This window comes from Python bivittatus, unplaced genomic scaffold (genome assembly GCF_059951505.1).
Source record: "Python bivittatus isolate LINGU-HERP-01145 unplaced genomic scaffold, Pbiv_v1 ctg000220_np1212, whole genome shotgun sequence".
Lineage (NCBI taxonomy): Eukaryota > Metazoa > Chordata > Lepidosauria > Squamata > Pythonidae > Python > Python bivittatus.
The window spans coordinates 22,228,270-22,300,358 of NW_028277048.1; the positions used below are offsets into that span (position 1 = coordinate 22,228,270).

General features: G+C 42.8%; 2 protein-coding genes and 1 pseudogene across 5 annotated transcripts; 1 reads left to right on the forward strand and 2 right to left on the reverse strand.

Annotated features, from left to right (window-relative positions):
- Positions 1–11,805: 11,805 nt before the first annotated feature.
- Positions 11,806–33,770, reverse strand: LOC148216297 (retinol dehydrogenase 16-like). Its single transcript, XM_088138108.1, has 4 exons — positions 33,202–33,770; positions 22,589–22,847; positions 20,190–20,347; positions 11,806–12,254 (listed from the first exon to the last, which is right to left on the reverse strand). The coding sequence occupies exons 1-4, from the start codon at positions 33,512–33,514 to the stop codon at positions 12,037–12,039; spliced, it is 948 nt and encodes a 315-aa protein (XP_087994234.1). The 5' UTR covers positions 33,515–33,770; the 3' UTR covers positions 11,806–12,036.
- Positions 33,771–46,985: 13,215 nt separating this feature from the next.
- Positions 46,986–59,011, reverse strand: LOC103064005 (17-beta-hydroxysteroid dehydrogenase type 6-like). 4 transcript variants are annotated; one of them, XM_088138106.1, is made up of 5 exons: positions 58,903–59,011; positions 53,950–54,271; positions 52,956–53,214; positions 50,308–50,465; positions 46,986–49,850 (listed from the first exon to the last, which is right to left on the reverse strand). In XM_088138106.1, the coding sequence occupies exons 2-5, from the start codon at positions 54,260–54,262 to the stop codon at positions 49,627–49,629; spliced, it is 954 nt and encodes a 317-aa protein (XP_087994232.1). In that variant the 5' UTR covers positions 54,263–54,271; positions 58,903–59,011; the 3' UTR covers positions 46,986–49,626. The 4 variants fall into 4 exon arrangements, with proteins under 4 accessions (XP_087994232.1, XP_087994231.1, XP_087994233.1 ...); XM_088138105.1 differs by lacking the exon at positions 58,903–59,011 and adding an exon at positions 58,207–58,358; XM_088138107.1 differs by lacking the exon at positions 58,903–59,011 and adding an exon at positions 58,020–58,197.
- A 9,350-nt stretch (positions 59,012–68,361) lies between these two features.
- LOC103064251 (retinol dehydrogenase 16-like) overlaps positions 68,362–72,089 on the forward strand; it is a 7,204-nt pseudogene continuing 3,476 nt past the window's right edge.

A 72,089-nucleotide genomic window follows, 5' to 3' on the forward strand; every position in this document is an offset into this window, starting at 1 on the left:
ATCCTTCAGGCTGCACCATATAAATTTCTTCTGAAAGATCTCCATTAAGAAAAGCTGTTTTAATGCCTAGATGTTCTACAAACATATTTCTTGAACAAGCAACATTAAAAAATGTCCTAAATGTTGTATAATTAACCACTGGTCCAATTGTATCAAAATAGTCAACTCCATATCTCTGGGAAAAACTTTTCACAACCAAACGTGCCTTATATTTATCGATACTTCCATCTGAATTATATTTGATTTTATATACCCATTTATTTCCAATGGCCTGTCTGTTAGGAGGTGATTCAGTAGGAGTCCAAACATGATTTTGTTGTAAAGACTGATATTCCTCCTCCATAGCTTCTATCCATTTTTCTCTTTCTAAAATAGATAACTTGCTAATATCTTCCCAGTTTGCTGGTTCTTGCAAGTTCTCACAAAATCCATATCTTTCTGGAGGCTTACCTTTATTACTTCTATCTGATCGTCTTACATTAGTTGTTTGTTCTATTTCTGTTTCATATGGTTTAATTCTTACTTCCCCTTCTGTTACAACGACATCTCCCAAAGATGGACCTACTAATTGACCAATGATCTCTATGTCAGGTTCGGTCAGCACGGGGCTTCAGGGAAGCATGGGGCTTCAGGGAAGCTCGCAGCCAGACCACGCGGAATCCACCGGCGGTAGCTAGCGGGGAAAAGAGGAACTGAAAGCGCCGCTAATTAACGGGCCACCTGCGCCCAAACAGGAAAACCGCAGCGGAAGCTTTTAACTATAAACTGATAACGGCGCGAGCCAGCAATGAACGGGGCCGCAGGCAGCGAAACAAGATCGCAACGCAGCACAGAACCCGCGGGCTTGCACGTAACGGGGAGGAACCAACCCAGCCGGAGGGGGACTGGCAATCAAGGACAATGGACCCTGACCGATCCTGCCATCATGAACAATCAAGGGGGATTATTGGAGGCCAACAATCCGCAGCTGCAACGTGATCGCGGGGCGGGAAAAAAGCGCGGGAAGGGGGGAATATAACAAGTGATGCAATTGTACCAAGACAGTCCTGGCTTTGCTTGTGACTACTACGTTACGCATGAGTAAACCTTCTTTGTGAACCACACGTGTCACGAGAGTTTCTCTGTCGAATGGGGCAAACTTTACATAAAGCCAGGACTCACCGTTAGCGCTACCCGGTACCACCGAGGAGCGTTTCCTTTTCCAATACAGGCATGACCAGCGACGAGGAATCCGTGGGTCAGCTGGAGCACGAGGAACTCAGGCTCGAGGAGGGACGGTCGGAGCCACCCGGGAGCGATGGGACAGCGGCCAGGACCGGGCGCCCTCCAGCCGAGCGGTGGTCGATGGGCGTGAACCAAGGGCCAGACGGTTCAGGCGTCACGATGACCCGAGGTTCAGGGTCCCGGAACCGCGAGTGGGACGAGAAGTTCGCCCGACTAGAGGAGAGAGTCGAGCGACGCCTAGACGCCATGGAGGCGATGCTCCAGACCCTGCTACAGAGAGTGGGACCACCGGGGGTGAGCGAGGGGGCGAGCAACAGGGGTGGCGGTCTGGCACCTCAGCCGGCACCGCCCACGATGCCCCAGTCGGTGGACCGACGGGCGGCAGACGCCCTGAGACTTCGAGGTATCACTGGGAAGTTCTCAGGGGACCCTGAACAGCTGCCGCACTTTTTGACGCACGTTAGGGGGTTCATGCAGAGGGGTGGTCACCTATTCGCTAGGGACGAGGATAGAGTATCCTACGTGGCCGAGCTGCTAGATGGTCAAGCAGCTAGCTGGGTGATCGGACTATACGATGCCAACGCGGCGGAACTACGGAGTTTCCCGGACTTCATGCAGGCGCTCCGGGACAGATTCGAGGACACATTGAGCGCCAAGCGGGCGGAGGACGACATCCTGCAGTTCAGACAGCGGGGCAAGTCGGTATCAGAGTACGCCCTGGAGTTCCGGAGGTTGGCAGAGAAGCTCACGGACTGGCCGGAGTCCCTGAGGGTGAAGTATTTTAAGAGGGGGCTCAATCCAGAGATCCTGGAGCGGGCACTGGGGTGGGACGACCCGTCCACAGTGAAAGATTGGATCTGGCTGGCCGGAACGGCGGAATCGGCATGGCGGCAGATCCAACAGAGCGCGAGGCGACGAGACCAGACGAGGGACCAGCCAAGGGAGAGAACCCCCGAGGAAAGGCGGAGCAGTCGGCGGCAGTCCACCGGGGTGCGAGAGGTGACCAGAGCCCCGAACCTGTGCTTCCGGTGCGGAGGCAGAGGCCACCGAGCGGCGCAGTGCCCGACGGAGCGGGAAGGAGCCTCACCACGGCCTGAAGTCAAGCCCCCGCGTGTGACCGGGAAAAGGGCCGGCGACCGACCGCGGAAGGGGGCAGTGGCAGCAGTGACCGAGAAAGGACGCGGGGGGTGGTCGACCCCGGAGACGGCGTCCTCCGGAGAGGACTCGGAGCCGGCGGGAAACGAGGCGCGCTCGCACTGAACGGCGTCCCAGTGCAAGCAGGGGAGTCGAGGCGCGCGGACCCAATAGGAGATGAGGACTGCCCTCCGTTCCGGGTGAGAATACACATCCGGGGGGTGAGATCCGGAGGGGAGGCACAGCTGCGAGCGCTACTGGATTCAGGCTGCACCCACTGCTTGATGCACCCAGCTGTGGTCTCGGGGCTCGGACTACAGCTGAGGCGCCTCCGGGAGCCCATTGCATTCAGCCAGCTAGACGGCACGCTGGCAGGGGGGGGGCCAGCTCAGTATTACACCGAGCCGGTCCAGATGACGATCTGGACGAGTCACCGGAAAGAACTGAGATTTGTGGTGGTCCCGGAGGCCGACTACGCGGTGGTACTCGGCTTGGCGTGGCTGCGACGACGGAACCCACAGGTCGACTGGACGGCGGAGGCAGTGCGGTTTGGGGTCGACAGACCGGCGAAGTGCGAGAGCAGAGGGGACCGAGCCGTGGAGACGGGTGCGGCCGCAACCACAGACGGGCAAGTGGAGGGTCTGGGACACCGGGAGACGGGGCGAGAGCAGACGGAGCCTGAGACCCGGCCGGCAACAGCAGCAGCAGCAGCGCCAGGACCCCGGAGACCCGCAACGATCCCGAGGCGTGGGGAGGCAGCGGCGACTGGCGAGACAACCGCAAAGAGAGAGGCCGGGCCCAGGGAACCCACGACGGGCGGCGGAATCCCGAGGCAGTATCGAGACCTGGCGGCAGCGTTCGGGGAGAAGGAGTCCGACCAGCTCCCACCACACCGGCCCAGTGATTGCGCCATCGAGTTAGAGCCAGGGGCGACCCTGCCTAAGCCGAAAATGTACTCCCTGTCAAGGAGAGAAATGGGGGCTCTGCGGGAGTTCATAGACAAGAACCTGGCGCGGGGATTCATCCAACCCGCGAAGTCACCATTAGCGGCCCCGGTACTATTCCAGGAGAAGAAGGATGGCTCGCTTCGAACGTGCGTGGACTACCGGGGGCTGAACGCAATCAGCACGGAGTACAAATACCCCCTCCCCCTGATGAAGGACTTGATGTCGCATCTGTCTAAGGGGAGGGTGTTCACAAAACTGGACTTGCGCGAAGCTTACTTCAGAGTCAGGATCCGCGCAAAAGATGAGTGGAAGACGGCGTTCAACACGCCGCTCGGAAGCTACCAGTTTTCTGTGATGCCGTTCGGATTAAAAGGGGCCCCGGGGGTATTTATGCAGCTAATAAATGAGGTGCTGCACGACCTACTCTACCGGGGCGTCCTGGTCTACCTGGACGACATCCTCATCTACACCGAAACCCTGGTGGAGCACGTGAGCCTGGTGCGCACGGTGCTCCAGAGACTGAAGGCACAGCTGTACGCGAAGCTATCGAAATGCGAGTTCCATCAAGAGCAACTAGACTACCTCGGCTACCGAATATCCAGCCGGGGAATTGAGATGGACCCGGCGAAAGTAAAGGATGTCCTGGGCTGGGAAGCGCCACGAACCCGGAGGCAACTCCAAAGCTTCCTAGGGTTTGCGAACTTCTATAGACAGTTTATCCCGAACTTCGTCCAAATTGCCCTTCCCCTAACCGACCTGCTAAAGACCAAGGGCACTGGGAAACCCCCCAAGCCCAGCATGGCACTTGCGTGGACTGCAGAATGCCAGGGGGCGTTTGAGGAGCTAAAACGGCGGTTCACAGCGGAGCCGATCCTGCGCCATCCCGACCCAGATCGGCGGTTTATAATCCAAGTAGATGCGTCAGACGTGGCAACGGGGGCAGTCCTGCTCCAGCCCAGCCCGGAGGGGGCCATCCACCCATGCGCCTACGCCTCCCGCAAATTCACCGAGACGGAGAGAAGGTGGATGGTGTGGGAGAAAGAGGCGTACGCGGTCAAGTGGGCACTGGCCACGTGGAGGCATCTACTGGAGGGGGCAGCTGAACCGTTCGAGGTGTGGACGGACCATAAGAACCTCGAGGCCCTGAAGACCCCGCGTAAGCTATCCCCCAAACAGGCGCGGTGGTCCCAATACTTCGGGAGGTTCAGGTTCACACTAAAACACATCCCCGGGAAGCGCAACTTCCTAGCAGATGGACTGTCTCGCATGCCCCAGCATGCCAGCCTACGGGAGGAGATCGTGGACTCCATCATCCCTGCCAGCAGACTGGCTGCAAAGGCGGTGACCCGAAGCCAGACCAAGGGGGAGCGACGGGACACAGCGCCTGAAGTAAGGCAAGGGTTCGCGGAGGCGGCGGAGCGGGACGCTTGGCTCAAGCAGAACCGAGAGGCGCTAACCAGCCAAGAGGGGTTGTGGTGGCACGAAGGAAAGCTGTACGTGCCCGAGGGTTGCCGATGGGAGGTCATGGAAAGAGCCCACGACAGCCGAAGCGCGGGGCATTACGGCTTCGTAAAGACGCTCCACTTAATCCGGTGGCAGTTTTGGTGGCCCACGCTCCGTAAGGACGTGGAGGCGTACTCGGGGGGTTGCCCGGTGTGCGCGATGGCGAAAGGGGCCAAAGGCAAACCTAGAGGGCTACTCCAGTCGGTAGCGGAACCCGACGGCCCATGGCAAGAGGTCGCCATGGACTTCATAGTAGAGCTCCCGGAGAGTAAGGGGAAGACCGCCATTTGGGTGGTTACGGACTTATTCTCTAAACAAGCGCACTTTGTAGCGTGCCGGCGAGTCCCCACGGCAAAGGGGTTGGCGAGACTGTTCGTGCAACATGTTTACCGGCTCCACGGCGCACCCCGACGGGTCGTCAGCGATCGGGGCGGCAACTTTATCGCGCGGTTCTGGAGGGAGTTCCTGAAGCAGGTGGGGACGAAACAAGCCCTTTCTTCCGCGGCGCATCCGCAGACGGACGGAGCCACGGAACACCTGAACGGGGAGCTCGAACAGTACCTGCGCTGCTACGTGGGGCACCAACAGGACGATTGGGCGGAGCTACTACCATTCGCGGAAGTGGCATACAACAACGCCGTCCACAAGAGTACCGGGTTCTCTCCGTTCAAAGTAGCCACCGGAAGAGACTTCGTCCCCATGCCGGAGCTGCCTCAGCCGGAATCCCAGATCAACTCCCTGGACGCCTGGTTCGCCCAAATCGACGCGACCCGGCGAGCGGCGCACGCGGCATTGCAAAGAGCCAAAGCCGACTACAAGAAACACGCGGACCGCAAGAGGCTCCCCGAGGAGCAGTGGAAAGTGGGGGACCAGGTGTATCTGTCAACCAAAAACCTAAAGACGCACCAGGCATCGAAAAAACTCAGCCCGAGGTTTGTGGGGCCGTTCCCCATTGCAGAGGTCATCAATCCAGTAACTGTCAGGCTGACGCTCCCGAAAAGCCTCGGGAAGATCCACCCGGTGTTCCATTGCAGCCTGCTAAAGCTGCACCAGCCGGGGAACGCCTGGCACAAGACAGAGGGAGTGCCACCACCCATCATGGTCGGGGGGGAGCAGCATTTCGAGATCAACCAGATACTGGACGCCCGGAGGCACAAGGGGCAGACCCAGCTCCTAGTGCAATGGAAACATTTTCCCAAGTCCCACAGCGAATGGGTGAGTAAAACCCACATAAGGCCACCGGACCTAGTGCGGGACTTTTACAAAAAATACCCCGGGAAGCCGAAATAGAGCTGGGGGGGGTGGAATTGTCTTCAGGGGGGCGGTATGTCAGGTTCGGTCAGCACGGGGCTTCAGGGAAGCTCGCAGCCAGACCACGCGGAATCCACCGGCGGTAGCTAGCGGGGAAAAGAGGAACTGAAAGCGCCGCTAATTAACGGGCCACCTGCGCCCAGCCAAACAGGAAAACCGCAGCGGAAGCTTTTAACTATAAACTGATAACGGCGCGAGCCAGCAATGAACGGGGCCGCAGGCAGCGAAACAAGATCGCAACGCAGCACAGAACCCGCGGGCTTGCACGTAACGGGGAGGAACCAACCCAGCCGGAGGGGGACTGGCAATCAAGGACAATGGACCCTGACTGATCCTGCCATCATGAACAATCAAGGGGGATTATTGGGGGCCAACAATCCGCAGCTGCAACGTGATCACGGGGCGGGAAAAAAGCGCGGGAAGGGGGGAATATAACAAGTGATGCAATTGTACCAAGCCAGTCCTGGCTTTGCTTGTGACTACTACGTTACACATGAGTAAACCTTCTTTGTGAACCACACGTGTCACGAGAGTTTCTCTGTCGAACGGGGCAAACTTTACACTCTATAGGTACCCCAGTGGCCAATTCTTGTGGAACAGTATCTATGCTCTGTAATTCAGTTGTTAATATAGCCTCAACTGTCTTTTGCATTATATTTCTCTCATCCACATATACAACATTGCAGCAACACTTCACTTCAAGAGTTTTAGGATCAAAGACTCTATACCCTTTCCTCCCAGGAGGATATCCAACAATGATTCCAATTTCAGCTCGTGGATCAAGCTTCCCCCTTTTTCCTTTTGGAACATAAGAATATGCTTTAGCGCCAAAGGTTTTCATATGCTTTAAACTTGGTTTTTTCCAAACCATAGTTCAAAAGGTGTTTTACCTGTCACTTTACTAGGAATTCTGTTATGCAAATAAGCTGCTGTAACTACCGCTTCAGCCCATTAAGAGTCAGGTAGTCCAGCTTGCATCAACATAGATCTAGACATCTCCTATAAAGTTAGATTCAACTTCTCAGAACATCCATTCTGTTGTGGAGAGCAAGATATGGTTACTTTATGTTCTATGCCCTCCTGTTCCATAAACCTCTTAAAATCTACATTACAATATTCTCCACCTCCATCAGTACATAGTGTTAAAGGTGCCTTACCAAATCGGTTCTTAATTGCGGCTATGTACCACTTAAACCTTTCAAGGGTCTCATCCTTGTTTTAAGTATATATACATAACTATATTTGCTCTTAAATTCAGTGAAGGTAAGAAAATATCTGTTCTTGCCTGCAGATAATGGCATAGGACCCACTAGGTCTGAATAAACCTCTTCCAAAAAATCCTTATCTTGCACATTGGATTGTCCTGAATAACTAGGAGCCGTTCCCTTTGCTTTTATACAGATTTCGCACCTTTCTTTTGCTTTATCACATTTAACAGCATTAATTCCATTTTCTGGCAATAATTTTTTGATATTTTGCATATTCCTATGAGCTAAGTTCACATGCCATGAATAAAGACAAGTTTTGTGATCACAGATATCTTGCCTAGTTTGACAGATAGGCCTCCCCTCATTTGTTATAATATCATTAACATCAACGATATAATGAAATCCATCTTTTTCATCAACTTTAAGCACTAGACCAGTTCTATCATTAATAATTTTTCCCTATTACAGTGTAACCATTCTTCACGATCCTTTTAGTACCGAGCAAATTATTTGAGGCTTCAGGAACAAAAGCAACATTTCTTAACTAAGGTTTACTACCTCACCTGTAGAAGTAAAAACTCTTAAAGGAACAGTTCCAATTCCAAGAACATTTAGCCTTTGTTGATTTGCTTGCAATATCTCTGATCTATTTTCTGTATCAAGTTCACTAAAATTTTCTCTAAACTGGCAAATGTGGATAAAACTACCACTGTCAAGGAGAAAATGCCTTCTATCATTTACACCTTGATAATCAGATATTTGAAACACTTGATCATCATTGCAAGCATTCATACCATTATTAAACCCTTGATTATATCTCTTATTTGGTCTACCATTTAATGGTTTAAAGTCTCTGTGGCCATTAAAATGTCCTTGTTTACTGAAAGACATTCTTTCTGTAGGAACATTTACTCCTCTGGACTTTTGACCTTCTACCCCTTTAAATCTACAATACTTAGCAATATGCCCAATCTTCAAGCACACATAACATCTCCTTTCCTTGAGATCAGGTCTTGTTCTTAATACTGACATTTCTCCAGGTATGTTTTCCGTTACCCTTTTAAGGCCAGAGTCTCTCAAATAAGCAACTGTATAATCTAAATCCACTTTTGCAATGGACTCAAGCATAGCCTTTTGGTTTGCAAAGGATTGTGGTAGACTAAGTAATATACGGGTGTGAAACTCAGTCAGATATCTCTGCTCCTGCAGACTGAAGCTCTGAAACAAGCTTCAACATTTCATCTAAGTGCTTCTCAATACTAGTTCCTTCTTTCATCCTCATATTATACAATCTTTCTTTCAAAAATATCAATTCTTATTTGATCTAATAAAATATTTTCCCTTAAGAGCATTATATAAACCTTTAGCTGTTCTATATTTAGTTACTAATGGACTTTCATGATCTTCTATACAGGCATATAATATCATTAAGACTTTTGCTTCTTTCATTTTATACTCCTTTTGCTCTAATTGCCTTTATCGTTATCTATGATGTCTAAACAGTCCTGTACTTGAAGGGAAACTCTTAACCTTGCATCCCACATTTGAAAGTTATTCCTATTTAACTTTTGAATTGCAAATATGCTGTTATTACTTACACCCTGTTGGAAACCTGGAGTAGATGTAATAGCTCCATCTGTTAAAGTGCCTAAGGTTACAGACATTTTAAAATTACTCTATGCAAACTCCTCTGCTAAATTCTCCTTTAGTTTAAAATATTTACTATCAATACTTCACTTACATAAATCACCTTATCTCTTTAAAAATTTCTTACCATTAAAAAGGAAAAAAAGGAAAAAGGGCTCTTTGCTTTGCTGTCTGGATCAAAAGGAAAAACACCAAACTTAATAATAACTTTCTTGTCTTCTCTTTAAAAAGTTTATCAGCTTCTCAAGCCCAACCATCCTCTGCTACCAATTTGTTGGGTAATGAGATTAAGAGGAGACAAGGAATATAAATTATCAACCTTCATATCTATTTAAAATATACAAAAGGTAAATTTAAACATAAAATATATCTTCAGCAATACAAAAGTGACAACAAAGAACATAAATAATATAATATAAATATCCCAGATAGCAGCGAATAAGCAGTGAGCCTAAAAAAGTAAAATCAGGAAAGCAGCAGAACAAGTAAGAGGAAGGATACTTCTCTTATACAGAGTTTGCCACCTGATTCTGATAGTTCACAGCCAAAAACAATCTCTATAGTTAAAGGTGTAGATCTTGCAAATGTCCAACATGAGCTTCATTGGGTGTGGGCCACACAACAGGCGTCATCTGCTCCCCTTTCTGGAACTCTCTCCCTGCTGGAGATAAGAAAAAAGAAGTAGAATGAAACGAAAGAAAACAGAATTATGACTTCTGCCCTTCTTTCTATCAAGTAATTACTATCTTCCCCTTCTTTCCCCTTCCTCGTTAACCCTTTTTGATGCCCAAATCCATAAATCACCAGTTCAGTGTTTCTTTTCAACAAAAAGTCCATCTAAGGCTTCCATAAGGCTTTCAAAGAGTCTCTCTGTTTTTTCCCCTGACCAAACTGATCAGCTTTGCCATTTTTGTGAGTGCCTTCAATTTCATAATCCAATCTTCTACTGTGGGTATTTCATTCTTCTTCCATCTTTGTGTGTACAGTAATCATGCTGTAGTTACCGTATAGAATATTAGTTTTCCATCTTACTTTTCTAGTTTAGCGTCCATAAAGCCCAACAGAAACAATTCCGGTTTCATCGTAATACTAATCGGCAATATCTTTTGCATCATTGTATGAATCTGCACCCAAAATTTCCTTGATTTTTCACAAGTCCGCCATGCATGATAAAATGTCCCCTCTTCCTTTTCACACTGCCAACATTGGTTTGATATTATTTTGTAGTTTTGTAAATTTAAACAGTGTCATATACCAACGATTCATGATTTTATCAAAACTCTCTCTTAAATTGTGACACAATATAAATTGAACCCACATCTTCTCTCATATATCCAATTTATATTATAACCAAAATTTGCAGCCCATTTCACCCTCGATACCTTTTTTTTTTGGTTGCTCCATGCCAGCCACAGTCCTTCAGGATGGAGGTGGGTTTGTAAAATGATTTGTAAACTAGACCAGTGGATAGAGCCATGAGTAGTGCTACAAATATCAAAATGGTGTGTTATAGCCCTCAGTTTTTAGGAATTCAAAAAATGAAGGAAAAGCAGAATGGAAAACACTGAGAAAGTTGGCCACATTCTACAAGTCACTTTTACTTAGCTTTTGAGTTATTTGCAGAAAATGCTGATGAAGAGGAGTTTTCTGACCACAGCTGATCCAAACTGCAGGTTTCCAAAAAGCAACAGAAACAAAGAAGCAAAAGTCTTGAGGCTGCAAGAAAGATACAACTGCCTTCCCTTCTGTTCATGTTGAAATCTATTCTACCCTACAACATAGCCCCAACAAATCCTCAAAGGCTAAAAGGTAGCAAATGCCACACGATGACAGGATTATGCAAAACACTTCAAAGGAGCGTTTCACAAAGCAGCTGGGCACAAACTGAGCATCTCTCCTCAAAGTCTTAAAGCAGCCATGTCTTCCAGCAGTGTCAAGCTGCTTTCCAGCCATTTCTCACTTGTGTTGTGTGCATGCAGACATCAGTTTGGCATCAACGGGACATGTGAAGGCAAGAACCGAGAAGCAAGGCAGCCTCTGAAACATTCACGCAAACCTTCCAAAGGGCACAGCTCTTCCGTGCTCCTTCAGAAGGAGGTCATACTCACGGTGCTGCCTTTTGTGAAGGGCCTCGTTCAAATGCTTTGGGTGGCCCCAACACTTCCCATCATTGCCACGGCTCACCATGCATATAACCGGGGTCTCTTTAATGCCAATTCAGTGTTCCATCCACAACACCACAATGCATTGTGCCCTTCTCACATATTCATCGCCAGGAGAGACTGGTTGGCTCTGCTGGGTTCAGTTCTAGGAGAAGGGGTATTTCAAGGGGCTTCAACTGTGGCTTTTAAAGCTGGGCATTTTGTATTGTGGAACTACCTCTTCATTTTAGATCTTGAAAAGCGGAACGTTTAACCGTAACAAAACAATCCAAAGAGTTGACCGTGTCAACCATGGAATGAGAGATAGAGTTAAAGGTATATGGCTGATAGCTATTATAATACGACTGCTCTAAAATACCTTGTTTGTATTGACTAATGTTCCACTGCACAATCGTTATTAAAATAGGAAAAGAAAGGAAAGGATTGTGCACAGAATTGTCTGGATGAGAATGACTGTTGGCTGAATCAATTGTTTCAGTGTTTCCAGTGGAATTAAAGTTGATATTTTCTGCTTCCCGCATTCTCTGCCAATTACTCTTTTCTGGCATTGAATCTGGTTCTTTTATACCATGATATAATATTCAAGCTAACGGCTGTTTTTGTGCAATTTCTTTATTTATAGCTTTTACTTCTTTAAAATCCCATTTTTAGCCTAAGACAAGACAACAAGGTAGCAACAAAAGAAAAACATGTCAAACAAATTGAAGGAAGCTCTTTAATGGACTTCATTTAGGAGAAGACAATTGGTACACCACTTTCACATTTATACATTTGTTGAATGTTTGCAAAAGTGAGAGGGCCCTACTTGTCGAAATGAGCTCTTGCGAATCCAGGCAGGATGCAAAACCACGTCTTCTCTTCTAAATGATGGCTAGCTTCTCAAGTTAGTAGTGAGACAATCTAACTTCTGTGTGCTATTACATGCAAAACAACTAGAACCAGCCAGTCCACCACCCAGCTTGGCCAATAAGAGGCAGGCAGGAAGAGCAGCTTTGCATCCCAGCCAGCAGAGTAGCGAGCACGAGGATGGCGGGATGTTAAGGCATGCTGTATACGGTCCGTCACCAAACGGAGGTTCTTCTCACCATATGTCTTGGAACGTTGCACCATTTTGCAATCTAGGTATGAAAAGCATTAAGCACAGAAACTCATCCATGAGAAATTGTGAAGCTTCTAGTAATAGCCCTGGCTTTTAAAATCAGTGCCAAACTGACTCTCCATGGATAATTAAGCTTATCAACATGTTGAAATTGTCATCATATATTTATTTCTTCAGATGTTTGTGTGGTGCTCAATCCAGAAATTCTAGGTGGTTTGCAATAACACACTTGCCATATAATAAAACAAATTCCAAACACCAAGACATTTTAAAAAAGGAATAAAGTCAGTAAGAAGTGATGTAATAAACGAAAGGAAATCATGTCAGACAGGACTGCCCATAGCACCTCAACACTCAGTGCAGCACAAGGGTCTATTCAGCCTTACAACAACTAGGAGGTTGGAGCCCCCAGCCCTCAGGGGATAATCTATTGGATGGGGGGGGCAGCGCCCAAGAAGGACCACTCAGCGGACATAGAAAGGAAGGGGCAATGGGCTGAAAGAGGTTGAAAAGGGGGGAATGAGAGAGCTGTAAACAGAGGAATTGTGAACAAGGGCTCCTCCTCCAGGCCACTGAGTTAAAACAACATGCACCACATCAGGATAGGCCAGTAGCTAGTGGACAACCCTGGAAACCAACCATTTTGATAGACCCATGCATAGCAAACACAGTGATCACCCTAAGAATCTCAAAGTCACGATGGTGTAAGCAAAAGGCATGGCTGAGAATTTTGGTGACATAAGTAAACTTGGTGCCTGGAGCTGTGTGAGATTGATCCCAGGACTATGCGCAATTCCTCAAATATACCAAAAGTAATAAAAACGGGAGAAAATATGGCCATGAGAAACCCTTAGCAGCAGCAGCAGCAGCCAACAGCAACATAAGCAGCATCACAAAGCTGGCAGAAGCCAGCTCTCATTCTGGTTCAGCTCAATCTTCTGGGCACCACAGGACCAGCACTCTCAGGGAGGAAGATGCCCAAGTTTATACAGAGCCTGGGAAACCTGACCCTCTTTGGAAAGGTCCAACCAAGCGTTCTGAAGAACCTGGTCCAACCAAGCGTTCTGCCTGGTCTCCCCTGCAGACAGGCCAAATGCCCACTGAGAAGAGTGACCAGTTACGAGAGGGAGAGGGCAGCCTACAGTGGCTTCTGCTGGCCACATCCTGAGCTCTTTGGCAACCAAAGGGTCAGCAAAGCATGTCAGTTCACATCCACAACAAAGAAATGGCACTGGAAGCAGTTGGAACACATGACTTTAAAACTGGAATAGCTACAGGTGACATTAAACTGCCTCAGGGAAGAGGCGGAGCTGGCGTCGCGGCGGTACGGTGTGCGATCTGGAGCTCTCAAGATCGCAGCTGATATCTCCGATGCTGGACGGTCCCGAAGGACCCAAGCTGTCCCGTAGAGACGGCGACTATATAGGGCACATCCTGTAGATCTCAGGGACTTTGCGATGTCCCTGGTTGATCCAGGAGAAGTCCCTGAAACCAGCGACGGAGTGGCAGCCATTGAGACTGCAAAAGCCGGGACAGCTCCAAACGGAAGAAGAAAGTGTGTCAACCGGGTGAGATGGACTTTTACTATTTAACTTTGCTTAGAGAACACCCTAAGTAATTTAAAGTGAATTTTTAAAAGTGAAGAAAAGTGGGACTAAGCGGCGAGATCGAGCCTCTAAAAAAAACTTTAGTTTTTCAACTTTCCCTTTTTATGGACTTGAATCTGGCAGAGTGTGGTTTGTTTTATTTTTAAACTCAACTGGACTGGCTTTTCTGTTTGATATTTAATAATTTCTGATTTTAAGCGTTAGAATTAAGATTTTTTTTAGTGCTCTAAGAAACATATTTCTTTTTCTTTTCCTTTCTTTTTTTTTTCTTTTTCTCCTTTCTCTCTGGCTGGGAAAGAGGGAAAGCGAAGAGAAAGTTAATGAAAGAAAGTAGCACTGCCACCTAGAGGCTTGGATATATTGTTTTCTCTACTGTGACTTGTTTTATTCATATTCAAGGACTTTGAGCTTTCTAAAAAGATAGTGGGACGTGCATGATAACTGTTTATACAGGTATCACCCGAATAACTATAAACAAGAAAGCGGAGTTGAAAGTGGATTCTGAAAATGTTTAAGGTGGAAAGCTTGATTTAGTCACAAGAGCCTTGGACATTTAGTGGCAGTAGCTTACTTCTTGCTAGAAGCTTTGGGTTTTTTTGTCTATATTTTTTTTCCTTACCCTCTCTTCAGCTGGTTTTTTTTTTTAAAAAGAAACTTAGCTTTTTTTCTTCCTTTCCTTTTAATTTTTTTATTTGCATATTATTGGATTAAGGTGGACAAGTGCCTGAAGATTTTTTTTCCCTTTTCCTTTTTTCTCCAGTTTTTTTACTTCCCTTTTATTGTTTTTCATTCTCATCTTTTGGAGTAGTAGCTGTGGTTTTTGCCTTGTTCTCTTTCCCCCTTTTCTCTTTTCTGCAGCTTCAAGCATCAAGATGAGCAAGAAAATAACAGCCCCAACCTCATCAACATCAGTAGCTTCCTCCTCATCTCCTGGGAGACAACACTCAATCCAGACAATGATACAATATGAAAAAGAGAAGGAAGTGACATTGCAGGCAATTATGCAAGAAATTCAGAAGATTGGAAAGAGGACGGAGAATATTGAGCACAGAATTGAAAAGACAGATGAAAGTATACAACAGATGATGACAAAATATGAGGAGAGATTCAAGAAAATTGAAGATGAAGACATACAAAGAGATAAGAAAATTGGAGATATCGATACCCGACTGAGTGAAGTCGAAAAAGGCAGCAGTGAACTGCTAGGATGGAAAATTGATAAATCAGAATACTATTTGAGATTTCAAAACATAGAGGAAGAAAAAGGTGAAAATCTTGCGGAAATAATGACAGAAATATTGGCAGAAGCACTGGAGATAACCACAGAGAAGATGACAGATGGGATGGATGAAATCTTTTGTGTTTACATGAGATATGCAATGAGAAATAAACTACCAAGAGAAGTACACATAAGATTCACCAAAAAAACGATCAAGGCACAGATACTCCAGGTGGCAAGAGAGAAAACATTAAAGTACAAAGACAAAGAAATTGTAGTCCTGAAGCAGGTGCCAAGAAGAGTAAGAGACATAAGAAGGCAATATTCATTCCTGACTAAAGAGCTACTCAAAAGAGGAGTAAACTACAGATGGCTGATTCCAGAAGGTCTCCAGTTTACTTGGCAGGAACAAAGACAAAGAGTTGATACAGTCCAAAAAGCAGAGCTATTTTATTCAGAATTCTTCAGAGGAAAAGAAGAAGACACACAAAAGGAAGAATCGTTAATTGAGTTTCAAGAAGAATGTGTGGCAGTAACTGAAAAAGAAAAAGAAGAAAGTGGGGGAGATGGTGTTCCCAGAGAGCAACGAGAAGTAAGATCTACTAGAGCAATTAAACCCTCGTATAAAGCCTAACATGGAGGAAAGAAAATTGATTACGATCAATATAAATGGACTTAATTTGGCTACTAAAAGAAGGAAAGTATTTCATAAATTAGAGAAGTTAAAGTTTGATATAATTTGTCTGCAAGAAGTACACATCAAAAAACAACATGAATATTTGTTGCAGCAAAAAAAATTGGGTAAATTATTCACCTCTTTGACACAATGTAAAAAAAGAGGTGTGGTCCTATATATTAGAGATACAATGCTAGCAGAACAAATTTATGCAGATGATGATGGAAGGATTCTGATGGTTGAAATAATAGATAATAATGTTAAAACTCTTTTAATTACAATTTATGCTCCCAATGACAACCAAGAAGAATTTTATAGGAAATTACATATGAAAATAGTTGAACTGGACTATGTTAATATCTGTATGATGGGAGATTTTAATGGAATAATTAATGATCAATTGGACTATAAAACACAGAAATTGACAAAGAGAACTAGGAAGACACTGCCAAAATCCTTCCTTCGAATGATAGAAGAAATAGACTTGAAAGATGCATGGAGAGAAAGAAATCCGGCAAATAAACAATACACTTTTTATTCAGACAGACATGCATCTTGGTCTAGAATTGATATGGTATGGATGTCAGCGGACTTATTTGCTAACATTCGAGAAATTGAAATACAAACAAGTATTCGGGCCGACCACAATCCAATGGTAGTTATTTGGAAAGGACAACGGAAGAGATCTAGATGGACTTTAAATAATAGGATACTAAAAGAAAAAGATTTCAAACAAAAAATAGAGAAAGAACTTACCTTCTTTTTTAATGAAAATAAAAAAGAGGATACATCATTACAGAATCTTTGGGATACAATGAAGGCTTATACAAGAGGTTTAATAATAGATTATACAAGGAAAAGAGACATAATGCAGAAAAAGATCTTTAAATTATTGGAGGATGACCATAAAAAACTGGAAGAAGAGTTACAGAAATCCACGCAAAAAAAAGACATTAAAGCTAAAATGGATTTAATTAAACATAAAATGGGATTAATGGAAAAGGAGGAACTAGCACAAAAAATTAGAAGTGCTAAACAGAACTACTTTGAAGATGCAAATAAACCAGGTAGATGGTTAGCTTATAAACTGAGAAAGGAGAGAGAATCAAAAAGGATTAATCAATTGATAAATGAAGAAGGACAGATCTGCTTTGGTAATGAGGACAAGAAAAAAATTATACAAGATTACTATGGAAAATTGTATCATCAAGAGAATGTACAAGAAGAAGAAGTAAGACAATATTTACAGAAAGCGAAATTACCTCAGATACCTAAAGACATTGAAATAATGTTAGAGGGGAATATAACTATGATGGAACTAACAGAAGCTCTAAAAAAGCAGAATGTAGGGAAAGCTCCAGGTCCAGATGGGCTGCCAGTGGAATTCTACAAAACCTTCCAGGACATATTGAGCCTCCAACTATTGGAAGTTATGAATGAAGTTATGACAAAGAAGAGGATACCCAAAACATGGACTGAAGCATATATTACACTTATACCAAAGGAGGACACTGACCCACAACAGGTTAAAAATTACAGACCTATATCTCTACTAAATGCAGATTATAAAATTTTTGCTTCAATATTGGCAGAAAGGCTAAAAAGATACTTAAATAACTTTATCCATGCCGATCAAAATGGATTTTTGCCAAAGAGACAAATTAAAGACAATATGAGAGTAATTCTGGACACTCTGGAATATTATGAGGCACACCCTGAAAAGCAAATGGCTTTGATATTTTTAGACGCACAAAAAGCCTTTGACAACGTGAATTGGCGATTTATGTTACTGCAATTGGTACAAATGGGCTTTGGTAAAAAATTTACCCAAGCCATTGAAACAATATATCATAAGCAGACTGCAAAAATCATGATAAACGGAGATTTAACAGAACAGATAGACATAACAAAAGGGACGAGACAAGGCTGTCCACTATCGCCCTTGTTGTTTGTCTTAACATTAGAAGTGTTGAACAGGAATATAAGAGAAGAGAAAGAAATAAAAGGAATGAAGATCAAAAAGGAAGAGTACAAACTGCAAGCCTTCGCAGATGACCTAGTATTTATACTAGAGGACCCATTGGAAACAGCATCTAAATTAATTGAAAAGATAGAAGAATATGGAAAAGTAGCAGGTTTAAAAATAAATAAAGATAAAACAAAGATATTAACAAAGAATATGCTAGCAAGCCAAAAGAAAGAATTGGAAGAAGTTTTAGAAATACAGGTCATAAACAGGGTTAAATACCTAGGGATATATATTACACCAAGATGTAGTACATTGAAGGAGGATAATTATGTTAAACTTAAACGACAGATTGCAACAGATTTGACAAAATGGGAGAATTTACAATTATCAATGATTGGGAGAATATCCACTATTAAGATGAATATATTGCCTAGGATATTATATTTATTCCAGACAATTCCAATTCGTCTAGGGAAAGAGTTCTTTGATGATTTAAATAAAATTGTATTGAAATACATCTGGCAGGGTAAAAAAGCAAGAATAAAGCTTAAATTACTACAAGATGCAAGAGTAAGAGGTGGGTTTGCCTTGCCTAACTGGGAATTATACTATCAGGCGACAAATTTGATGTGGGTAAAGGACTGGATAACTTTAAGAAATAATAGATTATTGACCTTAAAGGGACATGACTTGTTGTTGGGCTGGCATGCTTTCTTATGGTATAAGGGAATGAAAACACAGGGCTATTTTAGAAGGCACTATATTCGAGAAGCATTGTTTTTAAACTGGGAGAAGACAAGAAGACAATATTATGTAAAAGTTCCACGATGGATATCTACTATCGAAGCCTTTTCTTATCCAATAACATATAAAAAGGAACAAACAGTTAGATATACTGAAATATTGAATGAAAAGGGTGAACTTAAAACTATGCAAGCGTTGGAAGAACAAGGTATAAAAATGAATTGGTTTTCATATTTGCAAATACAATCTAGGTTCGATAAAGATTTTAAAGCAGAAGGTATCTATGATGAGCTGACTGTTTTAGATAAAATTTTGATGGGTAATGATGAAAAGGTGATCAAAAAACTTTATGGACATTTACTACAATTTAAAATGGAGGAAGAACAGGACAAAGAAACAATGATTGCATGGGGGAAAAATTTTGGACATGGAATTGATTTAGAGAAGTGGCAAAAACTATGGTCTCAAAACTATAAAATGACAATGTCAACTGCATATAAGGAAAACTTGTGTAAGATGTTTTACAGGTGGCATTTACCCCCAGCGAGGATTGCGAGAATGTATAAGAACAAGTCTGACAAATGTTGGAAGTGTCATCAGAAGCCCGGCTCATATTACCATATGTGGTGGACATGCCCAGAAGCCAAAAGATATTGGATTAAAATCCACACATGGTTGGAAAAAATGACAAAACAACATATAGACTTTAAACCAGAGACATTTCTACTGGGAATTATACCGGAAACATATAGTAAAGAACTGAAATATCTGATTGTAAATGTTTTGACAGTGGCTAGAATTGTATTTGCTAAGAATTGGAAGAATGAAAAGTACCTATGCAGGAGGAAGTTATTAAGAAAATTATGGAATGTGCTGAGATGAGTAAATTGACATTTGAAATTAGAGAGCAAGAAGACAAATAATTTTATATGATATGGGATTTGTTTTATCAATGGTTGGACGAAAAGATATAGTAATGTAATAGATCAGGAAATTATATAATAGAAACTTGACAAATTGATATAAATTACTATATATATATATAATCAATGGATAAAAATGATACAAATCTTATAATGAAAGCTGGTGTTATAGATAGACTAGTAACAAATGAATAATAATTGATAACTGATAAATATATAAATATGTGTTGGATAGATAATATGAGACTCTATATAAATGGTGAGTGAAGACTATGAAAGGATGGCACAAATGATTGGTAACTGGCTGATACACTGTTTAAAATGGAAGATGGTTTTTATGTTTTTTATGCTATTGTTTGTTTGTGTTTGTTGTAAAAAATAAAAAATTTATTAAAAAAAAAACTGCCTCAGGGAAGTTCATGAGAACATGGCAGGAAAATGTGGTTACTGGGTAAGGGAGGAATGGCCTTGTGTGTTGCACACCCCAAACTCACCTTCTTCCTCAGCCCCAGCCCACACGGGGGAATGTGATTGGCTTTTTTCTTTCCAGCAGGAAGTCCACAAATCTCTTCCCTGAACTATTCCCACAAAGCCACTCCCAGGACAGCACTACCTGCCAGCCTCAGTACCAAAAGAGAACAGAAATTGAGTGTTGGGAGAGAGACAGTTATGCTGGCACATTCTTGGGACACTTCACAGACTGGAGGAAAGCATGTTAAACCATGACCCTATGGCTGCCCTGCACGCCTGGCCCTCTAGCACTTTCTCGGTTACCACCAAACAGCCTTCCCCACAAGCTCTTTCCCCGTAACTCACACATTTTCAAGAACTTCCGCCCATAGCTTTCTTGAATGTCCAGAGCCAGCTGCTGCCATATTCTCTGCAAGGACTCCTCCAGAGGATCAAAGATAGGTGTTGAAAAAGTGCTGGGTTCAACCATGCTGACGTGGACCCTTAAAGTCTGCATCTCTTGCCTGGATTGAGACCAAAGCAATAAGGACAAAAGAAAGGGCTTGTTCTTAGGCCAAGGATCCATAACATTCAATGTCCTGCTCCCGCAACCATAAAATACAGGAAATTACCCTCTTCTGCTGGATTTCTCTAAAAGGAGGTTCAGAAGGCTAACAGAAACTGTCCCCCAAATATAAAGGTGCTTCCATGTCTGACTGACATGCCTTGCTAGGAACCTTCGCTAGACATTTCCCATTTTTTTCACAGAACCGATTTCCAAATGGCGCCTTCCTTTGGGACCACCAGAGAGAGGTGGATAACTCAGGTTTTCAACTGGTCAGGACAACTCTCTGGCTAGAAGAAGAATGTGTTTGCCAGTGTGTTTCAGTTGCATTCAGTTGATGGGTCATTTATATCGTTCATTTATTTTTAATTTTTATTATTATTAAATTTATATGCCGCCCGTCTCCCCCAGAGGGAGACTCTGGGCAGCTCACAGTTAAAATCAAACAACAAAAACAGTAAAAAGTACTGCTTTACTTGGCATAGCCAAGATTTCACACTCTTCCTGAAGGCCATGAGAGTGGGGGCACACCACACCTCAGGTGGTAAGTTGCTCCACGGGTGGGGGCCATGGCAGAAAAGGCCCTCTTCCTAGGGCCCGCCAGTCGAAATTCCTTGACTGGTAGGGTCTGCAACATGCCCTTTCTGCTGGACCGAGTGGGGCAGCCTGATATAACAGGGGCAAGACGGCTCCTCCGATAACCTGGTCCTGTGCCATGAAGGGCTTTAAAAGCAATAACCAACACCTTGAATTGGATCCGGAAGCAAACCAGCAAGCAACGCAGTCTGCGTAACGCGTGTTCTATGTGCCCCTGGGGGCATTCAAAACTGCTGGTGCTGCACCATTTTCTGCCAGCTGTAGCTTCTGGATCCTCTTCAAGAGTAGCCCCACACAGAGTAGTAATCCATAATACCAGTGTTGCTGTTTATTTTCAATTAAAACATCTTTATCCCGTCGTCTCTTAATGGGATCTAAAAAGCAGTTGAACTGGATAACAAAAACAGTTAAACACAGGATGTCAAGGCATAGTATCCACATGAAAAAGAAACTTAAAACCTGCAAGTTCCTCACTTTCCGACGGTAATTAGGACGAGGAACAACGTCACTAAGCAATGCGGTTGTAAGGCGCAATGCCACGTGACCCTGCCGACTTATGACGGCACTTCTGGCGGTCACAGTTGGTAACATGACGTAAATCCAAACATGGTTGCAGAGTCCCGCGGTCACGCAATCCCCATTTGTGACCTCTTCCCGGCTTCCCCACTGACTTTCCTATTTGGAAGCTGGCAGTGAAGGTCGCAAATAGTAATCACATGGCCAGGGGATGCTACGACCGTCATAATTGTGACTCAGTTGCCAAGCAGCCAAATCATGTTCAGATGACCGTGGGGACAGTTGCAACTACAAGGATCAGTCATAAGTCCCCCTCATTCAGCACCATCATAACTTCAAACAGTCGCTGAACAGGTGGACATTCAACAAGGACTACCTGTATATCCAATTCAAATCAGACATATTTCAAATAAACATTAATCTCCTCTCTTACCTTCCATTTTCTAAATTGGGGGCTTGATGAGAAATGAGATTTTTTCATTATTTCCATTGTTATTTTTTTGCTTACTTCCATCTGTAATTCACCTTTTCTTTCATGGACCATGAAATGATATCCGATTGTTTTGAGCTGTTATCACCCCTCCGATTACTTATACTGGTATATATATATACAGTATATATATCTTTTAAAGGTATCTTTTACTGAAACCGTAATTAAGTACGGCTTCAGCATACCTCTTGACCACTTCCCAACACTTTTTCATTCTAGCCTGGAGAGGACGCCTCCTTAGAAAGCCAGAGGGCACATACGAAAGGTTCAGATCGTGATGTAGCTGCTGGGTATTGTTATTGTCTCATCCTGGCCAACCTCCTCATTGGGATATTAATTGCCCCAATTCATTTGAGAGTCTGAGGCAAAGAGAAATAGATACTGCCCATCACATCACTCCATGCACCAAGGTTAGCAACCTGGATGACCAAAACAGGACAAACCATTGGGCATACACAGCTATGACTTCTTGCACCTGATACCCTTTGTCTTCCTCCAAACAGATCACATCAGTAACCTCTCTCTCTACCCAGTGGTAGGGCTAGCCCCACTTGTAGTTTGGAAGTCTTGATGAGAAATCTTCAGAAGTTACTTTACCTCAGACTGTCAGAAAAGGCTTCAATGCCGTATTTGGATATAGGATAGCCTCCTCCAACGAACGACACTCTTCCCAGTACGCTGGACACGTTGACCACCCTCCCTTTGGCCTTCCTTACAAAGGGCAGCATGTGAAGCGTTACATCAATTAACCCAAGCAGGTTGACGTCCAGCACTGATACAAAGTCCTTCTTGGTCAGCCACTCGTTGGGAGCTGTTGGGTTACCAGTACCTGCATTGTTTATCAGTCCCCAAAGTCCTGTGGAATCAGAGGAGATAAGACTGTTACAACTCCACTTACTTATCTTTGCAGATTCGCATCCATGGATCCATGCATGCATCCATGCATCCATCTATCTATCTATCTATCTATCTATCTATCTATCTATCTATCTATCTATCTATCCAGGTTTCCATACATTCAATATTGCTAACCCCAAATCTGTCAAGAATGTTGAGCAGAGTACAGCAGTGCTCCCAGAAACCCTTTGTCCAGGGAAAAAATAAACACCAGCATGATAAGTTTGCAAACTGCAATGTCCATATCTTGTTCTCCAAAGAAACTCAGCCAGAAAATATATACTATCTGGTTGTTTACTGATAAAAATGCAAAACTCCATAAAATACAAGTTGTATACAAAATATAGGGAAAAAAAAACACTTCTTCTCATATATTCAGCCTCCAAGACTTATCCACAAACACAAGGTCTCTAGCCAAAAACTCTTAGAGAAGAGGTACACTACTTGGTTGTTAGTTACAACTACATAATCCATAAATCTACATACCTACATAGTGGCTAACACTCTACAACTGCAGAGCTGGGCATACAATGCTCCAGTTATATTGGCACTCCATGCCCCCCCCACTGAGTAACTAGCATATACACGCCAATAGGTGGCAGTAATTAGCAGTAGACGTGCACAACACACAAGTCACAAGTTACACTAACAATAACAAGTTTGTCACATGACTCATGCAGCCATAATATTGTTGTACAGATGACGGGATGAACTTCTTTCCCATGAGAAAATCCTGACACCCCTCTCAGCCCGTTTTCGACACAACAACACACATTACAATGTAGTACAAACAAATGATTACAACAATACAGAAACAATTAAATTTGTTCAAACCCAAGTGTAGTTAACATTGTTTCATGTTGTACAATAGCCAATGCTTTGATAAATACATCTGCAATATTTGATTCAGATACACAATACACAAGATCAATGACATTTTCTAACATAGCTTGTCTTACATTTTTGTACTTTACATCAACATACTTTGTGCGAGCTCTTAGGTTTTCTGTTTTAGCTAACCCTATACAGGCTTGGGAATCTTCATGCACTGTATAAGGTAATGACACCTTTATTTCCAAATCAGTAAATAATTGATGAAACCATCTTAACTCACAAACTGTTTCTGACAAAGCTGTGAATTCAGCTTCTGCTGTGGACAAGGCAATGGATGTTTGTTTCTTTCCTTTCCACGCAATTGTAGATTCACCAAATTTACAAACAAACCCAGTTATGGACTTCCTGTCACCTTCTTCTGCAAATGAACTGTCAACAAAAATTACAGGCTTTTCAGGCCCTTTGGCTGACATTTTGAGACAAAGATCTGTTGTACCTTTTAAATATCTCATTACTCTTTTTAATCCTTGCCAATCATGTTCAGTTGGTTTAGCCACTTTACGGCTCAAAACTCCAACAGCATAGGATTAATCAGGACGTGTCCATTGTGCTAGGTGAAGGATTGAACCTACCACAAAATGGTACACTTCAGGTTTTTCCCACAACTTTTCACATATCTCATGTTTTACAAAATCACAAGTCATTGGGGATTTTACAGGTTTTGCATCTGACATCCCTATTAACTGTTCTATCTTTTTCTTTTGACTTAGATAGATTTCTCCATTTTCAGCTCTGTGCACTTCAATCCCAAGGTAGTATCTTAACATACCTAGATCCTTCAATTTAAAATATTTCTCCATTTGCTTGGCAAATTCTTTTATCAAGTTTAAAGAACCAGTAGCAAGACAAAAATCATCAACATACGTGAGAAGTACTGTATAGTCTTTTCCAGTTCCTCTGGTATACATATATGGATCAGCTAATGATTTCTTGAAACCAATTTCCAACAAAGCTTTATCTAAACATTGATGCCAACATCTCCCAGCTTGTTTTAACCCATACACTGCTTTACGCAATCTGTAGACTTTCTGGGAATCATCACATGTGTAACCTGGAGGTTGCTTCATGTACACAGTTTTAGGAAGCTCAGCATTCAAATACGCTGTATCCACATCAAAGTGATGAACAACCATGTTTCTTTGTGCAGCTAAGGCCAACATTACACACAATGACTCAGGCCTAACTGTAGGTACATATGTAAGAATATAATTCACAAACTGCTCTTGTGAATAACCTTGTGCCACCAGTCTAGCTTTATACTGAACAGTATCATCAGGTAAAAGCTTCTTTCTAAACGCCCATCTGGAACCTATGGCTTTTTCTGATGCAGGTAAATCAACTATTTCAAATACGTTCTGTTTTACTAATGCATCGAACTCAGTATCCATAGCTACATTCCATTTCTCTTGCTCATCAAAAGGTAGGCTTAATAATTCCTTGAAATTCTATGGCTCGCAGGTAATATGACATACTCTGACTTGTTGAACAACAAATCTTTCAGGCGGAACCCCTTTTGTTACACAGGTTGACCTGCGTGGAATTTCAAAAACACTTTTTTCTTGTTCTTCAGTCTTCTCCTTTGCCTGCTGTAATTGCTCAGCTTCAGCTAAAACCAGCAACTCCTCCGCTTCTTGTTTAATCTGCGGAGAGGGGGGTGCAGCAGGTGCTGTTTGCTCTCTAGCTAACTCTGTGTGTGACTGCAAAAAAACCTCTGAATTTGCATGCAGCCTTTGCCACTCAGAAGGCTCTTCAAATCTGACACTTCTAGAGATAACCACTCATCCATCACTCAATGAAAATCTATATGCTTTAGCTTCATATGAATAACCAACAAATCTCAAGCACTGTGTTTTTGGTTGGTTTTTTCTTCTTTGAGACTGAGGAATTTGTACATAAGCAAAAGTACCAAATGTACGCAAATGCTTCAAGCACAGATATTTACCACACAGCAAAAAATAAGGAACTTCATTCACAGCTGAATTCCAGTGTCTATTAGTGAGAAACACTGCTGTTAACATTGCCTCATCCCAAAAATGGGATGGTACCTGAGCATCTTGCAGTAAACTATCCTTCAACATCTTCAGAACGCCCACCTTGCGTTCAGCTATTCCATTTTCTGCAGACATGCCAACATTTGTTAATCTGTGAAAAATGCCTTTTTTACGTAGCCAGTTTTGGAACTCATTGCTCATAAACTCGCCCCCTCTATCCGTCTGTAAACATCCTACTTTATACCCATGCCATCTCTCAACCATGCTTGCAAATTCTTTGAAATGAGAGAAAGCTTCAGCTTTCTGTTTAAGCAAATAACAAAACGTGAAACATGTTTTATCATCCACTAAAACAAACATAAATCTTGCTCCACCTTCACTTGGAGGAAACGGACCAGCCAAATCAGTGTGCACAAGGGCAAACAGCCTCTTGGAAATTCTGCTACTCTTTCTAGCAACAGGAGCAGATTTTATCTTAGATTGCTTACACACAGTACAATCAAGAAACTTTTCTTGAATCTCAAATCTGGATACACTTTTGCCATTTTTGACAAACATTTCCATCCAGGATGACCTAGCACTCTGTGGTAATAATGTATACAACCATCATGTAATGATACATTACCAACACAACTTCCAATTAACACATCTTGTTTAGGAAGCATTTCATACAAATGATTAACCAATTTCCCTCTAGCACACTCAGCCCCTTCTTTGATAACATAGCATTCAGAACCTTGGAACGTAACAGTATACCCAATGCTAATTAATACAGGGACACTGAGAAGGGAAAAATCAAGTGTAGGAACACAGAGTACATCAGAAACCACTTCCCCCAAACAAGGAATGAACACTTTACCTTGCAGGGTCACTTTAGCTACAGAACCATCAGCCAAGTTAACCTGTTGAATTTTAGGCTTGCATCACTCCTGGCCTCCGTCCGGGGCACAGTCCTGGAACAGCATTCCTGAAACCTCATGCCTGGAACCTCTGGGCACTCTGGGTTCTGGTTCTGGGTCCTGGATTATGAACTGGGCCCATAACCTGTTGAGCAGAGTACAGCAGTGCTCCCAGAAACCCTTTGCCCAGGGAAAAAATAAACACCAGCATGATAGGTTTGCAAACTGCAATGTCCATATCTTGTTCTCCAAAGAAACTCAGCCAGAAAATATATACTATCTGGTTGTTTATTGCTAAAAATGCAAAACTCCATAAAATACAAGTTGTATACAAAATATAGGGGAAAAAACACTTCTTCTCAGATATTCAGCCTCCAAGACTTATCCACAAACACAAAGTCTCTAGCCAAAAACTCTTAGAGAAGAGGTACACTACTTGGTTGTTAGTTACAACTACATAATCCATAAATCTACATACCTACATAGTGGCTAACACTCTACAACTGCATAATTCTTGATGATTAGTGAAACATCTTAAATATTGTTCCAATAAAGAGTTAATTTTCTCTGTAGAGGGAAAAAATTTTTAGCCGATGCATTATCAAGGCTACCTCAGCATAACAGCCAAAGAGAACAGGTGGTTGCTCCAGTAATTCCTAAAGCACCACCACAAGCAGAACCTGGCTCAGTAGCCCTGACCAGAACCCAGGGAAAACTACAAAGACAAAAACCTACCAATGAACTGCTCAAAAAACTAAACGCTGCCTTAGATTCTGATGAATGGTTCCAGAATAATAAAAATACCCTAACCCATGAACACCAAGCTTGGTGGATGGCAGACAAACTGTATGTTCCAGTTTCACTGCGTAAGCAAATTCTAGAAAAGGGCCATGATGATAAAACCTCTGGGCATTTTGGATTTATAAAAACCTTACATTTATTACGTAGACAATTTTGGTGGCCAACCATGAGAAAAGACATTTCTGAATATGTTTCTACATGTCGTGTGCAATGTCAAAGAAAAGAGGAGGAAAACTTTTGAGCCTTCTACAATCAGTGGCATCTCAAAAAAAACTTGGGAAGAAGTTTCTATGGACTTTATCGTTGATTTACCTGTGAGCAATCACAACACAGCAATTTGGGTTGTAATTGATCTGTTTTCTAAACAAGCGCATTTTATTCCTTGCACATCAATTCCAAATGCTAAAAAGTTAGCAAAATTGTTTATAACACATATCTACCACCTCCATGGCGCCCCCAAGAGGGTGATTTCAGATCGCGGCCCACAGTTCATCTCCAAATTTTGGAGGGAATTTCTTACATTAATTGGATTAACTCAAGCTTTGAGTTCCAGTTTTCATCTGGAAACGGACAGATCTACAGAGAAAATTAACTCTTTATTGGAACAATATTTAAGATGTTTCACTAATCATCAAGAATTATGCAGTTGTAGAGTGTTAGCCACTATGTAGGTATGTAGATTTATGGATTATGTAGTTGTAACTAACAACCAAGTAGTGTACCTCTTCTCTAAGAGTTTTTGGCTAGAGACTTTGTGTTTGTGGATAAGTCTTGGAGGCTGAATATATGAGAAGAAGTGTTTTTTTCTCTATATTTTGTATACAACTTGTATTTTATGGAGTTTTGCATTTTTAGCAATAAACAACCAGATAGTATATATTTTCTGGCTGAGTTTCTTTGGAGAACAAGATATGGACATTGCAGTTTGCAAACCTATCATGCTGGTGTTTATTTTTTCCCTGGGCAAAGGGTTTCTGGGAGCACTGCTGTACTCTGCTCAACAGGTTATGGGCCCAGTTCATAACCCAGGACCCAGAACCAGAACCCAGAGTGCCCAGAGGTTCCAGGCATGAGGTTCCAGGCATGTAGGGAGGAATTTTAAAGTGAACTTGAAATGGCTGAAAAATTGGGCCCAGCGTACTTGTTTGGGAGATAGCTTTCTCGGAGTTGTAAGGGCCTCTAAATTTTTGTGGTCTGTCCATACCTCAAAAGCATGTTATCCCCCTTCAAGGAGGTTTCTTCATGTCATCAGGGCCCAACGTACCGCAAAAGCCTCCTGTTCCCAAATGAGCCACCTTCTTTCTGTTTCAGTAAATTTGCGGGAAATGTAAGCACAGGGTTTGAGTAACCCCCCTTCATCTTTTTGGAGTAAAACAGCTCCAATTGCTACGTCAGAGGCATCGGCTTGAATTACAAAAGGTTTGTCAGGGTCTGGGTGTTTTAAAATAGGCTCTGCCGTAAACAAGGTTTTTAAAGCCTCCAAGGCTTTTTGGCACTCCTCTGTCCATACTAACGGGGCCCCAGGCTTTTGAGCTTTCGCTGCCTCTTTGCCTCTTGTTTTTAGTAAGTCCGTTAACAGCAAAGCAACTTGTGCAAAGTTTGGAATAAACTGGCGATAGAAATTAGCAAAGCCCAAAAAACTTTGTAATTGCCTCCTGGTTTTGGGTGGTTCCCAACTTAAAACATCTTTCACTTTTGCAGGATCTATTTCAATCCCTGAATTAGAAATACGATACCCCAAATAGTCCACTTGTTCCTTATGAAATTCACATTTTGACAGTTTGGCATACAACTGAGCCTCCAGTAATTTTTTTAAAACAGCTCACACCAATTTTACGTGGTCTTTTAAGTTGTCAGAGTAAATAAGGATGTCATCTAAATAAACCAGTACTCCTCGATATAAATGTTCATGTAGCACTTCATTAATTAGTTGCATAAATACCCTGGGGGCCCCTGAAAGCCCGAATGGGAGGACCTTGTACTCATAGCAGCCAAAAGGGGTCGAAAATGCTGTCAAATGCTCGTCTCCTTCATGAATCCTTACACGGAAATATGCGTCCCTTAAATCCAGTTTAGTAAATATTTTTCCCTTTGACAATTGAGCTAGCAGGTCCTTCATTAAGGGGGGGGGGGTACTTATTTTCTTTGCAGATGGCATTGAGACCCCTATAGTCCGTACAGAGTCTCAAGCTTCCATCTTTCTTTTCCCGAAATAAAACGGGTGCTGCCAATGTGCGATTTAGCTGGCTGTATAAATCCTCTCGCCAGATTGGTGTCTATGAATTCCCTTAGAGCAGCAAGCTCTTTCTGGGTCGTAGAGTAAGTTTTCTTCTTTGGGAATTTAGCTCCTGGCTGAATTTCAATAGCACAGTCAATGTCTCTGTGGGGAGGCAGTGTATCTGCTTTCTTCTTGCTGAACACAGCTTATAAATCCCTGTAGGGCTTAGGAATGTTGTTAAGGGACTCTGGGTCCAAATCTAGAGATTGAGTTATGCTGCTAGCGGTTGCAGCCATTGCAGTTTTTATTTTTTCTGTCTCCTCAGCCCCCAAATAAATTCCATCTGCGAATTGCATTTGTCCCGTCTTCCAAAAAACTCGGGGGTCCCACCTTTTCACCCAGTTTGCTCCAAAGATTAGGGTGTAATTTCCCAAAGGAGCTACTAAGCATTTAAGAGTCTCTCGGTGGGTCCCTACTTGTAGCTCAAAAGGCTCCGTGCGATACAGCACAGCCCCTCCCCTTGCTTTTGACCCATCCAGCTAGGTGAAAACTATGGGAGTCTTTATTTTTTTCACCCTTAGCTCCAGCACGCTAACCAGTATGGGACTGATCAAACAGCGCGAGCAGCCGGTATCCATTAGTGCAGTTAGCGTGGCTTTATACTCTGTTCTGCGTGCCAAAATAGTCACTTTAAGGGTGGTAACACTCACCGCCTCATCCTCATCCGAGTCGTCCTCCTCATCCTCCATTTCAGCCTTGGTTTGGCGAGCGGTTTTGTCGGAATCCACGCTTGCCTCTTGTTCCTTTCTGACCAATCCGTCTTTGTAAATGACGAGGTCTGGGAACAGCGATTCCGTTCCTGCCGCCGCAGTTCCTTTTTTGCCTTTTGTGCCGGGTTTTTGTGGTGCTCCAGCGGGTTTTTTCAGGTCCCCCGCCTGTCCGGTCGGTGGTTTAGGACAGGAGGGCGCAAAATGACCGGGCTCCCCGCAGTGGAAACAAACGCGTTTGACCGCTCTAGAAAATCTCTCGTCTCCTCCTCTTGATGGTGACTTCCGGGACGTTGATGCCAGGGTACCGGGTTTCCTCCCGAAGTCCGGGTCTACTCTTTTCCACTGGGCTTCGACGTTACCTGTGTGTTGGATCCATCCATCTAGGGAATTCGGGTCTCCTCGGGTGAACGCTAACTTCCAGAGGTCGCGGCGCATTCCTTTCTGGAAGCAGTTGATTTTGAACTGCTCTGGCCAATCTGGAAGCAGCCCTGCAATGCCATGGAATTCTAAGGCGTACTCTCCGAGGCTACGGGTTCCCTGCCACATCGTGCCTAGTTGCGCCCGGGCTCTGGTGACTACTCCAGGGTCCTCAAATCTTCTACAAAGAGCGGTTAAAAATCCACCCAGGTGGTTTAGTTCGGGCACTTGTGCTGCTCGGAGTTGGATCAGCCACTCCCCCGCTTTGCCGGTGAACGCTCTGCAGATGTAGAGCACGCGCTCCTGGTCGGATGCGAATAAATGCCTCGTCTGCTCCATGCATATAGTGATTTGAGCCATGAAATTAGGTACTTCACTTGGGTCCCTGCTAAATTTTTCGGTCAATCCCCAGCGCTTTAAGAGGGCGTCTTGCTGGGCTTGAATTGGGACGACCCTCCGTTGGACCATCGGGGCGGGCGCAGGTGGCGCAACTGGGCCGGCCGGAGGCCCCGGTGCTGCCGGAGCTACGGGGGTTGCCGTTGTGGGCGTGGTTGGGGGGGCTAGTAGCGATTCCTCCACCCCTTCTTCTTCGCCCTCCCCCTCTATACCCGGGCTCTGGTACAGACCTGAACGACGAACGATTTCGCTCATCCTCATCAGCTCTCTCTTTATTAAGGTGTTTTTCAATTGCAGGAGATGTACGCAATCTTCTAGGGTCTCCCTCCATGTGGATTTGACTCTCCCTGTCGTCAGGGCCCAGCGCTTCTCAGGGGCCATGTCTAGGAATGACATTCCCCCAGTCAGCTCTTCCATGCTCCACAACTTCATTTTGCGCCTCTCAGGTTTCCGCGGCGGTGGGAGGATAGGGTAGATACCAGTTAGGGTTTCTTCCTCCTCGGATCCCCCTATGGCCCCGGCCACGGGGCACTCTTCCTCCATCTCCGCAGCCGCGGTAGGTTTTTCGAGGGGGTTTTCCACGGTGGTTGGTTCCCCGGTAAATCCCTCGTAAAATGGGGTGAGACTCAACAAAATGTCAGAGTCTGCACACTCAATCCCAAAGTTCAGTAAATCCTCTGGAGTCCAAAAGTTTCATCAAATATTTCTTTATTCAGGAGAAGCGTACAGCACCATAGTTTGTTGAGTCTAATTCTATAAAGCAAACCCTTCTCCTTTTAAGCCCAAATTCCCCCCCCCCCCCCAGGTTTTCTTTCTCGCTTGAAACTCTTCGCGCCTTGCCCCGGTTCTCACATCTCTTGGCCTTGGATGCTTGTTTCAAGATAAGGATAACGGCACCTGGCCTCCTCTCCCCGCTTTTTATGGCAGGTCAAGCAAGCGGTTTAAAATAACATTCCCACGATTCCACTATTCACCCATTGATATATACTTAGCAATAAAAGTAAAAGCAATAAGAAAACAAATGAAGGTTCTGGCTTGCGTAGATCCTGACACTGGGCATACAATACTCCAGTTATATTGGCACTCCATGCCCCCCCACTGGGTAACTAGCATACACACGCCAACAGGTGGCAGTAATTAGCCGTAGATGTGCACAACACACAAGTCACAAGTTACACTAACAATAACAAGTTTGTCACATGACTCATGCAGCCATAATATTATTGTACAGATGACGGGATGAACTTCTTTCCCATGAGAAAACCCTGACAAAGAAAATATCAGCCCTTCAGGGTAGAACAGACTCGGAATCCAAAGAGATGGATGCTAATATTCTAGAAGATGCCATGCCTTATTAATTTAGGCAAGAAAGCCATCATAATATTGGCACATTAATAAAAACAATAATGGTAATTTTGGGGCACACTGAAGACACAGAGTAAGAGTTAACCAACACAGTACGTTTGTTCCCCACACATGTTTTCACCCACTCAGTTGCTGCCACAACACTCTCAGTGCTGGTGACATCCTCCACTGGCTAAAACAGCTTTAGAGAATTATTGAGGATGAAAATATTGCCTGGGTGGGATAAATGGTTTACTCCTGTACTCCAGAACGGCTTAGATTAAAGTAGGATTTCCCAACAACTACTTTTAAAGTAAAATTAAACAAGGGAAGAGTCTATCTTCTCTGTATCTTCACACCTATCGCTTTAGCTCCCTACATTGGTCACTTTAATCATGATTTGATAAGCAAATGCTGGATTCTCATGCCATGGAAAACTTCACTTGCTGCCAAAAACATAAAATACTTCGTCCGAGCCTACTGGTAATTCTAGCTGCTAATATTTGAAATTAAGTATCCAAGTCCCTTGATCCCCATACACAGGTATGGCCAGAGCCTAGTATAAATAGAAGGAGTTGGTTACCTTTGTTCCCCACGCATGTTTTCACCCACTCAGTTGCTGCCGCAACACTCTCAGTGCTGGTGACGTCCAGCAGGGTGGTTTTCAACCGGTCCGATGTGAGTTTCTCCAGCTGTTCCGCCCCTTCCGGAGTGAGACACGCGGCCAACACCCGCAGACCCCGGGCATCCAGCTGCCTGGCCAGCTGGTTCCCAAAGCCAGTGTCACACCCCGTGATGAAGACGTATTTCTCCGTCAGGTTCTCCACCGTCTGTCTCTCTCGGTACCATCGTCGAAGGAAGTAAAGCCCCACCAGGGCAGCCAGGTAGAGCCACATAGCTTATACCTACCAGGAAGAAGGAAGCAGTGTGAATGGGTGGGCAGAGATGCATCTTGCAAGCTTGGGAAGCACAGAGTTTCCACTTGGAAATCTTTGGCTAATTGCCCTTAGTGGGAAGATAAAAGGCCTTTTCCCATTGATGAATTGAACTCCACCAGTCCTTAAGCCAGCATCAAACTGTACCAACACAAAATTTACTTCCCCCTTTGCTGGTCCTGTTTTCCCTCTATTGCCTGTAGCTGATACCTACCAGGAAGAAGCAAGCAGTATGAATGGATGAGGAGCGATGCACATAGCAAGCTTGGGAAGCCCAGATGTTTTACTGTGAAATGATTGGCTAGTGGCCCTTGTTGGTAAGACCGAGAACCAGTGAGTAGACCATTTCCTTGGAACCTCTCTGTACAAGGAGAGGACAGGAGATCACCCACATGCGCTCCAGACAGCTGCTTCTTGCAAGGAGGCCATAGGACACTGGTTTTCTGTGGGTTTGAGCGCCAGGAAATGAAAGAATCAGCCATCTTGCTCACAATGGTAGCAGAATCTTTTAAAGGACACTACATTCGCTAATCTCCCTTTCTAATCACGTTCGGAAATTACCTATTAACCATCTTAAAACTATTAGCAACCTTCGGAACAATAAGTCTGAAAAGTTGCTGGCTGAGATTATCTTCAACTCTGAACAAAAGAAAACATTATTATAAGCTATGAACTTAAAGAATTAATAATAATAAATAAATATTATTTATTATAAAATAAATAGCTTCTCATGGGAAACACTTGTTTTGGCTGTCTTGGATTGTAAGTAATAACAAAGATAAGTGACTTTATGATTTTAGGAACTGGACACAAGAGGGGACCAGAGATTCCAAAGAGAAGGGAAAAAAAAACATATAAGCCTGCTTTTGTACTGAGACTTAAAAAATGACATAAAACATTATAACATTGGAAATATTAAAGGAGATCTTTGAAGAACAGAGCCAGAAATTAGTGGCTACAATATCAACAGTGTCAGTATAGGTAGTTCTTGACTTACAACCACAACAGGGACTGGAAAATTCATCGTTAAGCAGTTCAATAGTGAAGCAAGGCATCACGTGACCGCACCCAATTTTATGACATTTTTTGTGGCAGTCATTAAGCGAACCCTTTATGGACTTTTTGCTGACACCAGGATTGAAAAGTTGATGTTTTATGGATTTGCTTATAGATAAAAGATGGGATATGAGATGAAGAGATATCTGTTTGTAATCTTTAAGGGGGTGAAGGCTATTAATGTTTACACTTGTTGTGATGAAGTTTGGAAGTCACTTCTTTATATATTTCTTTTCTTTTTCTTCATTCTATTCTTTATAATATAATTATAAATTATAAATATAATGGACACATACTGAATCAATGCCAAATCTGAATTGGACGCAAATAAATTACACGCTGATTTATGACCTATCAAGATTTATTTCTGGTAAGGTGTCGGATTTTTTTTTTCCTTGAGAATAAAGGCACGACAGATTTCCTTTCATCCCAAGAGATCATCCTTTCTCTCTTCAGTCTAAAAGTCATGACGCTGAGGCAATTTTGTATCGCTGGCAACATTTCTCAGTGGTATATAAACTGACCTGGTAAATGAACCACCCCGCCCTCCCCAAACACAGACAATGGCCAGAGATTGTCCTTTCACCTTCCAATAACGTTTTGGGTTACTCAATTGGCAAGGTTACAACTGTGATCTCCATATACCAGAACATATTTTCCGAATTTCCCCGTGAAACTGTTGCTTAGAGTTAGAGGAGGAGGCCTGACTGTTGTCCCTATCTCATTTTTCACACACATGCCCCATCGAATCACCTAACCCCTCTATGATTTGGGGCCCTTCCGCCTCTGGAGTTAAAAGAGTATTTCACCCTTCCTTGAACTGGCACAAAACAAGGGCAGCAGAAAAGGGATCTCCCGTTGCCAATCCCTAACCTAGCTCGGCTGCATCTGGCTTCAGTCACTGCTGGAGGACATGGCCCTCGTTTGGAAGGGCACTATTGGTTATAGGCGAGGTGGAGGATTTTCTCCTCTGCTTTGCTCTCCTCCCCCTTCAGTAACTCACAGTCAAGCCCTCCAGCAGGAACAGCTTTTAGGCAACTCTAGGCTACCCTTGACTTCGCCTTCTCCCACACCCCACCTGGGCACCTTCCAAGGTGTAAAGAAACACTGGAATAGAGATAGCCGAGGAACAGGAGGAGGAGGAGGAGGAGGAGGAGGAGGAGGAGGAGGAGGAGGAGGAGGCGGCACGCCCTGCCACAATTGGGCTACTAGCTAGATCCTGTAGCCTGGGAGAACTTAAATGGATCAGCTGTGGGGCAAGCCCTCTTGCTTCTTGGGGAAGGGGAAAGCAACTGAGCCTGACAAATTCAGGGGAAGTGTCAGGTAAGCACACACACACTCTCGTCTTCTCTAATTGGAGGCCATGCATATGACCCTCCCAGCCAACCCAAAAACTCCTCTGATCCCTTTTGTTTTATTTTCTTATTTGCCAATTTATAGCCTCCGGTGAAGGGGTTCTTTTCGGAAATGGTACAGACTAGCAACAAACAGACTATTTCATTTTCCCTGTGTTTCTACAGGGAGGTTTTTATTGCAAAAAATGAACAAACTTACTTATTGTCTATCTTATGTACTTAACGAACTTACTTATTACTAAGCCTATGCTTTCTTCGAATGCAGGTAGACCTTGGGTTATATCCATTTGTTCAGCAACTGTTCAAAGTAATGATGGCGCTGAAGAAATGGACATTATGACCAGTCCCCAAAGCTCCAGCCATCGCCGCACCCCTGCAGTCACGTGATCACAATGCAGGCAGCCGGGTGCCCAGCTTGCGATTATGAGGTCACAGAGAGCCTCGGTCACATGATCAGCATTTGTGACCTTCCCTGCTGGCTTCCCACAAGCAAAGTCAATGACGAAGCCAGCAGGGAAGGTTGAAAGGCACTTCAGTAGGTCTCTCCCGGCGCAGCAACCCCATCCCTGCAAGCAGCCTCCACCGGCTCTCCCAAGCCCTTCCCCAGCCCCCCTCGACTCAGGTGCAGCCCGTTCCAGGCCACCCAGGGCCTCCCACAGCCTCCCCCACTATACCCCCGTAGCAGCCCCCATGCTCCTTACCTGGGACTCCCGCCACTTCTTGCTTAATGGCACATGCGTCTTGGAGTTACTCCGGCAACTGGAACTGCCAGGATTGCTGTCGCTAAGTGAAGCAGTCACATGACTTTGCACTTTACGACTGTATCTCTAAGTGACGGTAATACCCGTCTCAATTGCTGTCGTAACCTGAGGACTACCTGTTTCTCTATACTAACATCTATGTCTACATCTTATTCTTAAACAGTCTGTTCTTCTCGGTTGCTTCAGCTTACACCAAAGTCTCTCGCCCCCATTTAGCCACCCTAAATTTGGCTTCTTTATTGCTGTCAACTGCTGCTCTACTCTGCTGCAGAAGCCTGCGCTTGGCAGTTCCTCAATCTGGCTGGGGTAAAAAAAGGAAGGCACTTTACCAGCTGCTGGTTGGCTGTAGCTTCTCGGCGTGGCTGCTGGAGTGGTGAAGCTGCTGAGCTCTGCTTCTCTTTCAGCTTCTGCGCTGCTGGTTGGGTGCAGTTCAAGACTGCTCCTCCTTTACCATCACTTGCTGTTGACCTGACAGCTGCTCCTCTCTCAGCGGCAAAGTCTTCCTTTATGCTCTCCCAAAAAATGTCTAAGATGCGACACATCCTGGACACACCCACATTCCGTGTTCTCCGTGTTTTCCTGTCATCACTGAAATCCGATGTGGTGCAATCCTCTTCTGGCTGCCTGACATTCCCGGGGAGAAAAGAAAAGGCAGGAAGAGCTCCTGCTGGCCACTGCAAGGATCTTCTTCCACATCTCCCACTCAAGACCCCCTTGCGTCCCCACCACAGCTCAGCTGCCTTTGCCCGCAAGGGAAGAGTGGCAAAACATAACCAATGTTATATCTTTTGAATGCAAGCTCCCCCACAAGCTCTTTCCGCTGTAACTCACACATTTTCAAGAACTTCTGCCCTTTCTTTCTTTGCTCTCTTGAATGTCTGGGGCCAGCTGGCGCCATATTCTCTGCAAGGACCCCTGCTTATGATTGTAGATTGATGTTGAAAAAGCGCCAGGTTCAACCACACTGACGTGGACCCCAAAGTCTGCATCTCTTGCCTGGATTGAAACCAAAGCAATAAGGACAAAAGAAAGGGCTTGTTCTTAGACCAAGGATCCATAACATTCAATGTCCTGCTCCCACAAGCATCAAATACAGAAAATTACCCTCTTCTGCTGGATTTCTCTAAAGGGAGGTTCAGAAGGGTGACAGAAACTGTCCCCCAAATATAATGGTGCCTGCCATATTTGATTAACATGCCTTCCTAGAAACCTTCGCTAGACATTTCCCATTGTTTTCATTGAACCCATTTCCAAATGGCGCCTTCCTTTTGGACCACCGTAGAGAGGCGGATACCTCAGGTTTTAAACTGGCCGTGACAACTCTGTGGCTAGAAGAAGAAATGCCAGTGTGTTTTAATTGTGTTCAGTTGATGCGGTAATTTATATAATACCAGTCTTATTGTTTATGTTTAATTAAAACATCTTTACCCCACAATCTCTAAATGGGATCTATAAAGCATTCAAATTGGCTGACAAAAATAGTTAAACACAGGATGTTAAGGTATAATATCCACATGAAAGACACTTTACAAAATGCAATATATGTAGTTCTCGGTTTCTGACAGTAATTGGGACCAGAAACTCCATTACTAAGCAACACGGTGGTAATGTGTGACATCGCGTTAACTGTGCCAACTTATAATGGCACTTCTGGCTGTCCTAGTTGCTGCTTCCTTCAGGGCACAAATGTGTAGCCACTAGAACTGTGCAATTTACAGACAGGGCTGTACAACAGAGAACACGTTTTATAGAACACATCGGGGTTGCATGCAAAGGTGATGAATTCACATACTGTTTTCACATTTTAATATTTATTTTATTATATATCTCTGCACTCTATTTTATCTTATCTTATACTATTTTATCCTACTTTTTATCCTTACTCTATCTTACCTTACTACATTTATCTATTTTCTCTCCCTGTAGTCTATTTATCCTATTTTACTGTACCTCACTTTATTCCATTTTATTGTATCTTACTCTGCCTGATGCCTATGCTTTGATATGGTCAAATCACTAATCAATAAAGTATACTGCTGCTGCTACTACTACTACTACTACTACTACTACTATCCTTTGAATCTGTCTTCGAACAGTGCAAGGACCGTGAGTGTCAGACCAGACCTTGAAATCAACACCACAGGAAGGCTAAAACTACTTTTATTGAGACTGGCTATGATAACAGGATCTTGCACTGTGATTCTGCTCTACCTCCTTCCCCCTTCTTAAACTCCAGTCTGTCAGGGAGGCTTCTGTCTCAGCCACTTCTGAATGTTATCTGGACATTCTGGACCTAGAAAATGTTTTAGCCCTGGCAACAGAGCTGGTATATCTCCATCAAAGTCATCTTCCTTATTCTCCTCAGTGAGCTCCCAGCAGCCTGAATGAGGGGCTGGTCCAGCTACTTCTCAAGAAGCTGGATCCAGCAGGTGTGAACAACGACTGTCCCAACTCCCCTCTCCTCTTCTTAGGGAAAGTTGTTGAGAAAGTGGTGGGCCTCCAATTAGAGAAATTCTGGAAGAAATGGAGTATCTAGACCCGTGGCAGTTTGACTTCAGTCCTGGGCACGGGATAGCAACTGCTTGTGGTTGTCCCACAGAGGGACCTGGATGAACACAACCATTGTTGCCCCTCTAGATCTCTCAGCAGCTTTCAGGATACCGTCGACCACAGTGTTTGCTCTTTTGTCCTTGACAGGGTTTTGTTGCCCAAAAGAGAGCAGGTTTCTGACTCATGCCAACTCTTTATTCCTTATGCAAAAACAATCAGTAATTTCAACTTTTAAAGTATTTTTAAATTTCTTTAATGGTAATTTTATTAAAAATTAAAATTACGAAGATAAAAACTAATAGAAACTAAAAAAGAAAAGAATAAAAAGAAAAATAGGAAGTGCAGAAACGAAAAAATAGAAAGAAAAATAGAAAAGAAAAAATAAGAAGAAAAAAATATATATTTAAATGACTTCCCGCTCCATCACAACAAGTATAAACCATTTTAGTAACTTATCACGTTCTCTTAAAATATAACAAATGATCTCTTCTTCCCACATCCCATCCCTTATCTATAAACAAATCCTTAAAGCCTCATTGTTTCAGTCTTGATCAGCAAAAGTCCACTAAGTATTTCCAGAGATAATATATCTATTTTAAACTTGATCAAATAAACCTTCCTTTTACTTTTAACCCTCTTGATTTTTAGTTCCTTCAAATAATGTCCTAAAGCTTTATTTCTTTTCATTTTTTCTTTGTCCCTTCTCACAAAATTCTTCAAAGCTTAACAAGTCTCTTTTGTAAATCCAGTACAGGAAGATTATCCAGGTTACTCTCTTGGTTTGTCATTTGTATATCCCTTTTAATTATTAAGACATCAGCCGGTTTCTTTTGTACCACCAGTGCAGCATCTTTCTACATATCATTCCTGCAGCCTGTCATTTTTACACCCACTTTCAGATCAGTCTCAATCTTGTCCGGTAAAACCTGTTCCTCTTCCATAACATCTTTTGCACACAGTCTATCCATATCCAGTCTATCCTGCAGCGCTGTCACCAAACCAACTTGCGTTTCAGTGTAATGAGAAGCAGGAAAAGAAAGGGCTCTGGGCAAAATGAAACATGGGGTTTATTTCAGGCTGAAAGCAAAGGTCTCCTAGGAATTGTCTGGGCTGGCAGCATTCCTTCAAACAGTAGTTTTATCAGAACGATACCTGAGACATTTCAGCTGTTGCTTCGGCCCTAAGGAAACAGTGGGAACTCGCCCAGGACTCTTGCCCTTTTATTGTTTGACCCCAGGGCCACAAGAATACATAGGGTAGCAGTTCATGCTGAATGCAACCTGCCAACCCCCCCCCAAAAAAAAAAGCACTGAAGAGATTATTTTAAAACATTTTTTAAAAATCTCATTATAGAAACTAGATGGAAACAAGCTGGTACCTGTATCCTGCCTTCCTTAAACTCAGTATTCCCCCCCCCCTTTTTTTTTTTCTTTGCTATAAGGAATGGGAAGGCCTACCCTTTCCTGCATCTCATTCAAGTTAAATACAGTACCTCTTCCAAGGCAGGAGGATATCTGGGCAGAAAATGAATTCCAGCCAATTTCTAGCCATTTACTTTGTTTTAAAGAAAACCTCTTAATAGAGTGGGCCTACTATAGGGCAGGGGTGTTGGCAGGGAAGGGAATCATAACCAAAGCCCTACTCGTACTGTACATGCAGTGCAACTTAACCTTGGAACGCAACTGCAACTGCCATCTTGAAGATTTTGACCCCTCCCCTGCCGAGGATGCTGCTGTTATGGGGAGTGCCTCAGGCAACTAGATAACCCCATGAGAAAGCAATCACCACCACGACCACCACCAGCAGCACCGAATCCAAATAACCGCAGCAATCTCCTCTGTAGCTCCCTCCAATTGCAGTCAGACCCAGGAGAGCTCCCACACTATCCCGTGTGCTTCTTTGCCCTCTTTGCAAAACTCCACCTCCTGTTCACCCCACCCAGCTTAAGCCAATAGCAGCAAAGGCACAATTAGTCCCCGCCGCTGTATTGGCTCAGCTGGAAAAACTACAAAGAGAGCGATCCAATTGCAGGAGTTGAGGAAATATCCAATCCCACTCCCTGAAACAGCAGTTCCCTTTGAAAGGAGCGTGCTTTGTAATCAAAGCAGAACAGCTGCTTTTGTTGCTTAGGTGAAACACGAAACCTGAAATGTGTGCATCTTGCTCAAAACATGGAGTACTCAGAATAACTGTTCTCAAAACAGTTAACGTTCAGAATGCATTGCATGCCCCCTAGGAAATCGCCCTGAATGAATAAAATAGGAATACATAGGAAAAAAACAAAAAAGCATAGAGAACCTGCATTGGAAATTTAGATTATTGGATCTAAAGATATAGTACAGTAAGGGCTTGTCTAATAATGTTGCTTTTTATTACTGTATACTTCTATGAAAGATTTGTAGGTGGCATAGGCACTTTTATTTAAATATCAAAGAAAGGATTTATTGCTTTCTTAGTAGATAAGAAAAAGAGAGAAGAATAACATTTTATGACAAAGCTGTCCTATCCAGAAAATTTACAGTGGTTTTTGTTATTCCTACTTGAATTGAACTTATGGCATTATTCACTAGAAGGTGTATTAAGGAGAAATAATTACATTACATTACATTCAATAGACCAGTGTTTCTCAACCTTGACAACTTTAAGAGGTGTGGACTTCAACTTCCAGAATTTCCCAGCCAGCAGAGAAGGAGAATTTCTATTCCTGATGAAGACCTTAATAAACATGAAGAATTTAAAAACTGGAAAATGATACTAGTAGGAAACTGGAACAAGGTGTGCAAAGTGCAAGATTAAATAAGATTAACCAAAAGACAGCTTTGCTAAAAGCCAAGTGTAAAAATTCAGGTAGCAACAAAATATATACATCTTTAATTATGAAGAATCAATACCTTACAGGCTATTGAAATTGGATACAGGAGCAAAATTTTATTGAAGGCAGTAATATTATACATTATAGATTCAGTTAACTGACCATCTAAATTGTTGGCTATGGCTGTAAAAAAAAAAGAATGGCAATTTAATTTGTTTTAATTGAAACATGAGTAAAATATATTTAAGGATTATATTAAAAACAGGGAGCCTGTGATAATTTGCTGACAGTATATTGATTTTATTCTGAAACCTACTCAACACTGATAGTAATGTACAGGTATATTTGTAAAAGTTAACTGGTGAGATCAAATATTTAGGAATTATTCTCACTAAAGGCTTAAATGAATTATGAATTCCCTTTACATCAGCTTTGGATTTTTTTTCATTACATATCCTTTTTCCCAAAGGTTCTGAATTTCTTCACCCCTTCCAGGGTGAGACAGGCGGCCAACACCTGCAGACCCTGAGCATCCAGCTGCCTGGCCAGCTGGTTCCCAAAGCCAGAGTCACAGCTGGTGATGAAGATGCATTTCTCCATCAGGTTCTCCACCGTCTGTCTCTCCCAGAACCATCGCTGAAGGAAGTAAAGCCCCACCAGGGCAGCCAAATAGAGCCACATAACAAAATCTGCCAGGAAGAATGAAACAGAATAGAGGAACTAGATGTCCTTAAATCCAAGAGCAGATCAAATAAAATAACCTATCCTGATCTAGAGTAGAACATCAGATAATATTTCATCAAATCAGGCTTATCTCAAGATCATTTGTTGTTCAGTCTTAGAAGAATATGATATCCTTACTGCCCAATTTTTTAGCCACTAGCGCTTAACTCTACTGACTAACCAAATCAGTGAAGAAGACTAAGACTACATGACTAAGATTCTTTTTGAGTCTTAGAAGCCAGTTTGGTAGGCTTATAAATCTGGAAGAGACCATTTACAGTGGTACCTCGGTTCATGAACTTAATTCGTTCCACGACTCTGGTCACGACCCGAATCAAATTTCCCCATAAGGTTCAATGTAATTACAGTTAATCCATTCTGAACCATATGTTTTTTTTTTTTAAACCATAAAAATATGAAACAAAATACAGTACGAAGAGAGAGAACGCTAACCTTGCTCAATGCGACTTCTAGCGTGGAGGACAGGAAGGCGGGTGGGGAGGCGGTTATTGCTTGGAGGGAGAGTCCCCCTCCCTACAGGAAGCCACGACCACGTGTCACGGGAGGGAAAATGGCCACGGATCCTGTTCGTGACCCGATCTGGCGTTCACGGAGGCAAAATTTTGCGAACGGAGCTGTTCGTGACCCGAATTGGTCGTGAACAGAAGCGTTCGTGACCCGAGGTACCACTGTATGTCATGAAGTCTAGCCCTTTCTTCCTCAAAGGACTCCAAATTAAATCAGTTAAAAAAGGGCAACCACCAAATTTAAGCTAACATTTAAACATATCCTGTTCATATGTTTAAATATTACTGTGGTAAATGTTAAAGATTTATAAATCTGTACATCATTTACAGATTTCCCTTACATCAATGTTTTCATCTGAAGGTCTTTGTCAATACAGTAAGTAGGTACTAGATTATCTCATCTGCCTGTTAAAAAGTTTTCTCAGGGTCTCTTCCTCACAGCAAACTAACCATGGCACAGAGACACTTCCTCACCATTGTTAAGAAACATCATCCTTCTGATTGTAAATGTTTTGACAGCGGCTAGAATTGTATTTGCTAAGAATTGGAAGAATGAAAAAGTACCTATGCAGGAGGAAGTTATTAAGAAAATTATGGAATGTGCTGAGATGAGTAAATTGACATTTGAAATTAGAGAGCAAGAAGACAAACAATTTTATATGATATGGGATTTGTTTTATCAATGGTTGGACGAAAAGATGTAGTAATGTAATAGATTAGGAAATTATATAATAGAAACTCGATAAATTGATATAAATTACTATATATATATATATATATATATATATATATATATAATCAATGGATAAAAATGATACAAATCTTATAATAGACTAGTAACAAATGAATAATAATTGATAACTGATAAATATATAAATATATGTTGGATAGATAATATGAGACTCTATATAAATGGTGAGTGAAGACTATGAAAGGATGGCCCAAATGATTGGTAACTGGCTGACACACAGTTTAAGATGGAAGATGGTTTTTATGTTTTTTATGCTCATGTTTGTTTATGTATGTTTGTGTTTGTTGTAAAAAATAAAAAACTTAAAAAAAAAAAGAAACATCATCTTAACATCGCCCTCTTTTCATCTCCAGCCCACTACAGAGGCAGCCTAAAGTTGCATTCAGGTCTTTGTAGAAGGACTGTTTTCCCTATTCTCCTGACACAAGTCTTGCTTAGAAACAAACCACAATGCTTCCCTAATACTGCTGAGGATGATGGTCAGGGGCTAGGATCTGTTCAGTCCTACTGGCCCCCTTAGGCTGCTGCAGGCATGCCCTCTCCCCCTGGTAGCTCAGCAGATCATCATAAAGAATGGACAAAAATGCAAAGACCAGGAAGCTGCTGCTCACTGGATGAGCCAGAATTGATCCCAAGCATGGAGACAGGCCCGTATCCAGGTAGGGCATGCCTACTTGAATCCCAGTGATAGTTTCTCACAGCATGCATGCCAGCTAGGTCTACAGGACTGAATTTATTCATGGGTTTTTTTTCAGGGTTAGATGTAGGGCAGGAGAAAGAGCACAGAGATCCCTGGGAACAAGGGTTAGATGTAGGGCAGGAGAAAGAGCACAGGGATCATGGGAACAAGTGCAATAGTACTGGTACTTCTTGAGAGAGAGGCTGACCGTCCTCCATTAAAGAGAGCAAGGACTGTGTCTGCAGGCAAGAAGCAGAGCAGAAACCAGGGTGATTTGCTAAACAATGCTTCTGGATTTAGGGGGCCACAGAGAACACAGTGCAGGAGGTCAGATAGGCAGCACAACCTCATCATCACTGAGCACACAAAAAGCAGCATGGCAAACTTCAGTGTGACTACAGGCTACTGTTCTAGCCAGATAAAGATGTGGATTGGTCTTGGCCTCCACTGACTTGGCTTCCCAGTTCAGAACAGCTGCCCCATAACCATGCCTACCCCACTGCACTATAAGCACTCAGGTATCTGAGGGGGAGGTGGGCAGCACTGATATGTTCTCTGGAATTTGCCCTGAACATACAATGTCCCCTGTTCCAGGCTACCCCACTGCATGCTTCCCTCCATGTAGATGTAGTTCCATTAAGGACCACACGCTGAGTGCGGTTGGTCAGCCAACTGTAAATCCACCTGGCAGTGGTACTGTCTATCCCACCTTGTTCTGTCTTACCAAGAAGTAGGCTGCGGTCTACTTTATCAAATGCCTTACTAAAATCTAAGTAGACTATGTCCACAGCATTTCCTTAGTCCACTAATGTAGTCACTTTATCAAAGAAGGCAGTAAGATGAGTTTGGCATGACCTGCTCTTAACAAACTCATGCTGGCTTCTAGTAATCGCCTTGTTCATTTCTAGGTGCTCACAAACCCACTGCTTGATTACCTTGATTTTCTCAGATGCCTGTAGAGTGGCTGCTGTACTTGAAGGCAAGAGAAGCAGCCATTGGAATCCAGCAGTCGGGTGCCATGGAGCAGGTCTTGGCTGCAAGAACTTGGGATACACTGCGGGGAAGACTCAGGAAGCAGCAGGGGCAGCAGCAGGGAGGCTTTGCCACTGCTCCTAGGCTGCATTTGTAGCTGGCCAGAAACAACAGCGAGAGACGTGTCTTCTGTTGAAGGGAACAACTCCTTCCGGCAAAGACCAATGCCTCTTCAAGCCACAAGATTATCCTCAGACCACAGGATCAGAAATGGTTCTTCAGTAACACTGCTGGAGATTTGAATTTAGCAGGAGCCCTCGTGCTCCTGAGCATATGCAGAGTGCTGCAAGAATCCCAGGTAATTAAGTCGCAGCAGGTCCCATTCAGAAAGAAAAATGATCATAATGCTGTTGCCATGGATGCAGCAAAGAGGCTCAGCTCACCTATCAATGAATGCTAAGAGACATTCATTCCATTTACAATAAAAAAAAATTATTAAGAGATGCCTGGGATAGGAAAGATTCACTTCTATATTTAGACTACATCTTGAAGAGAGAATGGCGGGGAGACACTTCGTTTTGTCTCTTAAACACACCTCTCATTTATTTAACAAGTACTTAGGTGAGAGACAGACCCTTCCTTCCTCTCCTGCCTTTGCCATTTGCCCTAGTGGTCAAAAGGCTTGTATCTCCCAATGGTGCCTCCCACAAAGCCTTCTTTTTCTCCATTACTTTCCCTTTTCAACTTCCTACCCAGGGTTTCCTTACAAAAATCATGCAAATCAGGGTGCCCTGCTCATCCCAACTATTCATCCCCCACCATATTTTCTCTTTAGCTTTACACCACGCTGTAGAAATGCAGGCCGTGAGAAAACATTTTCATATCTCTGTCAAATTGACCTATTTGATGAAAGGAACAGGTGATTTAAGTAACACTACCACAGTGGCAATAGGAAAGCAACCCTCCAAAGGCCTTGAAACAGTGGGTTGGCCTCTTTGCAGAACGGCATAACTGGCAGGTTTAACTTCCATTGATACATTTGCGTGTGTCTTTTGCCTCCATTCTCTTCTCACTCTCCACGATGCCCGACTTGATTACATTGATCAGCCTTTGAATAAACAACATTCTGGTCTTTGTTGCAGGCTGTTTCTGTTTGCTGGGCATCCTCTCATTGAGACCTGGCGTATTCCTGGATGTCTCTGTATCAGTACTAGCTCAGAAATAAATTTGAAATCAATCCAGCATCACCAGGGCTTTTAAATTTTTTATTTATATATCAAGTTTGTCACCGCCCATCTCATTAAGAAACGAATTTGTATATAAAATATTTAGTCAGTAACTATTAGTTTGACTGACTGACACAGACTGACACAATAATAAAAATTTAATTCTTCGTGATGTTACATGAGAGCCTCAAAGAAATACATTTATGAACTTAAACATAGAGCAGCACTCCAGTTATAAGCATAATCTCAACATTGACAAATCTGAGATTCTACTCTAACTCACATATAACAATACCCTCTGTCTCTGTTGCATGTTCCAACAAATGAAGTTAACTTAATATTTTACCATACTATGCCCCATACTATAAATGGTGTTAAATGCATAAAAATTACTAGCTATTGTGATGGAGGACTTGGATGAGGAGGTTCAAGGTCATGGAGAGAAGCATTTCCTCAGCCCACAGCCTGAGCAGGTGAAAGCAAAGAGGATGAGACTGGCACCACCCTAAGGAATTCGTAGTGTTTAGTTGCAGACTTTGGGAGAATTAGTCTGGTGAGATTCCATCTAGCAGGTGTAAGCTAATAAAGAAACTGAGTAATTCCATAACCGTCCCGTGGAATTACTTGGGCTGAACCTGACATCATATGAATTCCTTAGGGTGGTGCCAGTCTCATCCTCTTTGCTTTCGCACACTCATGCTGTGGGCTGAGGATTCTCCCCATGACCTTGAACCTCCTCATCCAAGTCCTCCATCACACTATGGAGGCTAGATTGCATAAACAGAATAGTAAGAAAAGAACCCTTTTAAACAAATCCTATGAAAGCCACTATCACTGTCTCTCCTTCACAGCAACATCCACAGCAAACCATGATGATGCAAAAATAACGACATAAACACAAGGGCATTAACATGCAAATGTCACCCTTAGATATTTGTGTCCCAATTTCTGACACAAGTACAGCGTTGCAGCTCTCAGGCAATGATGTAGTTATGCACATCACCATTTGTTCCCCTCTTCCCCCTGAGGACACTCATGGGCCACGATGTAAATACTGCTATGTACTTTAAGCATTTGCTTCAACTGTTGGGACTCAAGTATGAAAGGGTGGCATTCTTTTATGACTTCTACTTGTAGACTATAATGAAGAGATTCATACTAAAGCTTTAAACAGAAAATGTATATGGTAGATTAGATTGAAACAAGCCCCAGGGCTAATTCATAAAATATGCTAAACCAAGCAACAACATTTTGACTTGTGTGTTGTGCAAACAAGCCATTTGCTCACTACCAGTACATAATACAAGACAGCTTCTAACAGTAATATATTTGTAGTCATATGCATGCCACCTACTTGCAAGACTCTAGGCAGCTTAAAATGATAAAAACATAATTCCTACTACAATCAGTTAAAACCACAATTAAAACCCCACCACTGCTACTTGCCTAATTGGGGCTCCTCACATCAGAAGGCCTTGCAGGAACAGCACCATCTTTACAGCCTTCCTAAGTATGACCAGATGGCAAAGTGTTCCAGGGTGAGTTGGCTGCTGCTGAGAAGGCAATCCTCTGGTTCCTGATCTCTCAGGAAGAGAGCACCTGTAGCACTCCTCCCAGCTGCCACACGGGGGGGGGGGGCAGATTGCATCTGGAGGAGACATGGGAGAAGATGAGGCATCACAATCCCTTACTGAACCTGCATCTCCAAATGAATGTTTCTTCCAGGTGGCGTCGCAGACTTCCAATACAAGGCTGTTAAGAATCTTGTGCTATTTAAACTTCTTGGTTGGGAGCCAGTTTTTTTAAAAAACATATTACTGGATATATTAAGATCAATACTTAGAGACTGTCATGAACTTATCTAATATGGGTCTGTAAAACATTTATATTGGTGGGGATTCCTGCTATAAAAGCATCAAGCCGTACTGATCTGATCATTCTGCTGTTATTCCCTAGACAATATTTTTGCTTAAAACTTTATGAGGGTCAGTGGCATCAAGACATTATTTTATAGCATTTTTTATGAAAGATGTTGTTCTCATGCTGCTCTCCGATATGTAAGCTAATCCATCAAGCGCTCTCTATTTTAGCCTCTTCCGACTGGATGTCCTCTAGACAATAAATCCTATCAGCCCACCCAATGGACAGGGATGATGGTTGTTTGATCCTGCATGTTTGGAGGATGTTGTCTGAAGAAGATTGCAGGACAAAATCCACTTTTTATTCCATACAGTAAGGAGGTTCTGCTGCCATCCTTACTACTTAGGATTACAACATCTTATACAATTCATTCTTATCATTTCAAATACAGTTTCATTCCTGAAAATATTTTCCCAAGCTTCCTTTAAATCCATTTTTGCAAGCAAAAACACTGATAAAAAAAAAAATTCATGGGAAATCTGTGGTGGTTTATTGCTTTTCTAGGATTCTGATATCATTTAGGACCCTTTCTAGGCCAGGCTGTACAACTCCAGAAAAGGGTAAAAGTACACCTCCTGTTGCAATTTCTAGAAGACCCACTGAGTTCAATTAGCACTGCAAAACAGCTTAAGCTACATGACCCAACAGTTCAGAGCTGATGAAACATTATCGGCTCTCTTTCCAGATATTGATGATTCTGCATTATATTAAACCTTGAACAGGAAGCTGTGGCTTGTTGATTCATCCTGACACCGCCTGTGCTGGTTTTGGCCAAAAGTAGGTCACCATGTAGTCTGCTACCGAGGTTGGCAAGTAAGACAATGGAATGTAGAAGAGTTTGGCATCCCAGCCACCACTGTAGCGAGCACGAGGGTAGCGGGATGTCAGGGCATGTTCTAGGCAGTCAGTGACCAAGCAGAGGTTCTTGTTGCTAGATTTCATAAGTCTGTGTAAGGACTTCAAAACTGTGCAAAAGACATATGAAGAAAAGAAAAAATTAGTTCTACAACTACCTGCTAGCAATTTGAATGTTTTGATAGTTCAAGGAACCAACTGCTCCTTGATAGCCAGCCTCTGACCAAGCCTTCCCTGACCTGGTGTCATTTCTATCCACAATTATTCAAGAAGAGAGTTCTGGCTGAAGAGATGGGGATAGCACTAGCTTGTAAAAGACTGCTATAAACCATGGTCAGACATCCCAATGCCTTATAATTAGCTATGTGGAGTCAGGTTTCACATTACTCCCTTGTTTTCTCATTTAAGGCAGGCAACGTGCTTCTTATCTAGTTTTCTGACATAGATATTTTCTAAGCCTTCCATGATTTTTGAGCTGTTGTGGGTTCTGCATTTCTGGTACACCCACCCCCAACCAAACATATACAGTATGCAATCTGCAACCCAGTTTGCTAAATTTCAACTCACAGTCATCAAAGAATAGCTGCCCATAAACTTCTTTGGTTTCAGAAAGCGTTTTGTTCCATGATTTCTGGAAGCTGTCTAATGTAAGTTGGAGAATGCATGTATTGAAAGCACCAGGCTCAACAATGCTGACCTTTATCCCAAATGGAGAAAGTTCACGCCTGATTGGACAAAAAGGAAGAATAAGGAGAAGGTACAGGTCTGCAAAAATCTGCTTTGAATGCTAAATGTAGACTTTATGCATATGAGGAAATAGCCAAAGAATGATTACACAACATAGTTGTACCTTAATTGCAGCACAATTATGTTTTGTTGCTCAATTTCTAGATTTTCTTCAATAAGGGGGCAATAAAGAGGGCTTTCAAGCCAGCTGGTCACATTTTTTGGAATTGCTTTATTTAAGATAAACATTGCCATGGCTTTTTTCTTTTTCTCTTTAATTATAATGTTACCTTGTGTTGTATCAGTTTTGTGTCTGAATGTGTATGTGTGTAAACATACATTTGTTTGACAGGGTGAGATATCTATCCCTTTATCTATTTCAGTCTATTTTCCAAGGCAGTACAGGGGTTTTTGTGTGTCTGGCAGTTGTATGTGAGGATAAAAAAAGTCCAAAGGTAACTTTCCCCAGCAAATGCACGTACTTTTAAAATACGCATAGAACAACTAAGGAATGGCATCCAGCTTACAGCAGCTTTTAGAGGGTAGCAGGATGGGATAAATGTTAGCAGGCAGAGACGAAAAAAAAGAACTCTTGATGTTCTGATTTGGTATCGATGGATTCAGTGAGATGAGATGAAGACACAAAATGGAAATCTAGTTAAATATTTGTGTCTTCAAATTCAACGCAACCAGAAAACGTTTAATTCCTCCAGCAGCTGCTGATCTCCACTTCTGTTTCCCTATTATTTAGGGGTTCATGACCCTGCAAAACTGGTAAGAATCCCCTCTCTGCTATTCATTAAAACAGCCTGCCATCTTTCAGGCTTCTGTGTAAGCTGGAAAAGCTTCCACAAGCTGGAAAAAACTTGTGGCTGCTTTAAAAGCTGCCTTAACTAAGAAGTGGGCAACAAAGAAATGGTTAATGTTGAAGCTGGTCATCAGTTTCTTTTCTCAAAGGCACATCACACATTGTCCTGAACAAAAATATTTTGAATTTAATTGAAGCTGTCGCATTTTATAAGGATGAGACAAGGATTGAAACAGCATCTTTCTTTGTGGATTTCTTCCTGTTTGCTATCAAAGTAGTTGTGGAGGTGTTAAGGCTCCTCTTTCCAGAAAGAGATAACATGAAACCAACATTTCATGGGGAAGCAGTATTAAGGGTTCTGCCTTTTTATTTTAACTTATAACTATGCAGGGTATAATAACGTGCAGCCTATTTTAATATTAAAATGTGCTGTCACAGCAGGGAATGGTTATTTCATATTCTGAACCTCCCCAAAGGCTGGCTGAGGAAAGGCAGAATAGGGCCTCCATTAGACAGCTCTAAAGTTTGCAGGACACATGTGGGAGGCTCTGCAAGTGTTTCTGCTGGCCCTGATTGTCAAGGAATGGGATGCTTTTATTGATCAATGTAACAATATTTGTAACCTGACTCAACTGTTAGACTTTGGGCAAGGTACAATAAGCATAAAATCAACAGGAATACAATGAAAAACAACATCAATATAATAGAGTAATACTCAATTTAAACTTTTCCCGAATTGCTGGGAATGGACTCTGTAGGGGTGTATCTCCTTTCCTCCTGTGTGTCTTGTTCCCTAGAACCTGATGGAAAGCTTGTCACAATTTATTTTGGTTCTCAACAAGCACAACCAAAATAGAAAGACCCCAAGTGTAGGGCTAACAGCTCCAGATTACAAAAATCAGGATGACCACTATGTGGCAGCATGGAGAGGTAACACTCAAATGATCTACTTGCATCTAACTTATCAGATAATATAGCTTGTTTTGTTTTGGCTTAACATGTTTCATGAACCAAGCTATTCCTGTTTACAAGAACTAGTTGATGATTTAGCAAGTTAAATTATAGCATATTCAACAAACCACAGTACAGAACCATGGGTTAGGGCAGAAGTCCAGAACGTGAGGCCCTAAGTCACACAGAGCTATGAAAGCCTCAACTGTGGTCCCCAGGGACTTCCCCAAATCAGTGCTAAATTATAATTTTGATATAACAGACAAAAATACTAAAGGCATGCCTGAATTGTAGTCACTTTTCTGTTTTTCATTTTAATTAGCTTTAAGGTAAATAAAGTAAAGCACATCTAATTTTTCTGCTGGTCCCATCTACTATTTGGACAGCACGCTATTCAAATGTTGAGACTGGGCCATGCCTACACAACTTGTACATTCCTATTTGCCCTGTCCATTTATTTGTAAATTGTTTCTATTTATTATTGCATATAATACTGAAACACTCCCTGGCCATGAAAAGGTTGTCACTCCAGCACCATTTTTATCTCAAGCAAAGTAAGGGCATGTTCAGATCTTTGGGACAGTCCTTAACAGCCACAACCATATTTCACAGCATCTGCTAGAAATCACTGCAGCTCCGGCTATCTAAATCTGTGTGTCTACTTGCTTTAGATTAAGCTGAAAAAGGATCCACGCACCTTAACTAATTAAAAGAGAAAGTTAAGGCTTACCTCAAAGTGTCTGAGAAGGCTTCTACGGCGTACTTGGATAGGCAATACCCTCCTCCAAAGCATGCCAGTCTTCCCATCACACTGCTCACGTTGACCACCCTCCCTCTGGCTCTCCTCACCAGGGGCAACATGTGCAACGTCACATCAATCAGCCCAAGCAGGTTGATGTTCAGCACCTTGGCGAAGTCTTCCTTAGTCAGCCATTCATTGATAGCTATAGGTTCACCTACACCTGCGTTGTTTACCAAGCCCCAGAGCCCTGAGTAAGGAGAAAGAACACACGTTCATGATGTCCCTGTCATTCTAGGTCCCCACTTATATTCAGAACTGGAGGATTACCTCTGTTTTAAGGATTGCGTGAAATATATTTGTTGTTACAACCCAAATGGCCCATCTTCCTAAGACAGAAAGGGAAAGGGAGAAAAGTAGCAAAAACAATTTAGGCTTCAGGGGTATCTGCTTGGAGGGAGGGAAGTGATGACACATATTGCATGACAACATCAGAGGAATGACAAGGATTACATGCTGCATCATTTATTTGCACCAGTATCATGAAGCGTGCTTTATTGTGTTGACTATCAGATGCCTACTGATCCTCCACTGGCTAAAACAGCTTTAGAGAATTATTGAGGATGAAAATATTGCCTGGGTGGGATAAATGGTTTACTCCTGTACTCCAGAACGGCTTAGATTAAAGTAGGATTTCCCAACAACTACTTTTAAAGTAAAATTAAACAAGGGAAGAGTCTATCTTCTCTGTATCTTCACACCTATCGCTTTAGCTCCCTACATTGGTCACTTTAATCATGATTTGATAAGCAAATGCTGGATTCTCATGCCATGGAAAACTTCACTTGCTGCCAAAAACATAAAATACTTCGTCCGAGCCTACTGGTAATTCTAGCTGCTAATATTTGAAATTAAGTATCCAAGTCCCTTGATCCCCATACACAGGTATGGCCAGAGCCTAGTATAAATAGAAGGAGTTGGTTACCTTTGTTCCCCACGCATGTTTTCACCCACTCAGTTGCTGCCGCAACACTCTCAGTGCTGGTGACGTCCAGCAGGGTGGTTTTTAACCGGTCCGATGTGAGTTTCTCCAGCTGTTCCGCCCCTTCCGGAGTGAGACACGCGGCCAACACCCGCAGACCCCGGGCATCCAGCTGCCTGGCCAGCTGGTTCCCAAAGCCAGTGTCACACCCCGTGATGAAGACGTATTTCTCCGTCAGGTTCTCCACCGTCTGTCTCTCTCGGTACCATCGTCGAAGGAAGTAAAGCCCCACCAGGGCAGCCAGGTAGAGCCACATAGCTTATACCTACCAGGAAGAAGGAAGCAGTGTGAATGGGTGGGCAGAGATGCATCTTGCAAGCTTGGGAAGCACAGAGTTTCCACTTGGAAATCTTTGGCTAATTGCCCTTAGTGGGAAGATAAAAGGCCTTTTCCCATTGATGAATTGAACTCCACCAGTCCTTAAGCCAGCATCAAACTGTACCAACACAAAATTTACTTCCCCCTTTGCTGGTCCTGTTTTCCCTCTATTGCCTCAATTCCCAGCATCTACATCACCTGACTGTCCTCCAAGGTAATACCTAATGGATTTCATATATCTTGAGGCTCCCCTTGAATTGTGTCAGAATAAAGGGGAAAATTCAACTTTAACACCAAATAGCTCTGGGCAACTTAGACCTTCTCATAGCTTGCAGACAGGGTTGAAGGCAACAACATGGCAAAAGGGAAGAAAAAATACAGTATGTTGCCACAGTACATTTGTGCCATGGTTAGATGTCAATGGAGACAGGCAGAAAATCAGGAGTCCCTGCCCCCTGCTCTTTGGAGCAAGGACTGGATCAAACAATGTTGGGGATTTGAATTTAGCAGAAGCCGTTACTAGAGGATGCGCCCCAGAACATTCACAAAGTGCTGAACAAATACTGAGGAATAAAGTAGCTGTATGTTGCCCTGAAAAATAAAACGTTCATAATATAGTTGTCTTGGATACAGAGTATGGGATTAGTCCAACTCTGACTAAATGCTAAGAAATATTCATTATATTTGAATTAAAAGGTAGCTTTATTAAGAAATACACAAGGATAGAAAAGCCTCATTTGTATCCAAACTTCATCCTGATGAGAGAAAAGCACAAGACAGAAAGATTTGGAGCAGACTGATCAATTGATTTGTTGGGAAGAAAGTTAATATTATGAGTAACTTAACCCACAGCCACATCTCTACTTATTGGACAGGGTTTGATGGATCAGAGCTGGTCTTCAAAAGAAACTTCATTAGAGAGTGCACATTTACCTTAGAGGTTCAGCTATGCTGCTGGAAATTTCCATGGGCTTAATTCAATATTTATATTCCTCTGAGGTACATGCTCTCCTCCACTTTCCTCCTCCCAATCACCACCATTTTATTTATTTATTTGTTGGTTGGTTGGTTGGTTTGCTTTATCTATACGCTGCCCATTCCTGAAGGCTCTGGGTGATTAACAATCAAGATCAGCATAAAATAAATAAATATCCATCCATCCATCCATCCATCCATCCATCCAGGGCCTTAAAGGTGACAACCAGCACCTTGAATCACACCTGGAAGTGTGATTTGGTCTAAGTTGGTTCCTTCCCTTTCAGACCTTGACAGTCACCAGGCACTGTGGGGTCAGCAGTTCTATGCATTTGTGAGACTAGGCTGAAGCTGCCATAACCTAAAGATGAAGCAGGCACGTTAGCAGGGAGGACAAAAGCCAGGAAACTTATCTATGGGATCCCTTCGGGGAGTTAGATAAGAAGGAAGCAAGTCGTTAAGGAAAAACAAAGGACCTGAACCAGAAAGAGGAAGTTGGGCCTGAGCACATGATCTGAACCAGAAAGAGGAGGTTGGGCCTGAGCACATGGAGGCCCTCGCCCCAATCCCATCAACTTGTACTTTTGGGGATAAAAGGGGTCCCAAAGCCCGCCCACTCTGAGTCGTCTGAGTCATCTGAATCTTCTTGGTCATCTGAGTCATCCAGACTTGGCGGCTTCTGTCCCTCTAGCTAGTGCCTGGCAGCCTAGTTGGGAAGGACGTGGGTAAGTGTGTGTGTGTATGAGGAAGAGCAAATGTACCTTGCAACCAGTAAAGTTTTGCTGTTACTTTAAATTCACTGGGTCTCCGTGTATTACAAAGAACCTCTCATGCCCCAGTGTTCGGTTGGAAGTGGTTTGTGTGTATCCCCAATTATTTCCCCGCTGTTGACCAGGGCTGTGTATCTGTCTGCTCCAGCCGCACCTATCTGGAAACCCAGGTAGAAAGCAAGGGGGGCTGACAAGATCCGCGTGCCTCAACAGGCTGTGAGTGTGTGAGTGAGTGACCATAAGCCGAACCTGGGAGCAGCGTCTGTAACACATTACCTGTGTGGCCTGGAGTCAAGATGTATAGTTGGGTATCATTAGCATACTTATGATACCAGAACCCATGCTGATGAATGACCTTCCCTAGCAGGATGTTTAAAAAAGTGGAAAGATTAGAAAGCTCTGAAGTACTCCACAAAACAGAAGTTCCTGAGCAGATCTCTACTCCCTCCCTGATTGAAACCACCTCCTCAGGAAGGAGAACTACTGTAAAACGGTATCTCTCCCCCCTCCCCAGTTTCAATCCAGAAGGACACCATGGTTGATGGTATTAAACGCCACTGAGAGATCAAGAAGGACCAGGAGGGGTTGCCCTCCCCTCATCCCAGTCCCTCCAAAGTTTGTCTGAGATAGTGGCTGGCACAAGTCACCCAGCTCTACAAGGTGGATTAGACCAGAAAACTCACTCCACAGGAATACTGAGATAGGCCATAGCAACAGAACCTTCCAAGTTTTCCTGTCTTTTCTCTTCTCTTCCTCTTATACCCCAGGGAGTCAGGGGGGAGCCACTCTGAGACTTCTTCTTATACTTTCCCACCTTCCTGGGTTTAACACCAGGAAGCTTCTTCTGCACCTGTTGTTGTCCTAAGGGCTTTGGGATGTCTTCTCCAAGGTCTTCTCCATGGCGCTCTATACCCAGTAAATGTTCAAAGGTGAGATAGATTTGAACCACTTTCCCCATGCTCCTTCAACACTTTCACCCCAATGTCATTCAGGCTGATGGTCTTTCCACTAGCAATATTCTCCCCACGAGGGATTTCCAGAAGAAGATGGCATTAGAATTTCACAGGCTTTTCCACTATGGAGTCTCTAATCCAGGTTCCTGGATAGCTAATTAATTTTCCATCAATGTTTTCAGTTGGTGGAAGAATGAATTTTAAAAAACAGTATAAAAATTCAGTAAAAACTGCCCCCCCACCCCTTCCAAAGCTGGCAGCACAGCTTTGGGAAAAGGAGCTTACTAGAAATGCGTGAATCAATTTAAATTTGGTCCCTGTCAAATTTACTACCAGTCATTAAGTAGTCATTAAGCTGTTCCATCAAATTCTCAGCAAATTATTGTTTAGAGCAAAAAACAGAAATCCAAGATCATTGTTACAAGTACATTTCTTCAGCACTCATATTCTCCAGATAAATCCATCTCTTTATGCGACTCTCCCTAATATTCGCATTTACTGTGTGGGACACATTTTATTTATTTATGGAGATATTTATACTGATTCAAACTAGCTGATCCAAAGCAGTTTACAAGTCAGCAACAATGCAGCAATACAGCACCAAATAATACGTACATCCTACAATAAATGCATCACCTAGGAGACAAGATCCACGGCTCCGCATCTCAGGGCAATAAAAGGCTCGGCAACCCTTCTCAAACAGCCAGATCTTAATAAGTTTTCGGAAGACCCTGCGCCTGCATTTTGGTGCACGGTTTCGGACGGCAAAGTCTTCTCCCACCTGCCCTGTTTTTCTATTCAGTCTCCCCAGGTCTGCGTTCCCTGCCCGGCTTCCCTTTACAAGTCAGGCAGGTACACTTCTGGATCCCAAACCCGCCTGGAAACAATGTAAATTGTACGACACCACGGGATGGAGCCTCCTTCCATCGCAGAGTTACTTAGGCTGACGTGGCAGAGAAGTCCCAGTAGTAATAGAGAGATACATTACACATTTTACCAGCTTTTCTCCTCCGTCCTCGCAACCGAAATTCTGGGCGAGGCTTTTCTCCGGCTACGACGAGAATGCCCGCATCTCCCCGAAATATAAAATAAACCACGCCCTGCTTTCTTGCAAGCCTTTGCAAAGGGCCGAAGCACAATATGGCTTTGCTGTACACAGCTGGCTGGGGGTCCGCGTGACTCACCTGCGGCGGAGCTTCTGATGGCCCCGGAGGCAGCGCTGGCGTTTCCTTCCCCTGGCTTCTCGCCCCTCATTCGCACAAGGGACACTGGCGGGCAGCTCCTGCGTCTGGAGCCATCGCATTGGCTACCGACGGCTCCTCCCTTTCAGGACAACTCGCCTCGCGCACATTGAGCGAAAACATCCTCAATCCTCGCAGGCCTCGGAGACGGCTCGGGGTGGTCATAAATGCAAGCCCCCCTCGCTCGGCAGATGCGTCCAGAGCAGTTGCCTCCATCCATCTAACGGAGCAGGGAAACGCGGCCGGCGGTCGGGAAAATCCCGGTTTGCCGAAACGTAGCGACTGCGCAGATTCAGAGGTCCCCGGCGGGCCCCCGCAAATGCCACGAATACCCGTGGCCGGCCCGCTTCGGCGCACGGCTGTCGCCCTAAAGAAAACGCGCAGGGCAAAATCTCTTTCTAACAGCTTCCTTCTGCACAGTAACGGGTCTTTGCAAAGTAGCTTTCGCGGCAAGCGCGGCGCTGCACGCGAATCACTGGGTTTTTAAACGGCGACAGTCAGAAAATCACTACATCGTAGGTTGATACAATTGTATTGGTATGCCCAGTTAAAACACTCCTAAAAAGGTGGGTACCAATGCCCCAAAAGTCAGGTGGTGTTGTTACAGAGAGAAATATAATGAGCTAGTTGGTTTCTTACCTGGCTCGTTAGCGAGCGAGCGAGCGAGCGCGGCCTGTTCCTCCTCCGCGGGAGATTCCGCTGTTTACTTTCGCTTTTCGCTCTTCCCCAACTTTAACTGATGACCCCTCTCAGCGTCAAAGGGACCGAAGGTTAACAAGGTCCGCAGCTGCAGCCTCTCTTTCACTTTGATCTTAGCAACTAGTTAAGGTCAATTCTGGGGTATGCATAATGTTTCTTTATTCCTTTATTCCCAAACCCCCCATTCCACTCCGACAGACTCCCTCCCCTACTTTGTGTGTGTAAATCCACTTTTTTGTAATTGGTTACAGTATATGCCCCGTTCTCTTCCCCCTTGGTGAATGGGCCAATTTTGCAAAAATGTCCCCAAAACTCCAAATGTGTCCAGCAAGCACAAGAAGGTTGGAAAGTCCAGGTGTATATAAAAATGCAGATAGGGAAGACTGCAGAATTACCCCACCAATTTACTTACAACAGCAAAACAGTATTTATATTTTTTGCTGTATTTAATAAAACAAGTTGACATTCCTCATACCTTTTCCTAGAGGAAAGCACCTTTTCATCCCACGTAGCCCCTGTTAGATACCAGGCGAACAGGGCTCCAACCCAAAATGCAGTAATGTATATTTTGCTGGCCTTTCTGACAACAGAATATAAATTCTTGATTTTGCTACTCATCAGTACCTTTTCCAGCCTGGAGAATGATATTACCAAAACAAAACAAAAATCATAATATGAGCAATGCTCATGAAGCCATGCATTGAATCAGGATGACCAGCAATCAGATGAAATGAGATTTACAGTATTACGGCTGTGCAAGGCTTTGGCTTCTACCTCCCAAAGTGCTTCTGAGCAAGTGGGAGTGTGAGCCAAACATCTTTTGAAGATTGAATCCAAACTGCTGGACTATGATCTATTTTCTTGCAATAAAATAAATATGTAAGATAAGTGAGCTAATCTTACTCTGGTATTTTCTGACTTGCCCAATGCAGAAACAAAGGGCTTGCAAATGGAAAATTGTGATTGCTAAATGGCTTAGTCCACTAACATTTGCAGGTGGGCTGAATATCTACTGAATATCAGTGCTTCTGACTTTCTGAAAAGTTTTGGGTACATGAAATGAAACATGTCTCTGTGTCTAAAGGCATCTTGGAAGTTACTACCAGGGCAGGAAGGGGGGGGGGGCATGATGTGAAGACCCAGAATATTTCTGGGACCAGACAGTTGACACCTCCAACCTTTCACCCAGCAGGTTCAGCAGTAAGATTATAATAACCTTCCTCAATACAAATCCATATGTCAGCTTATTGGCTCACCAGGATTATCTTGTTTCATTTAAATGTCTCACATAGGGAAAGATTTCCAATCTGGCAAAATTATATTCCAGTTTTAACAAATCGGCAGGAAGTGTCACCAAATAAGACTTGGGGCTAGCAGGTTTGCTTTCTAAACGTCATGAGATAGCCTTGAGCAGGAGTTTTCAAACTTTTTCAGGTCACAGAACCTGTTGTTTAAAAAAATATATAAACGCCAGAACCCCTGATCAAGAGGCAAAGCTCTAGTGATAGAAAGTTGGTAATAAAATGAAGTTCATATTCATTGTAATTTATTTATGGACATTTATAGGTTCAACTTATTTGAATTTCACCAAAAAAAAGGATGCCCCAGTTACAGCACTGGAATTTGTCTTGCCTTTTCTGTTTTCACCTGGTGGTGTCCTGTCTGCAATTATACCAGTTTGTAGCCAATAATTGATATGTGGAACAATGTTCACATTGCATAAAAAATTATTAGGCATGCAGGCATGCAGGCATACATATAATTAATTAATTAATTAATGCAGAGATCCCAAAGGGTGCGACAGTTTAATATCGTGCAGCAGAAAAATTTTGCAGGGAAATCACAATTTGTGATGTCCCTCAGAATGAATCCTTTACTTAGGAATGCTGATGCCCTGGTGTACAACAACGTGACATGCAGCCTAATAAAAAAGACAAAAGTAATGGATTCATATAATGACATTAAACTGGGCTTTTTCCATTGGGAATGCCTGGCTGAAGCCACTTAAGCACGTAGCTTCTTTCTGCCTGCTTGCCTGTAGAAACAAAATACTCAACGTTTCCTCAGGAGAAAGCCCCACTCCAAAGGGAGCTGAGGCACGTGTGCAGTGAGGCCTGGTAGTGCAATTCTAAACTTCTTTATTAATTTCCACACAGTTCAATGGGACTCACTCCTAACTATGTGGGTGGACACATATCTATGGCTCAATATGGACCGGACGCTTTGGCTGCTTCCAAGAAACTGAGGTGCTTTCATGTACGATGGGGCTGATGTCTGAAACTAAACCCACATGATATTTGTATCGAAAACTAAAAAATATTTCAAAGTTGATATTAATTACGTCTACAGCTGTATAGACTAAAGAACTGGGACATCCAGAGGTTACAGGTCTTACAAATGTCAACTTGATTTTTTTAGATATAAGATTAAAATTGATTCATGAAAATATTTTATTTCAAGTCTACTATACACCCCAGAGAATATATTTGAAAGGAAGAATGTCAATATTCCTTCGTTGGTGATGTAAAAAAATTGAAAAGTCATTGACATCTTTTTGGAATAATGTTTTGACATACATTAGTAGATTTATGGGGAAATCTTTTAATATTAAAGATTAACATTTAAAGATTAAATATTTAATGTAATATTAGATTATGTCCCAAAACTTTAGAATCTGACTATTTTTATGGTTCTATCAAACATGGGGTGTTGGTAAGAGAATTATTTTGAGAAACTAGAAAAGTAGTATTATTCCTGACATAAGGACTGGATTCAACAGATAAATTACATCTCTTTTTTTGAAGAGGCAATTTTATCTACTAATCAAAAAATGATGCAATATGTTTCCCTTTGGCACATATTTCATGATATTTTACAATGAATTATTATCATTTATTCTCTTTAATTTAGAAACATTTAAGTGTTGTTTAATTGATGGATATCTGAATGTATAGATAGTTTGTACTCTCATTTTTGTTGTTTCTTTGTCTTTATTGCTTTTTCTTGTTTTATAATATTTTTTCCCAGTTTTGTGGGATTTTTTTGTAAACAAGTTAAAATAAATAAATAATGCATTTAAAAATCAAGATAGAATCTGCCTCTTGCAGTGGTAGTTCTGGAGCCACAGATCAGAAGCAGTGTTGAGATAAATTTACCACTGATTCTGAATGTAATGAAATACATATTTCATTAATAGCGATTTCTACAAGAATGGCAGTGTCTCCTGAAATTTGGAGAAAAAGGGACTGACTTTATCTAATCTTCAGTTAGATAAAGTCTAATTGAAGATTAGATAAAATAACTTCAGGGATATGCAGAGTCTGAACATTATCTCTACACCAGTTTGGCTTTAAAAATGAGATTTCTCAGACGGATTCTACATCCTTAAGCAGTGCATAGCACGATCATGCCTTGGGAATTGAGTGCATATACTGTATGTGGAAAATGTGGAAACCTTTCCATTCTGGAAAGCCATATGGAAATATATAAATAAATGTAAAATGAACCATATTGTGCAAGAACATACATTTGTGAAACACATTTTACAAATATGTTCATAATACAGGAAAATATTAACTTTTTGGTTGTAAGCAACAGCAGCCTCAATGGTTCTAATGAATCCTCATTTCATTTCATTTCATCATTTGCTGAAAACTGGAAAAAATTTACTCCCGTACATTATAGGTGCAGTCTGAAATACAGTGAAATACGAAACAGAATACTGTGGACTATGGCACCAAAGAATAATTAACTGTGTTTTCAAATGATATGGCTATATATGCAACACACATAACTTGTAAGTGGGCAGCTTACAAGTTAAAACAACAAAAGACAAAACTCATATAAATAAAATTAAAATGATTAAAACCAATTAACCAAAGACATAAAAAAATGTGGGAGTGCCAACCAGCATCTCACAAACAATAAAGCCATCTTGCAGGCTCCCCACCTTCATGGGCATTCCCAGGCCAGATGGCAAAGCCACATCTTCAGGGAATTCCTAAAAGCCAGCAGGGTTGGGGCCAATCTGACCTCCGGGGGGGGATGATGTTGCAGAGAGTGGGTGCCACAGCAAAAAAGGCTCTCCTCCCGGGTCCGGCCAGATGAAACTCCTTCATGGTCAGGACCCATAGCATGCCTCTTCTGCTGGATCTGATGGGATTGGTAGATGTAACTGGGGAGAGGCAGTTCCTCAAATAACCCGGCCCCATGCCATGCAGGCCTTTATAAGTCAGTATCAGCGCCTTGAACTGAACCCAGAAGCAAACTGGCAACCAATGCAGCTCGCAGAGCAGAGCTGTAATGTGTGCTGATCAAGGAGCACACATAACTTCCCACATGACTGCATTTTGCACCAGCTGCAGCTTTTGGATGTTCTTCAAGGGCAATCTCATGTAGAGCGCATTACAGGTAGTCCTCGCTTAACGACCATTTGTTCAGCAACCATTCAAAATTATGACAGCGCTGAAAAAATGGACTTACGACTGGTGCCCAAAGATACGGCTGTTGCAGCGCACCCACAGTCACATGATCAAAATTCAGGCACTTGGCAGCCCTCCTGCATTTACGACTGCAGGGGTGCTGCAACTCCCTCCACCCGCCTATCTCCCCCCCATCTAAGCCCTTTTGGCCACCCTGCCCAGTGGCACTCGGTGGCAGCAGTGCCAGGGCTGGGTCTGAAGTAGAGGCCCGAGGCCTTCGGCAGTCTCAGCCAGCTGCCACCACCCCCAGGCCTCGACTTTAGCCCCAGCACTGCCACTGCCACTGAGAAATGCTGCTTCAAGCCCCACAACACTGGCCTTCCCTGCCTCACACCGTTCTCCATGGCATACCTCTCATTCCTTCCCCAAGCCAATGTCCTGTTCCTTCCCCAAGCCAGCACCCCTCATTCCTTCTGCAAGCCAGCATCCCACTCTCGTGATTCTTCGGAAACCTTCACGATTGGAGAAGGAATGGCATGCTTCCCATTCTTGCGAGACCTAGGGAAGACCAGAAGGTTTCCGAAGAGAGCACCAAGAACACATATACCAACTGAAAATGAAAACACCCCATAAGGGATCAACCACCCCCTCTAACCCCAGGCCATGGGAACATCTTGGTCTTAAGGGCTTGTTTAAATAAGTTCAGAGGAGGGGCCACATGAAACTCAGGGGAATGTCATTCCAGAGGGCAGGCACGATCCTAACACAGAATATTGTTGCCAAGAAACTTCTTTTAAGTTCCTACGATAAGTCCTAATTACCTACATAAATCAACAGTAGGGCTATCATATCTGGGCTACAGAAATCTGATGTCAGCCCTTCAAGGTAGACCAGACTAAGAAACCAAAGTTATGAATGCTACTTTTAATTTACGGTTACAGTGACAGAACTGGGAAAGTCTGCGCTTTTCTCCTCCCTTCCTTTATCTTTGTGGGAACTAGGGAGGGTCTTGTCTGAGACACTTTCTCAGGTTACATTTCTGCCCCAGACTCAGATTTTCTTTTATCTGACTGTTGACTTGATTGCGGCTCTTCCTCCTGTTCCTCAAGTTATTCCTTCTCCTATTACTGGACTAATAGGATGACTGTTAGTTGGCAGCAAAGGGCCAGAATTTTCTATATCACTTTGCTGTTATCTAGGGGACATCTGGATTTGTGTAGCCCTAACCAAGAGGAACCTAGTAAACATTAGATATAGCTTTTTATTTTTCCTGATTTTAAACAATACCATTGGATTTATTTGTTAGCTTCAGCTCCATATTGGAATGGAAACTATATTGACTACATACTATTATGAGCTCAGCTTGAGAGTTACTATTTAGTACCATGACAATCCTGACAAGTTCATGGTTTTAATTACAGCAGGAATCTGGTTACTTTTCCAAGATGGTCAGGCAAATCTGGGCATTATTGGGCAAAAACAAATGTGATTCATTTTCTCATGAGAAATTGACCATTTGGAGTATTTATTATTTAAAAATGACTGGTAGCACTCTTTTTGAGGAGAGGGAACATGGGCTCATAATGAGATCATTATTCTTCACCAACTATTAAATACTGATACTTAAAAAACTTTTGAGATTTTAGTAAAAAAAATGTAATTTATCCAAGAGGCTGAATGGCAATAGAGTTAATGTATTGTTAAAACACATTCTGAACTTTATTCAGCCTGGAGGCATCGAGGGTATTGGAAAAGGTTTTACTGAGACTAAGCCTATTGTTTATTATTACCAAAAAATGTAAGGACCCACAAAAATAAATGTGGACAATATACAAGAAATTTGGAATAGAGAACTGGAGTATCCTATATTGCCTAATCAATGGCTTGCAACTTTAAGGAACATTAGATATGCTTCTTCTAACTTAAAAACTCGATTAGTTTAACAAAAGGATCTTTTTAGAGTGTATTAAATAATAAAAGGTTTGCTTTTATTCTTTCTATGCTGCAGATATAATAAACTTGAAGGAACTTTGGTACATGTGTCCACTTGCAATTCAGGCTTGGACTGTCACAAAAAAGGTACTCATAGAAGAGGAATATACTTTCAATAGCATATTCTTTTCTTTCCTGAAATGTTTATTTTACTTTTTAATTCAATATTAGGTATAATTTAGATGTGGGTGCATTTAGTTCGGTCATTCAATTGCTATTTTTATATTTATTTTTGCTCTCTAGGGTTTTAAACACTTTTTTCACCATGTTTATCTTCCTCTTAGGTAGTTTAGTATAGAGTGTTTTTAACCATACATCTTTATATACATAGTGTATGTATACAATTGTAATATATAGTTGCTTAACCAATATCAACCTACATAGTTAATTTATATTACTTTAGTTACTGGTTATAGTAACTTACAATGTTTTTCAAGTATGAAATGTTTTTAAAGTTTACTTAAAAAATGAAACAAATGTTTTTTAAAAATAATGTTTGTTTGCATATCCATTAGATTTATCTCCCTCTTTCCTCTAAAAGCTCAAGGAGGCTTCTACGGGGATCTCAGCTCCTTTTCTCCCCCCAACAGCAACCCTGTAAGGTCGGTTGCGCTGATAATGGGTGTCTAGACAAAGCCGCGTGATGATTCCCCACGCTATTGCAGCATGATATTATTGCAGATATGATTGATGCCTGCCTAGTTTCAGTGGAAAATAGCACTGGATTGGCTTTAAATATTTTAAAAGGGGGGGAAAAGCTTATTAGGCAGGGACTAAATTACTACAAAATTCAAATCTAATTACCAGTGTTGATTTTTAGCTACCGATGACTGGTCTAGATTTCATTTTGGAGATAGCTTCTTTTTCCTCTGCTGTCTTCTTTACTTCTATTTAAGTGGGGTTCCTTTACATTGAGGAAATATGTCCCTTCAAGATGTTACTTATATCAACATTCAGAAATGAAGGATGTTGGGAATGGCAGTTCAGCAGCATCTTTGGACCTTTTCTCCTGGGGGCTTCTTTTTTATTAGATTCTGATCTGGCCTTCCCAACAAAAGCCGCTGAAGTTCTTCCACAATCTCTCTTCTATCTTCTTCAGAGCACTCTAGGACAAGCCAGGTGAATTGCCTCCTCTCTCCAAGCCGTTTCCTCTTTCTTCCTCCCTTTGGTGATCAGTCGCCCAGACCATACTTCTGAGTGATGATGTTGCTGTTTGCTTTATTCCAAATTCTGTAACCATTGATCATTGTTCCTGTAACACCTATATTAACTGATTACACCTTAAATGCAATGTAAGCATGTTATCGCATGACTACAGGATGAATGGGAAGGTGTACAGGAGGCAGAAGAATGGGCAGGAGCGAGGTAAAATTTGCAAATAAAATGCGGAGTGCAAATAAAAACACCTGGAAAGCTGAAACTCAGAAGTGGTGGAGTAACTCAGGGAGAGAATAGAAACAGGATAGCAGGAGATTTCTAAGAAAATGACTTGTCTGGGAGCTAAAGAATTTGCTAGGGGTTACAAAAGACTTGTGATACAAACAGCTGCTGGACAAGTCACAAAAGAGATCTTAGCTGGCCAACTAAGATTTTTGAGGCCGCACATGCTTTGAGTTCTGAAGAAGTCCAGAAGGAAGACCTCCTATACTGCATGAGTGATGCTGTGTGAGCATGTGCAGGGAATATTACTAATAACTAAGTAAATCATCTTAATAAAGTTATATTAATAAACTTAATAATTAATAAATTGTTAATAAATAATCAATAAATAATATTAATTTTTATTCATTATTCATTATTATAAATTATAAATAAATAATTAATAAACTTAATAAACTTATATTAAACTTTTGTTTTGGTTTCATGCTTGAGTTGCTTCATATGCTGCTCTCATAATCTTACAGTGCAGGATTGATTATTCTGGCTCACCTGCATTTGCAGGATCCAATGCTTTCAAAAACACGAGCACTGTCCTTTCATGTGTGTGTGCAATGTCATGATGTTCATATAAAAGGACCTAGCGTCATGACAGTGCAATGCTGCTTTTGACATTTGCTCCTCTCCTTCCCCCCTGCCTGCAGACACCTTGGTTTTAGCCTGTAGTGGTTGTTAAATAAAGTCACTTCAACAGAACTGTGCATCAACATTTCACATAACCATTCTGTGCATAATCGTATCTCTCTTTCAGCTCAAAACAGTTGTAACTATTGTCTTTGCCACATTGTGTGGATCCATTCATTTTTCAGTTCCACTTTGATGGGCTGCAAATGATTCAGCTCTGGAGGTCTTGGGAAGAAGTCCTATTTCTGTTTAAAGATCTGCGGGTGCCTAATTTTTCTTTTTGACTGTCCTGAACTGTGGGTGGGAATTGTAGAGATTCTTTCACAGAACTAAAGCAACTGGAAACCTTGTTCTCATTAATGTTGACCTATGTGGTTAGGAAATAGCTAAGTTAATAAACAATGCCGGCACCTTTAACAGATTAATAATTCCCTTTATTGTTTGGTGTTGACATTTCTACTTTGTAGACTTTTGTCATGTTGTTCTAATTTGTTGTCCCACTGGATTTTATGTTCTTTGCCACTGGTACCAAGAGAGGCAGACCAGGGAAAACCTGAAAGGGAAACACAAGCGTGTTTCTGGTTTTGGGAAAAGGCTTACTAGGTGGCCTGGGGTCTAAGGATAATTTCATCCAGAATGGAAAAGTGATTAAAAACTACTCTTCTGGATGTTGCCTGCACTGAAAGAATTGAGGCAATGACCCTTTGTTTGAATGGTAAAAGATCTGTCCAAAGTAGACAGATTACTGCATACAAGAGATGAAATTTAGGGTGCATATCGAGGATGGGAGTGGGCTTAAGATCTGACTTTTCAGACCTCCCAGACATCTTAGGGGAGCTGTGGAGGTGTATTAGTATAGGTCCCATACCTTATAGTGGTTTCTGTGAAGGTGGGCCTTGATGGTGACTCAGCAATGGACATTTGAAGATATCACTGGGAGAGAGAGACAGTGGAGAACCTGACGGAGAAATATGCCTTCATCACGGGGTGTGACACTGGCTTTCGGAACCAGCTGCCCAGGGAGCTGGATGCCCGGGGTCTGCGCATGTTGGCCGCATGTCTCACTCCGGAAGGGGCAGAATAGCTGGAAAAAGTCACATCGGACCGGTTAAAAACCACCCTGCTGGATGTCACCAGCACTGAGAGTGTTGCGGCAGCAACTGAGTGGGTGAAAACATGTGTGGGGAACAAAGGTACTGTGTTGGTTAACTCTTACTCTGTGTCCTCAGTGTGCCCCAAAATTCCCCCTTTTTTTTATTAGCATGCCAATATCGTCATGACTTTCTTGCCTAAATTAATAAGCCATTTTTAGAAGATGGTAATCAGTCAAGGTTGCAGGTAGTTTTCTCCAAAGTCTCTCACGTGGTATGGAATCATGGGTGGCCTTTAGATCAATGAAAACAATGTAAAGGTTCCATTGGGAAGACTATAATATTTCTTGGCTAGGTGGGGCAATATTGTGAATTAGTCCACAGGGGATTGACCAGGTCTAAACCCTGCCTGGTCTGGGGCCAAATTATTCTCACAAAGCACCCAGTGCAAAAGGTCACAGTACAAAAATCTGGTGTATAATTTACTGATCCCAGATAAGGGACTAATAAGGTGATAGTTTAAAGGATTGAACTTCTCCCCTCTTTTGTATATAGGAAGAATGATAGAATTAAACCATTTTTTGAAGATCTGTAAGATGTTATTTGTGGCAGGAAAAAAGGGAACTAGCACAGATGCGCACCAAGCAGAGTAGATTTTAAGCAATCCGGTGAAATTATGTCTTTTCCGGGGGTTTTACTATTTTTCAGTTGGGAACTTAAGTTTTGGACTAGAGTGGCAAAATATAAGAACCGCAACTTGAAGGTATATTAAATAGGCCATGGAAATATCTTTGTTAAAGCCTGCTGGAGCTTATTCCAGGTCTTTAATGGATAACGTCTCTTTCTTCTCCTTGAGAAGCCTCTTCTAACTCTTTTTAGAGTACAAAGGTTTTCCCGAGAAGAAGGATCACACATATCGGGGTATTATCGTTATTTTCCCTGCAACACATTCTCTATCAAAGCAGGGTTTAGTCTGCTCTTTGAATTGAAGAAGAGAAAAAAGCTGACCATATTTTAGATATTTCTGAGGTAAACCAATAATTTGTTGGAATATACTAATTATTTCATAAATATTGCTAGCCACACTTATAGATGGTTTCAAATGAACAGCTGCTGGGGCTCCAAAAAATTGAGCCACAGCCACAGACAGCTTATTAGACCCTGTTCTGTTTTTCTTCAGCTCATATAAATCTTCTGCTTCTTAGACCATCCTGGACAAAATTAACTGTTGGTGGCAAGGGAATCAAGGGCTTGTAAAGATTGGCTCTGCTCAGTTAATAATGAAGGAGCCTCCCAGGATATGTGGTCTCTTGCTGGATGGAAAGGCAGAGAAATGTTTACAATGAGAGGCAAAAACATTCATCATTAACATAGAATGTAGTGCAGCGCCCCTCTATAGCCCCAAAAGGTTTATTCACCCTCTGGGTCACCAGGCTTAGATCCATGAAGGATCTTCAAATAAATGTTTGTGGCCAACTGTAGCAGTCCCTGTCTCTGCAAGATTCTATTACTGTAACCTTATAATAAACCTTATAATATTATAATATTAGCATTCATCACTTTGGATTCCTAGTCTGGTCTATTCTGAAGGGCTGACATTTTCTTGACAAATTTGGGGTTAGGAATCTTGATTCTATGGGAGGATGGATGGATGGATGGATGGATGGATGGATGGATGGATGGATGGATGGATGGATGGATGGATGGATGGACGGACGGACCGGCAGACAGACAGACAGACAGACAGACAGACAGACAGACAGACAGACAGATAGATAGATAGATAGATAGATAGATAGATGGAAAAATAATAAAATAAAGCTGGAAACTTGCCCCCCTCCCCCTTGCCTCTCCTCACTCTCTTTTCTCCACTACCTTCTGCCATTCTTTGCTCCTGCAAAACAGGGTCAGCTCCAAGCTATTGCATGACCCAAGAGTGACCATGTTCCACTACCAAAAATAGCCCTCTATCATATGGAAACAATGGGAGAGCCATCACCTGTCTGCTTAAGGGTTTGCCGTGGTTCTTATCTCACCATAGAAAAACCATTTATCCCCCATTTAACACCTATCCAAACCTATCCTCCAATCAGAGCCCTCAGATTTCCCACCTCTCAACCTCAAAAGTATATAAATTCTATGCTTTTCTATTGTTCAGGGTCCCTCTTTCTTGAAAGCAGGCCCCCAACGTTCATTGCAATAAACATGGCTCTTCTTCTCAGAGCTATGCTCCTGTCTTTGGCAAAAATTCCACGACAGATAGATAGATATGGAAGATGGATGGATGGATGGATGGATGGATGGATGGATGGATGGATGGATGGATAAACTTGTCTTATCTCCTCTGATTCCACAGGACTTTGGGGACTGATAAACAATGCAGGTATTGCTTACCCAACAGCTCCCAACGAGTGGCTGACCAAGAAGGACTTTGTATCAGTGCTGGACGTCAACCTGCTTGGGTTAATTGATGTCGCGCTTCACATGCTGCCCTTTGTAAGGAAGGCCAAAGGGAGGGTAGTCAACGTGTCCAGTGTTCTGGGAAGACTGTCGTGCTATGGAGGAGGCTATCCTATATCCAAATACAGGGTGGAAGCCTTTTCTGACAGTCTGAGGTAAAGTAAACGCTGAAGAGTTCTCATCTGTGTTTCAACTAAAGCCAAAATACAAGCCCAGCTATCCGGAACCCTTTTTACTTGTCAGGACCCTCACAAAAGACTTCCAAGCTACACGCTGGGCTCGTCCTATTGCTGGGTAGAGAGGAGTTCCCTGATGGGATCGGTTCGGAGGCAAAGGGGCTCAGGCGCAGGAAGTCACAGCTGTGTATGCCAGATGGCCTGTCCTCTTCAGTGTCAGTATAAGATACTACTGTATATGAATATGTATGTGTGTGTGTGTGTGTGCAGGGATGGATAGATAGATAGATAGATAGATAGATAGATAGATAGATAGATAGATAGATAGATAGTAGAGAAAGACCAGAAGACAGCGGGAGTGATAGATGTAGCAGTGCCAAGTGACAGCAACATTAGGAAGAAGGAGCATGAGAAGCTGGAGAAGTACCAGGGGTCCCAGTGGTGGTAGGAGCACTCGGGGCTGTGACTCCTAAGCTGGGAGAGGGGCTCCAACAGATCCCAGGAACAACCTCAGAGCTCTCTGTGCAGAAGAGTGGAGTGCTGGGAACAGCTAAGATCCTGCGCAGAACCCTCAAACTCCCAGACCTCTGGTAGAGGACCCGAGATTGAGGAAGACACACACCACCCAGGGAGGTGAGAGGGGAATTTTTTTTTTAGGTATATATAAATAAAGTCAATGGGGAAACTGGCAAGAGGTCACAAATGATTGTGTGACTGTGGGACACTGCAACCACATGGGATTTGCCTAAGAACAGCAACTAGGACAGCCAGAACTGCCATCATAAGTTGGCACAGTCACATGATGTCACACATTACCACCGTGTTGTTTAGTAATGAAGTTTCTGGTCCCAATTACTGTCAGAAACCGAGGACTACATATATTGCATTTTGTAAAGTCTGTCTTTCATGTGGATATTATACCTTAA

Coding starts and splice junctions, on each gene's coding strand:
- LOC148216297 (XM_088138108.1), bottom strand. CDS start 33,514: ATGTGGCTCTACCTGGCTGCCCTGGTGGGGCTTTACTTCCTTCGACGA. Junction 22,848..33,201: donor AACATGCGTGGGGAACAAAG/GTAACCAACTCC, acceptor CTGATTCCACAG/GACTTTGGGGACTGATAAAC. Junction 20,348..22,588: donor GCCTTTTCTGACAGTCTGAG/GTAAAGTAACTT, acceptor GTCTCAATCCAG/GCAAGAGATGCAGACTTTAA.
- LOC103064005 (XM_088138106.1), bottom strand. CDS start 54,262: ATGTGGCTCTACCTGGCTGCCCTGGTGGGGCTTTACTTCCTTCGACGA. Junction 50,466..52,955: donor GCCTTCTCAGACACTTTGAG/GTAAGCCTTAAC, acceptor TTGTCCAATCAG/GCGTGAACTTTCTCCATTTG. Junction 49,851..50,307: donor GCAGCTATTCTTTGATGACT/GTGAGTTGAAAT, acceptor TCTTTTGCACAG/TTTTGAAGTCCTTACACAGA.